This window comes from Haliotis rubra, unplaced genomic scaffold (genome assembly GCF_003918875.1).
Source record: "Haliotis rubra isolate DU_JTF1 unplaced genomic scaffold, ASM391887v1 Scf80, whole genome shotgun sequence".
Taxonomy (NCBI): Eukaryota; Metazoa; Mollusca; class Gastropoda; order Lepetellida; family Haliotidae; genus Haliotis; species Haliotis rubra.
Window position 1 is genome coordinate 2,035,642 of NW_025767524.1, and position 55,390 is coordinate 2,091,031.

The 55,390-nt window shown below is 41.4% G+C and overlaps 1 protein-coding gene across 1 annotated transcript; it reads right to left on the bottom strand.

The window, feature by feature from the left end:
- Positions 1-2,132: 2,132 nt before the first annotated feature.
- LOC124261596 (potassium channel subfamily K member 16-like) lies at positions 2,133-54,957 on the bottom strand. The gene is made up of 5 exons (XM_046695925.1): positions 53,651-54,957; positions 16,030-16,191; positions 14,019-14,351; positions 4,333-4,505; positions 2,133-3,275 (listed from the first exon to the last, which is right to left on the bottom strand). Exons 1-5 carry the CDS (start codon positions 53,796-53,798, stop codon positions 3,132-3,134), a joined length of 960 nt encoding a protein of 319 aa, XP_046551881.1. The 5' UTR covers positions 53,799-54,957; the 3' UTR covers positions 2,133-3,131.
- Positions 54,958-55,390: the final 433 nt, after the last annotated feature.

The window sequence follows — 55,390 nt, forward strand, 5'->3', positions numbered from 1 at the left end:
TGGTTCATGTCTTATTTCTAAATGACAATTCGTGTAGGAGGATCACGCCACTCCCCATGATCAAATCACTCCCCTAAGGGTCACTATGTGGCTGGAATAATGCCGATGTGACGTAAAGCCCAAAGCCTAAGGATCGTGACCCGTGAAGATCTGGGTAAGAATTGATCTTCAGTAACCCATGCTTGTAAGAGGCGACTAACGGGATCGGATGGTCAGGCTCGCTTTTTTCGTCGACATATATCACATGTCATCGTATCCCAATGCGTAGACCGATGCTCAGGAGTTGATCACTGGATTGTCTGGCCCAAGCTCGATTATTTGCAGACCGTCGCCAAATAGCTGGAATATTGCTGAGTGTGGCGTAAAACCAACTCACTCACTCGCCAATATCATCACATTCAGTATTTGCATTGCATTGCTTAAACGTTCTGCACAGTGTATAGTAACATACAGTTTTCTATATTTGGATATTTCCTCCTATACTTTGCACCATAACCGATGCCTACCTTCTGTGATGATTTATGTACACCATTGTGTCTTCTTACGGTATACTTGTGAAGGTCCGGGTTGGAATGAACCTTCAGTAACCCATGCTTGTCGTAAGAGGCGACTAATGTGATCGGGTGGTCAGGCCCGCTGACTTGGTTGACACATTTCATCGGCTCCCAATCGCGCAGATCGATGCTCATGCTGTTGATCACTGGATTGTCTGGTCCATAATCGATTTTTTACAGACCGCCGCCATATAGCTGGAATATTGCTGAGTGCGGCGTAATAAACTGGAATAAACGTGAGGGCAATACATGTAGCAATGTCTCTTTTTCAAAGGTTCAGATACAATTGTCCAAAATTAAACCGTCGTCGAAGTTTACTGAGTAAGCAATATGTAAAAGTTTTACGTGTTTCTCTAAAACCCCGGGCGGTGGGGTGGCCTAGTGGTTAAAGCGTCCGCTCGTCACACCGCCCATCTCTGGTGTCCCCCGCCGTCATATTGCTGGAATATTGCTAAACGCGGCGTAAAACCATACTCACTCACTCATATTTATTTGGTTATTCAGTTTCAACATATAGCATACAACGAATGAGAATGAACTTTTATACATGTCAATTTGTCCTTACAAATGGATTCTTAGGCTACAACAAACAGTAGGTGCCCGACTTTAATACAAATACAGGTGGAATCTTGGAGGTGGTCACAATTAATCATAGTGTATAAGATTTATATGACAAGATGATGATATCAGTAATTCAGGAAATATAATGTTTATAATGTCAAGAAAGTATATCAACTATTTGTCACCTAAATGCTGTCTTCACATTTGTCCACCATTGTGACATCACATAAAAAGAAACAACTCATTCGTGAACACTCGGGCAATTCCGGAGGTTCCGGAAAGAGACGAGCGTTGATAAACTATGCAGTAACGAACATCACAAGTCTTATTTTAAGTATGTAATATGCCACATTATGAAAGTTGATACTTGGTATATCAAGCTCACAACACCACGGCTTGTTATTCACTGAAGGCACTATACTCGGCATGGATTCATGTGTGTATGTCGATATAAGAACGCCCTGTCTGATAAAGACATCAGAAGTATTCATTCCAAACAAAACCAGCTCGGTCAGATCTGGTACACCACATGTCCAGCCATGGCACAGAGAATGGTTAAACTAGGATTAACGCCGCATTGAACAGATCCTCAGTTTTATCCTCACAGAGAAATCCTCACACGTCCAATGAAATCATTCCACTATATTACGAGCACCGAAGTGTCATACAACACGTTCGTCACATCCAGTGTACGTTATGAATGCCAGTCTTTAGTTAAAAAGCATACCGTGCGTTTTCCACTCCAATTAGATGTGTAATTTGGTTGATCTTCATAGCCGACAGTCCGATATATACACTTTCTCTACATTCGGGTCTGACTATATTATTAAAGGAAAAATATATTCCTAAAAGTATATATCAATAACACCGACAAAAGATGCTTGAATAGGGCACCGGATCGCCATCGAACGTTGTTAAAAAGGGCTCCTGCAAGATGATCGCAGTAATCGACAAAGGCAACTACTACAGAGTCGAACTCACATGTGGCGCTTCCGTCGAATGAGAGTCAATACTGGACGTCCCAATATTACCTCCCTTGGTTTTGATCACCCTAAACGTTGGTTGACATAACTGTTCGAAACATGTCTTTCAACACAAGGCCATTTACTGTTGTTGATATTGTTGTTCAAATCGGTAAAAAGTTGGTTTAGGTTATGTGTTTTCATTCGTATGACCTTGAACATTAGGTCATATACGTTTGTCATTTTAATATTTCAAATTGAATAATAGAATGCTAAATGTTACTGTTGTTGTTGATGTTGTTGTTGCTGTTGTTGTTGTTGTTCCGGTCAACGTATGGCATTGGCACCATCCTGTAAATACTAAATATATATGACAGAATGACGAGTGAAGTTGTTGCGATCAGCAAAACTCCTGGTTTGCAGTCTTCGATGCATCATCGGATCCCATTGGATTTTGACAATACCCGTGAGTAGGACAAAAACATATGGTGACAGGTCACTGGAGACGGCTGGCTCTTCCATCTCGGATATTGGCGCGCGCGTGCGTGCGTTCGTGTGTCTGTGTGACACAATAACGAGTGAAGTAGTTCCGATCATCAAAACACTCTGGTTTGCAGACTTTGATGCATCATAAGAATCCAAATGAAATCACTTTCAAGGAGTTCTTGTATTTTCCGATCACATCTAACGCTCGCGCGGTGTCATAAATGTTTCATACATTTGCCCTGTGACACAAGAACGTCTGAAGTTATTGTCCTCATCACTTCACACGCTTGAGCGATGTTAAAATGTATGATATAGATGTTACATGAAACAAGGGCGTCTCAAGTTGTTGTCCCGATCAATCAAACGCTGGTATGATTTTATAAATGTTTGATAAAGATGTCATGTAAGTCAAAGACGTCTCAAGTTGGTGTTCCGATCACTTCAAACGCTGACGTGATGTCCTAAACGTTTCACAGGGATGTAACAGGTCAAGGACGTCTACCCTCTAATGGCGAATGCGGCGGTAGTGGTGTTACAAACACTGAACGACCAGTGAAGTAGACGGACATTACAAATGGTTTATACTGACAAGCTGGACATTCTTGTCGTTCGCAGTACTCACGTTGTTCGAACTTTCTGACGTGGAGAGTTTGTTTTTTCTCAGATTTGGTACCACACCATTCTTAAGTTCGTCCAAGCGACCAATCTCAAGCTGAAACAAAATGGAAATATAACTATAGACAAGAGCTAGATGTATTTTATGTTCACCTCAGAATAACAGCGCTTGTTACCTATTATGGCCTCTAAACCTGACTATAAATAAGATCTTTACTATATGGGCAATTAGTATGAGGTTAGTGTTTCATAACAGCAGGCATTCATCAATGCAATTTTACCAGTCTAAGTAAACTTAGGCTCAGTAGTATTCGTTACACTGCTATACTGAGTCTAACAAAACCTTGTGGAAGGTCACTTCAAACGCTGGCGTGATGTCCTAAACGTTTCACAGGGATGTAACAGGTCAAGGATGTCTACCTTCTAATGGCGAATGCGGCGGTAGTGGTGTTACAAACACTGAACGACCAGTGAAGTAGACGGACATTACAAATGGTTTATACTGACAAGCTGGACATTCTTGTCGTTCGCAGTACTCACGTTGTTCGAACCTTTGAGCGACCTATGACCGTCCAATCAAAGGCGAGACTGCCGAACGGGTTTAACCAATCAGACAACGGCGACTATTTAGGGTTCGGCGGGACTTACAAAATGGATTTTCTCGTCTCCGGTCGCCAACACTGATCTCCCAACAAATGAAAATCCGCATAAAACACTGACATTTGACCTGCAGTATATAAGCTTTGGGGTTCCTGTTGACATGGTTATAATTAGCATATATCTCCGCAAGTTGACATGCTTTAATACTGACAAAACGCTATTTTCAGCGAATGTTTACTCACTGCTGTGGGCGTGCATCACTAGGAACCGATCGTACGGAAAATAGCATTCGGAATCGTTCGGGTACAAACTTTTCGAGGTAAAGGTTCAAAAGGTATGTGCGAATGTCCACTTTTGCAATTTGGTAAGCTGTGTTCTGATTGGTCAGTCCAAAAGGTTAGCTGATGCGACCTTCTGCTAGGTTTTGTTAGACTCAGTATAGCAGTGTAACGAATAATACTGAGCCTAAGTTTACTTAGACTGCAATTTTACTGGTCGAGATGAGTGGAAAATCAAGTAGACATATAAAAAACTAGCAAAATTCCCCAACTTACTTCAAATCTCTTTAGTGTCTTCCTTTCTACTTTGGAAGCGTTCTGGACGAGCACGTCTGTGATGTACTTGATGACGAGGGACAGATAGGACAATCCAAGGAGGATCCAAACATACGCCACAATTTCATACGCATCACGTGCCGGACCGGCCGATATCTTCTTCTCGTGAATACCTGGATAGGACAAACAGTCATTGTTTTTACGCTTGACCCGCTAATATATTTAACATAGTAACCTCAACCTCATCGTCTTCTTGGGTGTGTATACAATAGGTTATTCCATCATCCGTGAAGTGAGTGAGTATGGTTTGATGCGCTTGTAGCAATATCACGAGAAATGGGCTTTACACATTGTACCCATGTGGGGAATCGAACCTTGGTCTTTGGAGTGAGGGGCGAAGGAGGTTACTCCACCGCCCATCACCCGTGAAGATGATTGGCCACGTGGCAATGTAGTTTCTGTTTACACCAATGAATCGCGATACCGCCTGATACCAACAAGAGCTGTGTTTTGCTGTTAGATTTGATATTTGATTTTCCCATTCTGTGATTTTCGTGGGAGTTACTACGTTCCAAACGCAGCCAGTGATGGGGGAACATGATGTGTTCAAAACCGTCAAGTAATGACAATGACTGAAGCTCATCTTCGGAAAGAAGACGACACGAGTATCACAGTCATTATATAACTCCCAAAATTAATTCAGCGGTACTGGTATAAAAGCATTTTTCAATTGCCGTTAGCCATTTGTCATTGTTGCAGCATTCTGGAGATACCTTATAATCGACTTGAATCGAGATTCAGCATAAAACTGCCGAGCATAAACTCTCGACACTTTGGTTTTTACGTTTTACGACTTTAAAACCTGGAATGGACCATGTGATTTCTACGAACATTTCAACATTTTTAAAAGTTGTTGATTGAGGTTAGAATGTTCAAGGCCTCGTGAAAACTTCGAAAGGTTTTGTGGAAGACATACAAAACACCTTTCCAAGCTTAAAGCATATAAGCGACAAAAAATATTGAGGATTCAGGTGCAGAGTTGACTTGGCTTTGCATGTGTTCGTGACGAGTGCCTCACTGAAGCAGGATACGCTTTCAAATACACCCAGCATCATTATGCTCTATGATATAGACAGTGATGATTATGGATCAAATACTGAGAGAAACAAATAAAGGATCACAGGAACATTCAAGCGTTCCTTTATTATTTTCAAGTGTTCATCACCACAGCGATATACAAAGCTGGTGATGAAAACTGGAAAATATTAAAGGACAGCTTTAATTAATAATCACTAATATTTACACTATTTTCTTTCTTCATAAATGGTGCGCGGACCGAACGGTAATATGGTGGAGAGAGTGTCAGCCCTGCAAGCGATAGATGGGTGGTTCGATTCCCGGCCGCTTCACACTTCGGTGCTCGGCATTAAGGGATAAACCAAGGAGTGATCTCCACGGAGACAGCATTCAGAGTGCACTAGAGCTGTGAAGTCATTCACGATCGGACGCACGCACGTTCGCTCGCTCACGCTTTCGTGACACATTGGACAAGTTGAAAGCACGGCCTGTAACCCAGTGGTTGGCTGAAACCCCAACGTGACGGTGTAACGTGAAACCGTAGTCTATAATGTCAATGCTGGAATGTGACGCTTGAGTCGATATTGACCGTGGTATTTTGTGTAAGTCAGTCTTTAACTTTAATGGTATACACTGAAACCCTAGCCTATCCTATCCATGAAATCAAACACTTCTACTCCGTTAGCTCAAGGTCAGTGATGTTATGTGAGAATGAAAGAAGATAAATTACGCCGATTTGAACACCAGTATGGTAATGGCACCGAAGGATTCGCCTGAAATGGGCTTCACTCATTGTACCATGTGCGGAATCGAACCCAGGTGTGACGACCGTATGCTTTAACCACCAGACCAAGAGCTATAACCTATGTGGTATTTTTTAAATCCAACTGGAATTCATGGACTGTGCTCTCCATAAGAATGGAGTAATTCTGTAGCTCACCTATCTACAATAAGATTGTATCACTGTACTCTATGTTTCAAACAACCAGAATCAAATTATAGCAATACATCTTGAAACCTTCTACGAACTGCCATATTAAATCATATAATTTACACAAATTGGGACCAGTGGCCAATATTTACTTGTCAATTATATGCAATGAAAATCACCACTTGAACAATGTTTAGTGTCCAAGAGGGTACTTGAGGTCAACCACTGAAACAACTGTAGTTACAGGAACATTTGAAATCCAAAAGGCAATGAGTTACAGACAGGACAAAGGTGAATTTTATATAAAGGCAAACTAACTACACCATCCGATATCCCGTGTATTATTCCTGTTAATATAAATACCCTTGATTATGGTTTCCTTCCGAAAATGGAATCACCATCTCCATCTCTCCATTTTTACAGAGATTGTATTTCTCTCGCTCTTGAAAGCGATTTGATTGGTCGGCTATGTTTGCCTGCTTTTGATACGATTTGTACGACGGGCCCAAAACTGGTCTAAACCAGTCATGCTGACGTATGGGTACGCAAAGATTATTAGAATTGCGATACAGTACACTGGATAATGGATAAGAACGCACACATGATGAGGCATAGAAAAACAACAACCACTTATGGCACAAAATATCTGTACAAACTTGTCAGATTGGATGATGATGATTTAATATCACTTATGAAATTATGCATGGAGTACAGCCATGTTATTATGCAGCCTGAGTGACATCGTTAACAAATATAACCAAAAGTCGCACGAGAAATCAATAAAATACACCAAACAATATTTTTAAATGCTTTTATGATAATTTCATTTGTAAGGACGTGCATCAACAATTAGTTAATGTGCACGTATACGCGGGGCTGGCTTACTACATGAATAATACATGATACCTTGGGTATAGGTCATTATGTCAACTCAACTTATTGAAGGGGATTTACGGTACAAATACATCGTGCATAATGCGCCACGGGAAATGCAGCCATCGTCAAATTACCGGTGGTTATATGTCAATTTAGCCAATACCTAATATACACTGCTGTAAAAACACGGGGATCATGAAATATACATGCTATTGTCGGTGACAGAACAAAGGAATGTGCTTGACAACAAACATCCTGCGCATGAGCGTTGGTCTGTGAAACGTAGCACCTTAACGTATCTGTTAGTTTGCACATGCCGAACGCAGTAGTGCTTCACACTTAAATAGGGTGTGATTCCTGATTTTGACACTTTCAAAGACGGTCGATCAATCTTTGTCAGTCTTATTGATTCTGCTTATAAAGTGATTTAATCGATTTCGTTCATTTTTTGTCGAACTAGACATATGGCACCTGCAACGGGTTGTGATCCAGCAGAAGTCAGCGTTCAGTGACCACTAAGTTAAATGTTTCACTGTACAATAGAGACCAAAAAATACGCAAAATTCCGTATATACAGCAGGTACCAAAAAGCAAAATTGTTGACGATCGACCCTGTTTATACAACAGATACCCAATAAACAAAATTGTTGACGATCGACCCCGTATATACAACAGGTTAAAAAAAATGTTGATGATCGACCCTATCTTTACAAGTACCAAAAAACAATACTGTTAAAGATGGACCCCGTAGTTGCAACAGGTACCCCAAAACACCTCAAAATGTTCGATCCCGTTCTAGGGGTGCCAGGTCACAGACAAGAGCACAGGACAAATTGGTCCGAATCCGATTTAATCAAATTAAGCTCAAACGTCGAACTAAACATATACACAGTGTCACCAGGGCCTAGATTTTCGAAGCTCTCTTAGTCCTAAGATAGTCGTAAGTGCCATTCATTAACATTAACTTACGACTGTCTTAGCGCTAAGAGAGCTTCGAAAATCTAGGCCCAGGCTTCTGGTATTCGAGTTACGGATCAGACGTTTAAAAATTACCTACATGCACCTGATCTCCAGGCAGCTGAGATAAAAGTGATGCATATATTCATCAAGGTTTTCTGTCAGTTTTTTTCTAAAAAAAATATTAAGATAAACTACATACGGTAACCATTCTACAATAAGCAGAATCAGTTATACAATTCCGACTGCATCATGAGCACGTGTTTCCCAGTTACCATCACAACAGCAATATTCTTGTACCACTTCCGTTATGAACACATGCACACGGAAAGCAGGTGTCCGCTTCAAAACCCGTGGGGACATAATGGTCAAAATAGGGGATTGCATCGGACATAATACCTCACTCCTGAGTTAAATTTGGAATGTAAGCCACGTGTCTAGCATTAAACTTTTTTAAAATTTAACTAAAACCTTGGATGTTGTAACCTAATCAACTGCTTTAAGCAAGAGTCGTTCGACGCTCTTCGCAATCTAGGTAGAAAGCAGAATTGATTGTATTTCAAAAGGTGTGAAACGCAAAACAAATGAGTGGAGATGCAGGAATCTTGGTCGACATAATGGAAAGGTTGAAGTCACTCGTCTTGTTAGTCTGCCATACAAACTATGAAACAATTATCCAAGAAAGCCCATGCAAGTCTAGAATATGTGGCAAGTCTACATTTCCACAGTTTTCTGATAATGAAGAAAGTCTCTGGGTTCGTTTGCATTACATTTTAAATATATTTTACGAACAGTTTTATTCTTTAATTATGTTCATTTTAGATACTAGATACCAACCTATCTTCTTGTCTAATGTGGAGTATATTCAGTTATACTATCTTTATTTTCCTTGGATAAATTTGCTAGATATAAGGTCACACTCCATGCGTGACGTTATGATCAATATAGGTACTGACAGTCACGGACTTCTATAACTCACACCAGCTTAGCCTTGCATGACAATAAAGATCTTTGTAGATCTATGTCCAAAATAAGAGCTTGAACAACGCCGAGTCTTGCACTTGGTGACACGTCGGGTCTGGATGCAGCCATTGTTGACATCGTCAACAACGATGTACACACCATCGCCCGCTGGGACGTGATCAAAGACCAGGTTATTTTAGCATCAATAAGTGATGACTTCATTTGTCGACCAGGTGCTGGGGGCAGTTGTTTCATATAGAACCAAGCTGTTCACTGTTGTTATCACCTGTGTAGCACGGGACATAGGACGTATATGGAAACAATGGTGTATGGTTGTGGTGTTTAAGGGTCTGAATAATTTTCTTTGAACTCAACCGGTAAATAAAGCGTAAAGTGGGTGTATATCTCATGTAAACAGTTAACCAGGGTCAGGAACATCTGGCGACAAGAAGACTAGTGTTTTACAATGATGTCCAGGGTTCCGATCCACAAAGTGTTTGTAGCGTTACGAGCTATCTTAACTATATAGTTTACCATAGAATAAGGAATCACCAGGGCTGGGACGGGTAACCCGTACACCCGGGACGGGTGGGTAATAAGTTGGACCCGGGTCTCAGTGCCCGGACCCGTTATGATCACGTGATTAATAGATTAAACAATGTAATATATTATTCTTTCATGATTAAAATGTTGTATTGTCTTTGAAGATTTGACATAATTTACAGTCACTTCTTTTGAACATAATCATTGGAGGATCCCTCTGACCCCCACCCCCACCCCACCCCCTTTTTGAAAATGACTTAAGACCACAATGAAGTGGTTATTTTGCGTTTGTTTGCGAGCCAATGGGGGTTCAGGGGTTTCGATCCCCTGAACACACACACACACACAAAATTTCTGGATCCGCCCATGATAATACATAGTTAAGACATTGAAAATCTCGAAATATTAGCCTCCAACCTGAAGAATATATTGCCATTTCTTGCAAATCTGATGTCAGGAATTAACATAATGGATATCCGAGTTGGTTTAGGTAATAAGGGGTCGGGTACCGGGGTAGAATTTTTTTACCCGTCCCAGCCCTAGGAATCACGTAGTGCTATGTAAGATTTGTGGATTGGGCACCTGTTTTTGTTTTGAAAGACGTAATGATGACCAGAATCGAAAAACATATTTGTAACACAGTTGCAAATCACGCTTTATAAGCGATACTGATCATGAGTGATGTGATGAAACATGATATTTTCATTAACGAGTGAATAACGCCACCAACAGCTCTTGGACAGTTTAATAACTATCCCCGTTATAATATTGTTATTTCAAAATAATATCACTCGCCATGCCTAACCAAACGAGCAATTAGTTCATCAAATATATATATAGTTGAATAGAGACGGTAAACAGGTTGAAATGTTGAGGCTGATTTCCGAAGCCCTCAATATACGGTTTGAAATATTGTTTCGTTTGAATTTTTTCTTGAATGGAACAGTAACAGGTCGTATTTTCATATTCAGTCAAATATACGATACAATGCACAGAACCAGCATCAGAACTTAGCCAAGTGGGTACTGTAGCTCACCCGTAACGAGTATAGTGTTCAATGTGAACTAATATGTAGATATACTATTTTGTTATCCTTACGTCATTCTAAATATATAAGATGGTGTACTACACATGCCCTGTTAAATGGAAGTAAATAATATCATAGTATCGAAACAAGCACAAATCTATAAATAAGTGAATAACTGCTTATATTTTACGAAAGTGTGCTAGAGAGTGTTTCAACGCAACCATGCATGCAGTTCTTTTTCCATTCTCTCCAAATTCCATACCCGATGTTTCCCCTTCGAGACCGATCTAAACCGTCTTTTCCTCGGTCAGTTTACTTGTTCACACTAACAGTTATCCAACACAGTAATCTGAGGTTAAAGTCAATGGCTTGCAATGGCATTATTGGTTGGTTGGGTGTTTTTAAACACATTAGTATGTGTTTCTCAGTATTTGTGGCAACCTCCGTAGTCAAGATGAATCTGCCCGGAGAAAGAAAGGTCGTCGGAAAAGGTCTCATGTACTAAACGGAGGTAAAAGATTATGCTTTTGTTACCCAGCCTGGTGTTCGGCTGAAGGGATGAAACAAGGACTGGTTTGGAATCAGTATAACGAGTCTTGAATCAAGTTGATGGGGTTTCCACTCAGTGGGCTAGCATTATGAAAAGGGGCGTTAGTCTGAATTTGTAGCAGCAGTCACAGTCACAAACACAGTCAATAATGTCAGCAACTATCCAAGACATTAACAGTAACAAATTAACAGAAGAAACTACTACCTGAATTACTTTACTACTGAACATTACGACTGGACGGGGGCGGTAAGGTAGCCCAGCGGTTAAAGCGTTCGCTCGTCACGCCGAAGACCCGGTTCGATTCCCTACAATGGTACAATGTGTGCAGCCCATGTCTAATTTCCACCGCCGTGATGCTGCTGGAATATTGCTAAAAGTGGCGTCAAGTTAACGTAGGCTCAGTATTATTCGTTACACTGCTATCAGCTTTCAGCAGTGACACGAATAATACGGAGCCTAAGTTAACTTAGATTGAAGCGGCGTAAAACTAAACTCACTCACTCGCTACGACTTGACGACAACGTAGTCTCCAAATCCTACAGTCTAGACAACTGACCTCACTTCTACTCAGAGACACAACTTACCGATAATATAGTCTCCAAATCCTATAGTACTGAGCGTGGTGAAACAGAAGTAGAGAGCTTCCATGATGTCCCATCCCTCCACAATAGAAAACACAAAGGACGGTATCCCGAACATGAGCGCCAGTCCCAGCACAATGATGAGCACCATGTTGAGGACTTTGTATTGTCTTTGAAGATTTGACATAATTTACAGTCACTTCTTTTGAACATAATCATTGGAGGATCCCTCTGAACCCCCACCCCACCCCACCCTTTTTTGAAAATGACTTAAGACCACAATGAAGTGGTTATTTTGCGTTTGTTTGCGAGCCAATGGGGGGTTCAGGGGTTTCGATCCCCCTGAACACACACACACACACAAAATTTCTGGATCCGCCCATGATAATACATAGTTAAGACATTGAAAATCTCGAAATATTAGCCTCCAACCTGAAGAATATATTGCCATTTCTTGCAAATCTGATGTCAGGAATTAACATAATGGATATCCGAGTTGGTTTAGGTAATAAGGGGTCGGGTACCGGGGTAGAATTTTTTTACCCGTCCCAGCCCTAGGAATCACGTAGTGCTATGTAAGATTTGTGGATTGGGCACCTGTTTTTGTTTTTGAAAGACGTAATGATGACCAGAATCGAAAAAACATATTTGTAACACAGTTGCAAATCACGCTTTATAAGCGATACTGATCATGAGTGATGTGATGAAACATGATATTTTCATTAACGAGTGAATAACGCCACCAACAGCTCTTGGACAGTTTAATAACTATCCCCGTTATAATATTGTTATTTCAAAATAATATCACTCGCCATGCCTAACCAAACGAGCAATTAGTTCATCAAATATATATATAGTTGAATAGAGACGGTAAACAGGTTGAAATGTTGAGGCTGATTTCCGAAGCCCTCAATATACGGTTTGAAATATTGTTTCGTTTGAATTTTTTTCTTGAATGGAACAGTAACAGGTCGTATTTTCATATTCAGTCAAATATACGATACAATGCACAGAACCAGCATCAGAACTTAGCCAAGTGGGTACTGTAGCTCACCCGTAACGAGTATAGTGTTCAATGTGAACTAATATGTAGATATACTATTTTGTTATCCTTACGTCATTCTAAATATATAAGATGGTGTACTACACATGCCCTGTTAAATGGAAGTAAATAATATCATAGTATCGAAACAAGCACAAATCTATAAATAAGTGAATAACTGCTTATATTTTACGAAAGTGTGCTAGAGAGTGTTTCAACGCAACCATGCATGCAGTTCTTTTTCCATTCTCTCCAAATTCCATACCCGATGTTTCCCCTTCGAGACCGATCTAAACCGTCTTTTCCTCGGTCAGTTTACTTGTTCACACTAACAGTTATCCAACACAGTAATCTGAGGTTAAAGTCAATGGCTTGCAATGGCATTATTGGTTGGTTGGGTGTTTTTAAACACATTAGTATGTGTTTCTCAGTATTTGTGGCAACCTCCGTAGTCAAGATGAATCTGCCCGGAGAAAGAAAGGTCGTCGGAAAAGGTCTCATGTACTAAACGGAGGTAAAAGATTATGCTTTTTGTTACCCAGCCTGGTGTTCGGCTGAAGGGGATGAAACAAGGACTGGTTTGGAATCAGTATAACGAGTCTTGAATCAAGTTGATGGGGTTTCCACTCAGTGGGCTAGCATTATGAAAAGGGGCGTTAGTCTGAATTTGTAGCAGCAGTCACAGTCACAAACACAGTCAATAATGTCAGCAACTATCCAAGACATTAACAGTAACAAATTAACAGAAGAAACTACTACCTGAATTACTTTACTACTGAACATTACGACTGGACGGGGGCGGTAAGGTAGCCCAGCGGTTAAAGCGTTCGCTCGTCACGCCGAAGACCCGGTTCGATTCCCTACAATGGTACAATGTGTGCAGCCCATGTCTAATTTCCACCGCCGTGATGCTGCTGGAATATTGCTAAAAGTGGCGTCAAGTTAACGTAGGCTCAGTATTATTCGTTACACTGCTATCAGCTTTCAGCAGTGACACGAATAATACGGAGCCTAAGTTAACTTAGATTGAAGCGGCGTAAAACTAAACTCACTCACTCGCTACGACTTGACGACAACGTAGTCTCCAAATCCTACAGTCTAGACAACTGACCTCACTTCTACTCAGAGACACAACTTACCGATAATATAGTCTCCAAATCCTATAGTACTGAGCGTGGTGAAACAGAAGTAGAGAGCTTCCATGATGTCCCATCCCTCCACAATAGAAAACACAAAGGACGGTATCCCGAACATGAGCGCCAGTCCCAGCACAATGATGAGCACCATGTTGAGGACTTTGTTCACCAAAGGCTTCTTTGAGCAGAGCTTCAGCTGGTTCACCTTGTTGGACAGTGCTGCTAGTTGTTGACCAAGACCACTCAACATCAGCATCGTGACCGGGATCCCGACAATAGCGTAAACTACACACACTATCTTCCCGATGATGGTGCTGGGGGACATGTTGCCGAAACCTGTGAGTGAGGAACACTGTTATTATTAACTTGATCTGGGCCCAAGACCCACTTGCACTTCTAAGTGCAAAGATCGTAAATCCCATACTCTAACGTTGACATAGGACGGTCTTACCGCTAAGATCAATTTGTGCAGTGGGGTCCATTGAGATCTACCCTGGATCCTGCATGGTACCCATAGTGATAACAGCGTCCGATATTGACGTGGTGTGTTATTAGACGACTACAAATCAATATCATAGGTGGGAAATGTTGAATAGTATATAAGTAATGGTGAACATCCTTAAAATGTCAGCTTAGTTTTGGTCTAGATTGTCATCCATCAGCTAAATCCAGATATCTTTCATAGCCTGCCGTAACTCAAATTTCTCAGTCGCCACTTGTGAGAAGATGACAAGATATTTGTTTGTCTGATCAGCTATATTACAGCTGTCTGTGAATCATATAGTCTGAGGGGCGGTGGGGTAGCCTTGTGGTTAAAGCGTTCGCTCGTCACGCCGAAGACCCGGGTTCGATTCCCCACATGGGTACAATGTGTGAAGCCCATCTCTGGTGTCCCCCGCCATGATGTTGCTGGAATATTGATAAAAGCGGCGTTAAACCATACTCACTCACTCACTCATATAGTCTGAAGCCTGTCTTCCAGTGATTGACATCATGAGCATCAATCCACGCATGGAACCCGATGATAGGCAGTCAGCCATGTCAGAAGCCTCAATACCCGATCCATTTAGTTACCTCTTACGACAAGCATAGATTCCTCGGATCCTAGTGTGCCCCAGAGCCCTAAAGGGGCGTGTGTTGATTTGAGTGAGTTAGAGTTAAATTCGAATCAACATTATCCAAGATTAAAACAATGCAATCTACGCCTTCGAGATTCAGAATTTAATGGTTTGTCTAGAAGGTGCCTTCATGTTACTACCTATATGTGGCAGTATTATTCGTTGTGGAACAGTATCGCAAGTGTATTACAGTGTTTCTGTTGACATTCAGTAGGGGGAATTGGCGTGCTGTATTCAGACTCGTGCTATATTTAGACTGTTCTGGAAGGTACTACAAGCCAATGAGCCATTCTACCTTAGTCTAACCCTGAATATTATGGAAAGTTCCAGAATAGTTACGCTACATATATAGAATGTGCTTTTGCCTTGGACATCTCACATTCCAAGAAAACCATTAGTTGTGTGAAGGAAGGATAACAATATATGGATGAACAACTACTGTATTATAGTGGGAGCGACGTTTCTGTGTAGGTTCTAACACCATTATCAAGAAAGTTGTGTGAAGATCACCTATCACCCTGGATACTCGGCCTCGGCCTAATTTGGCAGCTTGACCACTGTTGCAGCCAGCTGAATATTACAAACGTCTTTATTGCTACAATCACTGATTTTATATTATACTGCCTTTGAATCTGTACTACAGCTCTATTGTGTACTGCCATAGTAATTACTTTGTAGTTAGATGGAAACTTAGTTACCTAAAGCTTTTTATTTTTTTATCATATCAAATTTTGTAGTTTTTTTCTCTCATTAAATTCTTTTACGGATTGATTTCCGCTAAGCATGGGAATCAACTCAAAACACTACTTACATTTTGGTCATTTGTCACTGCATGTATTAATCAGCGAAAACAGGTATAAGCAAACACGCCTTCACTTAAACAATGGTATACACACCTATTGTCGTTACTACAGACACAGCAAAGCCGAAAGCTCCCCCGAAGTCCCATCTGTCCAGGTTTGTTCGGTTCTCCACGGCGTAAGACACAAGCTCCTTGTCCTGACTTGCATGTTTCAGCAGCGCATGCAATACGTCACGTGACACGCACGAGTAATTCCCTGAAATATACACAAATATATTGTATTTCATTACAATATTAATGATGACAACAACGACAAATGTAACAAACCTCAGTCTGAGTTGTCCACCAGTCTCGATTTCGAACTCGGTCGATGTAGTCTGACGGCTGGCTGAGTGGTCCAAGCGTCTGACTTTGTGTGCTGGCGATTAGGTGCCTGACTCTGAGGGTGTGGACTCAACCCAACAAAAAGTACTAGAATCGGTACTTTACAAAGAAAGTGTAATCCCAAATATTTGACCACTTTCTAAATGGCATTGTGTATTTCATGGCTCGGGTATGGTCAACTGACACTGAGGGTATATCAACAATGTCCCACGAGGGACGGATGGACAACGATTTTAGTTTACCGCAGACCTGACCAAATTGCACATGTTTTCTGCGTGCATATATGATCAATCGGTGAGAATACCACAGTCAGGCATTTTGAGTCTTCATTCATTTTTCTTGATCTTCAGTAACCCATGCTTGTCGTAGGAGGCGACTAACGAGATCGGGTGGTCAAACTCGCTGACTTGGTTGACACATGTCATCGGTTCCAAATTGCGCAGATCGATGCTCGTGCTGTTGATAAATGGATTGTCTGGTCCAGACTCGATTATTTACAGACCGCCGCCATATAGCTGGAATATTGCGGCGGCGTAAAACTAAACTCACTCACTCACTCCCTCAATCATATTTCACATTGATGGAGGAAATATATAACGGACTCATAAAACGTACTCTGAGTTGGTTTGATTTCTACTGAAAAATATCAAAAAGCTTCAGGGTGACGGTCATCACGCAAAATGAGCCATTGTGAAGTCACACATGTTAAAACAGTAGTAAATGGAGGTGAAAAACACACCCACTCATTACATCTCCTTAGAACATGTATTTGTCCAAGATTTGCCCATGTTCAAATATTTGGAACAAGATTTCATAGCAATCTCTTAAATCAACCTTTTTGAGACGTTTCAGCTCTATTTTTCTTTGGGAGTTTTTATACGCCCAAAACGTCACCACACCCGATAACCTTAAAAACATTATTGCTGACCGTTTTGCTTCGTTCTATCTTATTCATATTCCGCGACTAAAGACGAACATTACCAAACCCCATTACCGGTGCCTGAAATCAATTCATTATTTTTCTGTGGTCGACAAGAAGGTAATTTATTCGTTAAAGAACGAGACGTCGTTTCAACCGTGTTCGTTTCTTCTGTACTGGAACGCGTCCTCATAAATTCACATCAATTTATAAGACCCCGTCGCAAGGTAACCAGGTACCTGGGTTATATCGACTCCAGTAATGCACATCAATCGGAACATACCCAAGGTGCACCAAGTGATCTGGGCCGATAATGAATATGTGTTGAATAATTACCGATCCTAAAAAGTCAATATATCATATAACTAGTCATATTCAAAATATGTATAACACGCTTACACTGCAAAGCTTGAAATCACTAAGCCGACTAGACTCCTACGATCATTGACTTGGGACGATATGGCATGTAAGGCGATTAGGCCCAGTGCCAAATGCTGAATGAAAAATGCTCTTGTTCGTTGGTAGAGCAGCGCAATTCATACACTACACACCAGTTCAGTTTGACATTCACAGTAGAGGCATATTTCAAGTTTGTCTTATTATTAAAAGACACCCACGTTGAATTAGTGCGTAAAATGAGACAATTGCCTTTTTTCACAAGACGAACTGGAAAACGATGCATTTTCAGATGTATGTGAGACTTAGACATTTACACGTTGGAAGAACGGGAAGATTATGGAGTGTTTTAGGGCTTCCTCATGCCCTACATGAAAACTGAGTAAAAGTAAATCAAATATATAACTCGTTACGAGATAACCAATGGTATAAATGTAAGTAAAGCAAATTCAATAAAGTAAAAGTAGAGCGGAGGGTGCTATATCAAGGTAAGACCCACCTAACAAAACGCGTAAAAGACTCCTACTCCTTACACCATAAACAGATATGATACCTTGCTGGTCGATTCATGTGTACATGATTAGAATCGTGTGAATTTCAACTTTAGATGACTCTAACCGAATATAGCTGGCGAGCATCATGTAACCTGTCTTTCTCGAGTTAGAATCGGTCTTCAGCAACGCATGCTTGCCATAAGAGGCGACTGACAGGATAGGATGATCAGGCCCGTGACTTGGTTGGCATCCCAAATGAGCAGGCGATGCTCATGATGTCAATCACTGGATTGTCTTTCTTTCCACATTTAGTTTGAATCCACTGGGCTACTCTGGCGCGTTTATTAGGTTCACATGGCCTTCGACCTACTTCTTCAGTTTCCATTCTGACAATGTTGCCATGTACACCACCAGAGGTCATCCTTCATTCGCCCAATACACTGAACCCATGTTCATGGATTTCAATAAATTGTTAAACATCTTCGGCCAACTCCTTTTGAAGATCCGGGTTAGAGCTGATCTTCAGTATCCGTGCTTGCCATAAGAGGTTCCAAACAGAAACATGAGGTCAAGCTTTCTGAATTATTGTTTTTTGCAAGTCATCGTATCCCAATTGCGTAACTGGATTCTCGTGCATCAAAGACAGGATTGTCCAGCGCAATATATCTCTTTACCGACCACTATGTTAGAATTATTACTGAGGCTTTAAAACACAAACAAACGCATCTAGAGCAAGTTTCGATTTGGTCTTCATCCAACATCTGTGAAGCTGCGTTGAAACTGAATCTTCCATTCAACACAAGGGACGCTGATAGTGACCTTTACCCTTAGTGCATGATCAGAACGAGATTGTAACAATGGAAACAATGACCGTACAGATTTAAATATGAACTCATTATCCTGCGTTTCACGATTTTGAACCCAGACAAGATTTGAGGTCATCATACAAGAAACTTAACTTCAAACCCCATTAATCTGCAACTATCACAAGGGTTTCACAAATATTACAACTTCGGGAAATCAATAGTACATGCAACATCCCATTGAGAAACCCTGGTAATATGTGGACAAAACCATCAACCTATTTAGTCATGTCATAACCGGTCTCCACTTTGCATACAAATCATATTCAATGGTGTGGGAGTACATGCATGTGTATCATAACCCACTTATTGGGAGAGGGCACCTTGTAAAGTATGTCAGTTGTGTCATATGTGAGCTAAAGTATGAAGTAGAAGCCAAAGACCTTATTATTTATTGGTTCTTTTGCGGATTTTTGTCTGTCAACGGGAAGTCGTAGGTTGAAAACAGAAATCATTTCCATTCTTGTGTGTAAAAATGTGGCAAAGATCCTACTGAATAACTATTTAAACAAGCTGTCATGGTGAGTTTAATATCTTGTTTTGAGAAGTGCACGAACACAATTTGTCATATACTAATAACAAACAGTGTGGGAATACCCAAAATTTGATAGTCGTATATAAACTTAAACGTGGTGAGGTCATTTATACTCTAAGGTCAACGCAGCGTTTTGTGTGCTTAAGAAGCACTTTAAACGACATGTTGGAACATGAAGTGAGGCAACTGAGTCAATATTCGTTGAGTTTGAGTGAAATGAAAAATTGTCAAAAACAGAAACCATCAACATCAGGAGATTAACCCCAGAGATTAATAGAGATCAAGGTGTATACCTCCCCAGTGCCTGGAACATCACAAAAGCCGCCTCTATTGTCATTTAATTAGCTGTATATCACTCTGTTGTGTACACATCTCCTTATCATCATGGTTTTTATAACTTCTAATTGATCTGTCGTCATTGATTGATTGTATATAGATGTACATCTCTGGCTTCCTGTAAATCTAATTATCACTTCATTAGCTGTATTCACATCTCCTTATCCTCATTGTTTGTGTCAACTGGCTTTACTTTATCCCTATTATCATTGTTTTTATAACTGCTTTTCATCGGTCCTCTCTGATTCATTGTATATACATGTACTTCTCTGGCTTCCTGTAAATTCTGGTATATATAGTATGTTTTGTATATACATGTAGTATGTCTTTATATCACCTGACGAAGGGGCAAGAAGTAGCCCAGAAACGTCGTGTTATACAATAAAGAAGAAGTTGTCATCCATATACTCGTTTTATATATTCATCAACTTCTAAATGCCTCTCAAGAATGTCACACAAAAAATTGCATTGACCTTAGAGTATAAATGACCTCACCACTTTTTAAGTTTATATATGACTATCAAATTTTAGGGTATTCCCATACTTTTTGTTTGTAATATATTTTTTGTACCCAAAAAAGGTTTTCCAGTCTAGGTGGTATATTTATAAACGTCTCCAAACAGTTCCGTAAACTCGTCTTTCATGTTTCGACCTAATTGTGGGAGTATAACTTTATTGCTAGATTCGAACAACTATGGTTTGTCAGCACCAGACAGGTTGCAGTGTATCTTGATCCTGGGCCCCGTTTCACAAAGCTACCGTAGTGCTACGACTGTCGTAAACCTATACTGTAACATAGGCTTACGACTGTCGTAAACCTATACTGTAACATAGATTATTAGTTGAATTGTGCGTCAAACCAAAGTTAGACACTGTCCCACTGTATTAGCTTCCACTGTTCAATAGATGAAGTATGACAACCGCCAGTTCTCCAGGGATATGGTTTTGCCGTAAGCAACCAGCATCTGACTACATGGTGCAATATTGATAGGAACTCGAGCGACATTTCCTCTCGTTTAGCTGACGTCCTGAAGCGTAAATCTCCCGGCAATCACTGCGCCACCTGTGGAGATCACAACGAGGCGGCCACGTGACATTGTGTGACGAAGTCTATTTATGTCGGGGTTTAATACGCGAGGAAACGTCTTTCATCAGGCTTGTCAGGATCTAATGCAACATTCATGACGTTAGTCGTGTGTACAGTTGACTGTCAAAAGGTGTTCAGTAGACAATAGACCTGTTGTAATTGACGGAAGCTGTTGGTTAGCGATATGACTGCCGTTTGTAAATAATATATGGACCGCCAAATCCGGTGACTGACATAATGAACATCGATCTACGCGCTTGGGATACAATGACATACATTTACCAAGTCAGCGAGTTTTAAGAAACTTGCCTCATCAGTCTTACAACAAGCAGGACCGCCTCCGTGGTGTAGTGGTTAGAGCGTCCGCCCGGAGAGCGGAAGGTCGCGGGTTCGATCCCCGACCGCGTCATACCAAAAGACGTTAAAATATGGTACTTGTTGGTCCCTGCCTGGCGCTCGGCATTCATGGGTACAACAAGGACTGGTCGGCTCGGAGTCAGTATAATGTGTCTGAGTGGGGTATTCATGCTTCACTGCGGCATGGTATCTCAGTGGGCTAGCATTATAAAACCAACTTCAGTCTGGGCTAGTACAAGCAGTTGCACGTACACATACACACGCATGCACGTCGTCATATGAGCAAAATATTCTCCAGCGCGACGTTAACCCCAATTTCACCTCACCTCACCTACAACAAGCAGGGTTGCAGAGGACCAAATTTAACTCGGATCTTCACGGGGGTAGAAATATACTCAATGACGCTGTACCTCACTTGATTAAAAGGGCAGCATTATATTTTCTGTGTTTCTAATTTTATTGCCGACCCTTCCCCAGTTTTTGTTTATAATTCCAACACCGCAGACTCTAACCTCAAACGTACCGCCTCGTCATATAAAATGTTCATCTTCTAATCAGTCGCTGTCACAAGTCCAAAGAACGCGAGAAATTGTTATAAGAATTACAATAAATGAGAATTCAGAACATTATTCAGATAATTTTGTCTTTATTAATTGTTTTCCCGACCGACTAACCAATGTTCAGAATTTGGTGGCTACGTGAAACACATAAAACAATGGTGCCCAAACTGTACTTGTATGTCATGAAACTTGGTGCGCCTAGTGGCAGCAAGAGTTGTATACTCCCCATGGAGTTGAGATTGAAAAGACGATCTGCCGTTGAGATTGACATCCAATGATCGAGGGTGGAAATACCAGCGCCTTGAGCATGCACTAGTTGCCTGGATATGTGCGCTATATAAATATCCTATAATAATAATAATAATAATAATAATAATAATGAAACAATGCTGTGATCGGATTTCTTGTTCTGAACTTCATGCAGTGATAAGCAATACTTCACGGCTTGGAACTTTTATTTGATGTTAATACATAAATTAGCTGCCAACAAACAAAATCATTTCAGGTTGGTATATATTATATTTATTGGGAATGCGGTTGAAAACATTGATTTGTTTCTATGCATTACTTGATTCAATCTTTATGCAGCAGATGCCAAATCAATTGTAACATGTCTCTTACAAAACGCAGTGGCGTTCGCGTTGTAACTTCCTTATCGAGAACAGTTATCAAAGATCAATCACCCAGAAGTACTTTTCACTTTCCGTTATCGAACTTCTACACTTTTGTGAGAACTGCAAGCTGTATTGCTCCCTGATTCCGGAGACAGGGTCATGGGAGTATTATTGCTAGCACCCCCTGACTAATCACCACAAGGAACATGAATTACTGCGTATAGTTGCTGGATTATATACACGAGCGCAATCATTCAGACTTCTGGTAACCATGGCGACGGTGGTGCCGTATCTGCATCCGTATTGTATAGTGTTGTCAGGTATGGTGATTAGACCGAATATTTTGTTATCTTTCATGACTTTTTCGGTTTACAGATGTTTTGGGAAGGTCAAATTTGAAGTAATGACTCTGTTATGCATACATTATAACGGTTTATACTTTTTATTGGCCAGTCAGTTAAGGGGAAACATATTGATTCATCATATGCTAAAACGTATGCTGTTTCCAAAGGATAATCATCAAAGATTTGAATTGTTCTGAGAAACATTTGTCGTTCTTAGATCTTTATGGCTGTCATTGATTACCCCAGGTTCCCACAATGCACCCGATGAATAGTTGCATTGTTGTTCATATAACAAGTCAACGTATCTTTTTAATATCAAAGAAAATCCAGTATGAATATATACTACATGTCCTTCCCTTGAGCAAGTAAAACTTTAAAATCAATACACGCCGAAAATATTATAGTCACTCCCCAATTACTACCAGCTACAATCACAAAATATGTTTTTAAGATTCAGTAATATTTCGTGAGGTGGTAAAAGCCATATTCGCCGTGACTATGATTTTTTGTGATTGACAACATACCCGTGATCCAGTACTGTACAAATTCTGTTCAGAAGGTCAACACATACACAGCCTGTTTTTAATCTAAATATGTTTAGGAATGTACTAAAAAACAAACCCAAATACTCGGTTAGTATATCATATATGAACACATGTATGTTTAGTGTCTAAACACTGATGGTCTCATAGCATAAACATTAAACACTACATCCTCGCACCCTAAACATGGCAGAATGTCTGCATGAATATTCAGAATTTAAACATTGTTTCGACGAAATGCATATCACATAGTATTGATTCAAATATGGGTAATTTGTGTGATATATACATAAATTAGTTGTATAAACTACATATACCATCAGGACTTACTCCGGTACAATACTACATAATGTACATGTAAACATATACAGGAAAATCAACAATCGTGACAGCAAATCCAGAGGTTGAAAGTACTTAGCCAGCAGAGGTTTTAAAAGTGTGTTTGTTGTTGTATGACTAACAGTGTTTCAATCACACAGGAAACGGAAGCTGACAATGGAAGAATACCTGATTCCAACCCCGGTCATTGTTAAATTACCCGCATACTTTTATATGCAAATTTAACTTAAGAAAGAAAGCGCTTGTGTTATAAATTACCAATAAAGATGAGGTGGGTTTGAGTGTTTCCCACGTTTAGACCCGAAACCCGTTTTCAACACAACACTAAACATGTTTAGACCCTAAAAAGCGTCAAACGTATTAAACAAAGAACGCATTATGATTTGCTTTGGTGGGGTTGGATGTAAGCAACTTTTTTTCGCAGTGTTAGTATCGATTTCAAACCCTTTCGGCCTTCCCCTAAGTTTACACCGACAGCTCAAGGATACCACAGACAAAAACGTCAATTGCCGTCATCCATGTATAGCAAAATAAGCTCCGACCTTTTAAGGTCAACTGTGTAATGACCTTGACCTTCAAGCACAACATCCTATACTGCTGGGCTGCACATGTTCATCTAGTTATCGAACACCTGATGTTATTATAGTAATTGTATACCGATTCGTGAGTGTTTTCTAATGAAGTTCCAAATTACACCGAATCCCACTGTTCCGACTCTGTGCCTTTCAAGCGAAACAAACACGAATGTGAAGATACCTAACGCATTGACATACTATATAAACATCAAAACATACCAGTGCCAAAATACATTCTGTCAAACGCCGATAGCACCATAACAGGAATTAAAATAGAAAAATTAAATGACAATAAAACATGCTGGAAGGGTCCCCTTTTCCATGCACATGTTTTAACACACAAATTATCGGAACTGCATCTAAATTGATCCAATTATAGAGCAATGTTGGCGGTAATGCCCTTCAGCGCGGTTCCACTTTTATCCTGCCTTCGATCTGTACAGGTGCACAACTTGCAGTCAAGTGTATTTGGCTTACGTTGTCACGATACAACTGATACTCTGTAACATTGATTCTGGATTGTGTTGAGCTGCAGAACATTGAAGACGTCGTAACACGAAAGGTTACTGACAACTTTATGCAGATTGGTAACGGATCTGACTTCAGCCATCATTATGGTTAATTGGGTCAGGGAGAGTACTTACACACTGAAATAGATGGCGTTTGGATCACAAAATAATGAAAGGCAATTTGTAATATAGTAATGGCTAACGTAGATCCGACTACGTAGATCCAACTTCAACTGGTGCGAAACTTAAATCAGAATACGTTAACGGTGAGTAGCGTTACATAATAGTGTATCAGATCCAACTGGCCTGAATAGGTACGTAACTTAAAATGGAACACATCCAGGTGAGCTTATGTTATATAATAGTGTGACAGAGCTATACTGTGGCAACCGTTGCACGAGATCTAAGTAAGACCTAAACTGTGCAGCAGGGCCCTGTTCCTCAAAGCGATCGTAGCCCTAAGATGATCGTAACTCCCATACTTTAACATACGCTTACGACTATCGTAGCGCTACGATCGCTTTGAGGAACGGGGCCCAGGGCCTAGATTTTCGAAGCTCTTCTAGCGCTAAGATAGTCGTGAGTGCCATACATTAACATCAACTTACGACTATCTTAGCGCTAAGAGAGCTTCGAAAATCTAGGCCCTGGTGTCGTTGTACAAAACAACCTTAGCGCTAAGGCTACCTTAAGCCTATGTTAAGGGATGGTAGTTACGGTCACCTTAGCGCTAAGATCGCTTTGTACAACGGCACCCAGGTCGTCCAAGCCCTGGGGCACCGCGTGTGAGGTTAAACGGAGATGACGTACAAATGAGGTTACATCATTTCCGCAGCATATTTGTGACTCCAACTTCCACGAACCGACAGTTGTAGATTGTTAGCACAGGCTAACAGCTATTGCCACGCACTGCAGATATCCGAACCAGCCGACCATACACAGGACCTAACCTGACGCAGTTTCATGCGTCTGTAAAATACGCCGAACAGGATTCGTGCGGTTGACCGATTTGGAGGGGGGAAGAGTAATGGTTTGGGTACCATTTTGTGCCAACGGTACATCTCAATTGATTCTCCTCCAGGGGAATTTTAATGCCATACAGTATTGGGAGCGAGTTTTGATCCCAGTCATGCAACTACATGGTCCAGGGTCGCGATCCACAAAGAGTTCGTAACGTTACGACCCAATCGTAACTCTATACTTTATCATACCCTTACGAATGGCATAGTGCTACGAACGATTTGTGGATCGGGCGCCTGGACAACCATTTCACCGCCACGCTCAATACTGCGGTACTGACGCGCATCGTATCAGGTGACGTGTTGATGTCCACACTTGAACACATTTGGGATGATCTGGGAAGATGAGTGTGACCGATGACCTTGCAAGAGTTAACCAATGGCGATTACTTTGTGTGAGTGCTCCGACGCGTTCTCCTGTCCACTAGCAGACGTTGTGTCGCCGTCATGACCGTCCCAGGAGATCACACTCGTTAGTGACTGCTTCGTCTCCAACAGTTTTACCAGTGTAAAGTCATGCAACATCAGTCGCCGTCATGGCCGTCCCAGGAGATCACACTCGTTAGTGACTGCTTCGTCTCCAACAGTTTTACCAGTGTAAAGTCATGCAACGTCAGTCTCCGTCATGGCCGTCCCAGGAGATCACACTCGTTAGTGACTGCTTCGTCTCCAACAGTTTTACCAGTGTAAAGTCATGCAACATCAGTCGCCGTCATGGCCGTCCGGGGAGATCACACTCGTTAGTGACTGCTTCGTCTCCAACAGTTTTACCAGTGTAAAGTCATGCATCATCAGTCGCCGTCATGGGCGTCCCAGGAGATCACACTCGTTAGTGACTGCTTCGTCTCCAACAGATTTACCAGTGTAAAGTCATGCAACGTCAGTCGCCGTCATGGCCGTCCCAGGAGATCACACTCGTTAGTGACTGCTTCGTCTCCAACAGATTTACCAGTGTAAAGTCATGCAACGTCAGTCGCCGTCATGGCCGTCCCAGGAGATCACACTCGTTAGTGACTGCTTCGTCTCCAACAGATTTACCAGTGTAAAGTCATGCAACATCAGTCGCCGTCATGGGCGTCCCAGGAGATCACACTCGTTAGTGACTGCTTCGTCTCCAACAGATTTACCAGTGTAAAGTCATGCAACGTCAGTCGCCGTCATGGGCGTCCCAGGAGATCACACTCGTTAGTGACTGCTTCGTCTCCAACAGATTTACCAGTGTAAAGTCATGCAACATCAGTCGCCGTCATGGCCGTCCCAGGAGATCACACTAGTTAGTGACTGCTTCGTCTCCAACAGATTTACCAGTGTAAAGGTCATGCAACGTCAGTCGCCGTCATGGGCGTCCCAGGAGATCACACTCGTTAGTGACTGCTTCGTCTCCAACAGATTAACCAGTGTAAAGTCATGCAACGTCAGTCGCCGTCATGGCCGTCCCAGGAGATCACACTAGTTAGTGACTGCTTCGTCTCCAACAGATTTACCAGTGTAAAGTCATGCAACGTCAGTCGCCGTCATGGGCGTCCCAGGAGATCACACTCGTTAGTGACTGCTTCGTCTCCAACAGATTTACCAGTGTAAAGTCATGCAACGTCAGTCGCCGTCATGGCCGTCCGGGGAGATCACACTCGTTAGTGACTGCTTCGTCTCCAACAGATTTACCAGTGTAAAGTCATGCAACGTCAGTCGCCGTCATGGCCGTCCCAGGAGATCACACTCGTTAGTGACTGCTTCGTCTCCAACAGATTTACCAGTGTAAAGTCATGCAACGTCAGTCGCCGTCATGGCCGTCCCAGGAGATCACACTCGTTAGTGACTGCTTCGTCTCCAACAGTTTTACCAGTGTAAAGTCATGCAACGTCAGTCGCCGTCATGGCCGTCCCAGGAGATCACACTCGTTAGTGACTGCTTCGTCTCCCAACAGTTTAACCAGTGTAAAGTCATGCAACATCAGTCGCCGTCATGGCCGTCCCGGGGAGATCACACTCGTTAGTGACTGCTTCGTCTCCAACAGATTTACCAGTGTAAAGTCATGCAACGTCAGTCGCCGTCATGGGCGTCCCAGGAGATCACACTCGTTAGTGACTGCTTCGTCTCCAACAGTTTTACCAGTGTAAAGTCATGCAACGTCAGTCGCCGTCATGGCCGTCCAGGAGATCACACTCGTTAGTGACTGCTTCGTCTCCAACAGATTTACCAGTGTAAAGTCATGCAACGTCAGTCGCCGTCATGGCCGTCCCAGGAGATCACACTAGTTAGTGACTGCTTCGTCTCCAACAGATTTACCAGTGTAAAGTCATGCAACGTCAGTCGCCGTCATGGCCGTCCCAGGAGATCACACTCGTTAGTGACTGCTTCGTCTCCAACAGATTTACCAGTGTAAAGTCATGCAACATCAGTCGCCGTCATGGCCGTCCCAGGAGATCACACTAGTTAGTGACTGCTTCGTCTCCAACAGATTTACCAGTGTAAAGTCATGCAACGTCAGTCGCCGTCATGGGCGTCCCAGGAGATCACACTCGTTAGTGACTGCTTCGTCTCCAACAGATTAACCAGTGTAAAGTCATGCAACGTCAGTCGCCGTCATGGCCGTCCCAGGAGATCACACTCGTTAGTGACTGCTTCGTCTCCAACAGATTTACCAGTGTAAAGTCATGCAACGTCAGTCGCCGTCATGGGCGTCCCAGGAGATCACACTCGTTAGTGACTGCTTCGTCTCCAACAGATTTACCAGTGTAAAGTCATGCAACGTCAGTCGCCGTCATGGCCGTCCCAGGAGATCACACTCGTTAGTGACTGCTTCGTCTCCAACAGTTTTACCAGTGTAAAGTCATGCATCATCAGTCGCCGTCATGGGCGTCCCAGGAGATCACACTCGTTAGTGACTGCTTCGTCTCCAACAGATTTACCAGTGTAAAGTCATGCAACGTCAGTCGCCGTCATGGCCGTCCCAGGAGATCACACTCGTTAGTGACTGCTTCGTCTCCAACAGTTTTACCAGTGTAAAGTCATGCAACGTCAGTCGCCGTCATGGCCGTCCCAGGAGATCACACTCGTTAGTGACTGCTTCGTCTCCAACAGATTTACCAGTGTAAAGTCATGCAACGTCAGTCGCCGTCATGGCCGTCCCAGGAGATCACACTCGTTAGTGACTGCTTCGTCTCCAACAGATTTACCAGTGTAAAGTCATGCAACGTCAGTCGCCGTCATGGGCGTCCCAGGAGATCACACTCGTTAGTGACTGCTTCGTCTCCAACAGTTTAACCAGTGTAAAGTCATGCAACGTCAGTCGCCGTCATGGCCGTCCCAGGAGATCACACTCGTTAGTGACTGCTTCGTCTCCAACAGTTTTTACCAGTGTAAAGTCATGCAACGTCAGTCGCCGTCATGGCCGTCCCAGGAGATCACACTCGTTAGTGACTGCTTCGTCTCCAACAGTTTTACCAGTGTAAAGTCATGCAACATCAGTCGCCGTCATGGCCGTCCCAGGAGATCACACTCGTTAGTGACTGCTTCGTCTCCAACAGATTTACCAGTGTAAAGTCATGCAACGTCAGTCGCCGTCATGGCCGTCCCAGGAGATCACACTCGTTAGTGACTGCTTCGTCTCCAACAGATTTACCAGTGTAAAGTCATGCAACGTCAGTCGCCGTCATGGGCGTCCCAGGAGATCACACTCGTTAGTGACTGCTTCGTCTCCAACAGATTTACCAGTGTAAAGTCATGCAACGTCAGTCGCCGTCATGGCCGTCCCAGGAGATCACACTAGTTAGTGACTGCTTCGTCTCCAACAGATTTACCAGTGTAAAGTCATGCAACGTCAGTCGCCGTCATGGGCGTCCCAGGAGATCACACTCGTTAGTGACTGCTTCGTCTCCAACAGATTTTACCAGTGTAAAGTCATGTCAGTCGCCGTCATGGGCGTCCGATCAGTCTCCAACAGTTTTACCGTCAGTCGCCGTCATGGCCGTCCGGGGAGATCACACTCGTTAGTGACTGCTTCGTCTCCAACAGTTTTACCAGTGTAAAGTCATGCATCATCAGTCGCCGTCATGGCCGTCCCAGGAGATCACACTCGTTAGTGACTGCTTCGTCTCCAACAGATTTACCAGTGTAAAGTCATGCAACGTCAGTCGCCGTCATGGCCGTCCCAGGAGATCACACTCGTTAGTGACTGCTTCGTCTCCAACAGATTTACCAGTGTAAAGTCATGCAACGTCAGTCGCCGTCATGGCCGTCCCAGGAGATCACACTCGTTAGTGACTGCTTCGTCTCCAACAGATTTACCAGTGTAAAGTCATGCAACGTCAGTCGCCGTCATGGCCGTCCCAGGAGATCACACTCGTTAGTGACTGCTTCGTCTCCGTTAGTGACTGCTTCGTCTCAACAGATTTACCAGTGTAAAGTCATGCAACGTCAGTCGCCGTCATGGCCGTCCCAGGAGATCACACTCGTTAGTGACTGCTTCGTCTCCAACAGTTTAACCAGTGTAAAGTCATGCAACATCAGTCGCCGTCATGGCCGTCCGGGGAGATCACACTCGTTAGTGACTGCTTCGTCTCCAACAGATTTACCAGTGTAAAGTCATGCAACGTCAGTCGCCGTCATGGCCGTCCCAGGAGATCACACTCGTTAGTGACTGCTTCGTCTCCAACAGATTTACCAGTGTAAAGTCATGCAACGTCAGTCAGTCGCCGTCATGGCCGTCCGGGGAGATCACACTCGTTAGTGACTGCTTCGTCTCCAACAGATTTACCAGTGTAAAGTCATGCAACGTCAGTCGCCGTCATGGCCGTCCCAGGAGATCACTCGTTAGTGACTGCTTCGTCTCCAACAGTTTAACCAGTGTAAAGTCATGCAACGTCAGTCGCCGTCATGGCCGTCCCAGGAGATCACACTCGTTAGTGACTGCTTCGTCTCCAACAGTTTTACCAGTGTAAAGTCATGCAACGTCAGTCGCCGTCATGGCCGTCCCAGGAGATCACACTCGTTAGTGACTGCTTCGTCTCCAACAGATTTACCAGTGTAAAGTCATGCAACGTCAGTCGCCGTCATGGCCGTCCCAGGAGATCACACTCGTTAGTGACTGCTTCGTCTCCAACAGATTTACCAGTGTAAAGTCATGCAGCGTCAGTCGCCGTCATGGGCGTCCCAGGAGATCACACTCGTTAGTGGCTGCTTCGTCTCCAACAGTTTAACCAGTGTAAAGTCATGCAACGTCAGTCGCCGTCATGGCCGTCCCAGGAGATCACACACTCGTTAGTGACTGCTTCGTCTCCAACAGATTTACCAGTGTAAAGTCATGCAACATCAGTCGCCGTCATGGCCGTCCCAGGAGATCACACTCGTTAGTGACTGCTTCGTCTCCAACAGATTTACCAGTGTAAAGTCATGCAACGTCAGTCGCCGTCATGGCCGTCCCAGGAGATCACACTCGTTAGTGACTGCTTCGTCTCCAACAGATTTACCAGTGTAAAGTCATGCAACGTCAGTCGCCGTCATGGCCGTCCCAGGAGATCACACTCGTTAGTGACTGCTTCGTCTCCAACAGTTTTACCAGTGTAAAGTCATGCAACGTCAGTCGCCGTCATGGCCGTCCCAGGAGATCACACTCGTTAGTGACTGCTTCGTCTCCAACAGATTTACCAGTGTAAAGTCATGCAACGTCAGTCGCCGTCATGGCCGTCCCAGGAGATCACACTCGTTAGTGACTGCTTCGTCTCCAACAGATTTACCAGTGTAAAGTCATGCAACGTCAGTCGCCGTCATGGCCGTCCCAGGAGATCACACTCGTTAGTGACTGCTTCGTCTCCAACAGATTTTACCAGTGTAAAGTCATGCAACGTCAGTCGCCGTCATGGCCGTCCCAGGAGATCACACTCGTTAGTGACTGCTTCGTCTCCAACAGTTTTACCAGTGTAAAGTCATGCAACGTCAGTCGCCGTCATGGCCGTCCCAGGAGATCACACTCGTTAGTGACTGCTTCGTCTCCAACAGATTTACCAGTGTAAAGTCATGCAACATCAGTCGCCGTCATGGCCGTCCCAGGAGATCACACTCGTTAGTGACTGCTTCGTCTCCAACAGTTTAACCAGTGTAAAGTCATGCAACATCAGTCGCCGTCATGGCCGTCCGGGGAGATCACACTCGTTAGTGACTGCTTCGTCTCCAACAGATTTACCAGTGTAAAGTCATGCAACATCAGTCGCCGTCATGGCCGTCCCAGGAGATCACACTCGTTAGTGACTGCTTCGTCTCCAACAGTTTTTACCAGTGTAAAGTCATGCAACGTCAGTCGCCGTCATGGCCGTCCCAGGAGATCACACTCGTTAGTGACTGCTTCGTCTCCAACAGATTTACCAGTGTAAAGTCATGCAACGTCAGTCGCCGTCATGGCCGTCCCAGGAGATCACACTCGTTAGTGACTGCTTCGTCTCCAACAGTTTTACCAGTGTAAAGTCATGCAACATCAGTCGCCGTCATGGCCGTCCCAGGAGATCACACTCGTTAGTGACTGCTTCGTCTCCAACAGTTTTACCAGTGTAAAGTCATGCAACATCAGTCGCCGTCATGGCCGTCCCAGGAGATCACACTCGTTAGTGACTGCTTCGTCTCCAACAGATTTACCAGTGTAAAGTCATGCAACATCAGTCGCCGTCATGGCCGTCCGGGGAGATCACACTCGTTAGTGACTGCTTCGTCTCCAACAGTTTTACCAGTGTAAAGTCATGCAACGTCAGTCGCCGTCATGGCCGTCCCAGGAGATCACACTCGTTAGTGACTGCTTCGTCTCCAACAGATTTTACCAGTGTAAAGTCATGCAACATCAGTCGCCGTCATGGCCGTCCCGGGAGATCACACTCGTTAGTGACTGCTTCGTCTCCAACAGATTTACCAGTGTAAAGTCATGCAACATCAGTCGCCGTCATGGCCGTCCCAGGAGATCACACTCGTTAGTGACTGCTTCGTCTCCAACAGTTTTACCAGTGTAAAGTCATGCAACGTCAGTCGCCGTCATGGCCGTCCCAGGAGATCACACTCGTTAGTGACTGCTTCGTCTCCAACAGATTTACCAGTGTAAAGTCATGCAACATCAGTCGCCGTCATGGCCGTCCCAGGAGATCACACTCGTTAGTGACTGCTTCGTCTCCAACAGTTTTACCAGTGTAAAGTCATGCAACGTCAGTCGCCGTCATGGCCGTCCCAGGAGATCACACTCGTTAGTGACTGCTTCGTCTCCAACAGTTTTACCAGTGTAAAGTCATGCAACGTCAGTCGCCGTCATGGCCGTCCCAGGAGATCACACTCGTTAGTGACTGCTTCGTCTCCAACAGTTTTACCAGTGTAAAGTCATGCAACGTCAGTCGCCGTCATGGCCGTCCCAGGAGATCACACTCGTTAGTGACTGCTTCGTCTCCAACAGTTTTACCAGTGTAAAGTCATGCAACATCAGTTGCCGTCATGGCCGTCCCAGGAGATCACACTCGTTAGTGACTGCTTCGTCTCCAACAGTTTTACCAGTGTAAAGTCATGCAACATCAGTCGCCGTCATGGCCGTCCCAGGAGATCACACTCGTTAGTGACTGCTTCGTCTCCAACAGTTTAACCAGTGTAAAGTCATGCAACATCAGTCGCCGTCATGGCCGTCCGGGGAGATCACACTCGTTAGTGACTGCTTCGTCTCCAACAGTTTTACCAGTGTAAAGTCATGCAACGTCAGTCGCCGTCATGGCCGTCCCAGGAGATCACACTCGTTAGTGACTGCTTCGTCTCCAACAGATTTTACCAGTGTAAAGTCATGCAACATCAGTCGCCGTCATGGCCGTCCGGGGAGATCACACTCGTTAGTGACTGCTTCGTCTCCAACAGATTTTACCAGTGTAAAAAGTCATGCAACATCAGTCGCCGTCATGGCCGTCCCAGGAGATCACACTCGTTAGTGACTGCTTCGTCTCCAACAGTTTTACCAGTGTAAAGTCATGCAACATCAGTCGCCGTCATGGCCGTCCCAGGAGATCACACTCGTTAGTGACTGCTTCGTCTCCAACAGATTTACCAGTGTAAAGTCATGCAACATCAGTCGCCGTCATGGGCGTCCCAGGAGATCACACTCGTTAGTGACTGCTTCGTCTCCAACAGTTTTACCAGTGTAAAGTCATGCAACATCAGTCGCCGTCATGGCCGTCCCGGGGAGATCACACTCGTTAGTGACTACTTCGTCTCCAACAGATTTACCAGTGTAAAGTCATGCAACATCAGTCGCCGTCATGGTTGTCCCAGGGTCATCACACTCGTTAGTGACTGCTTCGTCTCCAACAGTTTTACCAGTGTAAAGTCATGCAACATCAGTCGCCGTCATGGCCGTCCCAGGAGATCACACTAGTTAGTGACTGCTTCGTCTCCAACAGTTTTACGAGTGTAAAGTCATGCAACGTCAGTCGCCGTCATGGCCGTCCCAGGAGATCACACTCGTTAGTGAATGCTTCGTCTCCAACAGTTTTACCAGTGTAAAGTCATGCAACATCAGTCGCCGTCATGGCCGTCCCAGGAGATCACACTCGTTAGTGAATGCTTCGTCTCCAACAGGTTTACCAGTGTAAAGTGATGCAACGTCATGCTCTATTCTTCAAATAATATTTTGCCGCAATATGATTTTCATCTTCCGTTTTGTTACCTGGATAATAGCAGTATGATACTCATCTATTTTCATCACTGTTTCTGTAGTGGGATTCAATTTAACAAGTGTCAAGTTTGGGATGAGTTGGGATTCAATTTAACAAGTGTCAAGTTTGGGCTGAGTTGGGGTTCAGTTTAACCAGTGTCAAGTTTGGGATGAGTTGGGATTCAATTTAACAAGTGTATAGTTTGGGCTGAGTTGGCAAACCGAAACATCAGTCTCATTAACCTATTCAGACAATGACCTACTTTTCAGCCGATCCGAATTTTCTCGTGTGAAAGTTAAAAGAGACACCACAAACAACTATGGTTACACTGAATTCCAATTCCTTGTTTCATAAGAACATGGTATTTACAAATGTATTTTAATTTTAAACTTTAATAACATCGTATTTCAATATTTTATGGCGAGGTTTAGGCAGCATGACCTTAACGAAGACGTCACAGACTGCCCCTGTTCGATGAGGTCGTAAAATGATTCACAATTCATCTGGCTCACTGGTTACACCTGTTATGTAATCATTGCGCTTCTCCAGTGTAGGTTTGTAACGCACAATTGTGATTGATATAATATCACGTCCGTACCAGACCGCCAAACTTTTCTAGCGCCAGAGCCTCGTTTTGAGATTTCCACGATTACCAGGTTTCCGTTTGTCAGAGCTCGCTGTACGACGTGGACAGAGCACGCTGCACGACGTGTTTGCAAGGATTAGAAGGAGGGTAATGTTGCAATATACAAGTGCTTAAATGTATCAAAAATACTGATTAATATTTATGTATCCAGTTAAATGAATTGGTCTCAAAATTCTGGACTGGTTATAGTACTAAGGTGCGCAATAGGACGGAACCCAGTCAGCAGCAAACGAAACTGTTTTGTAATCAATGTTTTGACTTGATTAAGTTTAACAAGTGTCAAGTTTTGACAGAGTAGAGATTCAATTTTACAAGTGTCAAGATTTGGGTGGGTATTAGTTAGCGTACATGTACATGCACCTTGTACAAATCATACATCCAGCAGCTATACGGAGTATTTCGTTTATAAATAGTGGCTATTAACACGTGGTTATAAAAATGATAATTCCCCCCGTTGTTGTAAACAATCAATTCTCTTAATAAAAGAGACCAAAACAATTATCATAATCATAAAAAACTGCATCCTCCACTCTTCGTGATGGAGGTTACGTCAGTGGCGTGTGAAAAATTGGCAAACACGTTATTAATTAAGAAATAATACACAGACTGAAGCTCACGTGAAATGTCAACAGTGACGTTGTGTCTGCATGCTTTTCTGATTGATCAATTAAGTGAATATTTGCAGGAATCTACTTCATGCGTATTAGGCTTTTAGCTTCCCCTCGCTACTTGATGAGGCATTATGAGGAACAAAAGTACTATATTATATTATATATATATAATGATGTCTTACTTTGTTAATGAAACGTTTTGGTTTAATGTCTTAATCACCTTTCTATGGAATCGTTCCAGGGAAATTGTCGCCAAGCAAAGCGCGACAATGCGATAACTTACATGTGCACCATTTTTGCCTTGTTAAATTGCTGTGCTTTGAGTTATAGCTTATACGTTCACCTTAGGGTGACAATGCGACAATGTCCCGTCCAGGATTCCGTACTTTTCTTTCGGTCCTGGTTGTCCTTAACTAGGGCCAGAGTTCCCGATCTAGAAATATCGTAGTTGTCTTGTTATTGTACTTGGAGTAGTGTCTAGTCGGTTATTGACCGGTTAATAGGCATTGTAGAAATATTACTGAAGCACTGTCTAGAACTTAGCACTGATTACGTACAGGTAAGTTATGTTAAGTAGCCAAATCCACGATAATACTGAACTGGTGAAGAAAGTTTCGTATGTTTTGTTTTGTTGATTAACGCTTCACTGCCCTAATATTTGTCTGTCAATAATCGAGCTTCGATCACACAATGCAGTGACTGACGTCATGAGCGTCGATCAACGGACTTGGGATATTGTGACATGCATGCATCAACCAACTCAGCGCATCCGACAACCCGACCTTGATAGTTGTTTCTTACCAGAAGAAAATATATACTCACGTTTAATGGTGAATGAAAATGGAACAAACAGCAACTGATTATTCGATAGTGAGTGAGTGAGTGCGTTAAGTTCCTGCTATATGGCGGCGGTCTGTAAATAATAGTCTGGTCCAGACAATCCAGTGATCAACAGCATGGGCATCAATCTACGCAATTGGGATACGATGACATGTGTCAACCAAGTCAGCGAGCCTGACCACCCGATCCGGTTAATCGCCTCTTACGACAAGCATGGGTTACCGAAGATCAATTCTAACCCGGACCTTCACGGGTCACGATCCTAAGGCTTTGGGCTTTACGTCACATCGGCATTATTCCAGCCACATAGTGACCCTTATAGGGGAGTGATTTGATCATGGGGAGTGACGTGATCCTCTATTCGATAGTGAAGTATTCAATTCGGGTATCATAGTTCTATACCTTACGTTTGCAGTGATTTAAGCCAAATGTTTTTATACCTCAGTTTGATAAATATTTTATATAGGTTGTGGGTCAAATACAACTATAATTTGTCTATGTTCTCTTGCCCGATAGCAAACAGTACCTTTGCAGCAAAATTGTCGTTGTGACATACGCCCACTCAGTAACCAATCCATATCACTGAGATCGGGGAAAAAACTCGTTTGTGTATTTTGAATAATTTAAGTAGACAGATAACAAATGACTCGCACGTCAACTGTAGCCAGTAGCTAGTCTTTGTACGTATATTGTATTTTAGTGGGTATTGTAAGCTGCCGTATTCATCTGTTTTGAGGTCACGGTGGAGTGTTACTTTGAATCATACAGTGTTACGTATAAGTAGCTTTTACTGTTTACTTCAGTGTGAAAATGACAGCATATTACAAAGCTAAGGCCGCTACGAAATAATAATTCGACTTTCAAGTTTTGAAAATTTGAGGGTTGGGTCAAATTTATACATCGTTTTGTCAAGCAAATTGTTTCCAACGTGTGCTCATTAGCTACTGATAAAAGTGGGAGAGAGTTGGTTTTAAAGGCGTTTTGAGCAGTGTTCCAGTAATACGAGGGAGTGTCAGCTTAGTGCGGGAGAAAGATTGAACTGATGCAGGTCTCAGACATGTGCCACATTGAAGCTCACGAGTGTGAGTGAATTTAGTTTTAGGCCGCTTTTAGCAATATTCCAGCAATATCACGACGGTGGACACCAGACATGGGCTTCACACAGTGTAACCATGTGGGGAATCGAACCCAGGTCTTCGGCGTGACGAGCGAACCTAGGGGTTAACCACTAGGCTACCCCACCGCCCCTTGAAGCTCACGATCTCGAGTATTGTGCTGACAAACCTAGAAACACAATGGAGACAACAATAATTTACAATTGCTATGCGTTCCTCCGATATATAAGCAGGTGCAGAGTGACTTGACAGGTGCAGTTGTAAATTATTGTCACCATTATCCCTTTGTTATTTCATGGGTTGTTCCTGGTTGATACAATATTCTCATAAATTGCCTAACGTATATCGGCCTATGACCGGACGGTGGTAATAAAAACACAAAGGCTGCCGTTTCATTTAGCCAGAAGCATTTCAGATTGACTGCCGACTTGCTTGTGGGATTATCATTACGAGGTCAGCGTGTCAATCAGGAAGTGATATGCAGCCGGCAACTGCCGTGCAAACAGTTAACTATTGTGTACAGTATGTCCATGTCTGGCGGCATGTTTTTTATTAATTGGTTTACGGATTTTTTTCCAAAATACCTAGGGTCGGTGGTCGAAATAAAAATAAAAATAAAATTGAAAGTCTGTCTGGCGGCATGTATTTTACAACCTGAGTGAGTTACTCTCGTTTGTGTACGGAAAATCACAACATAGGTACTTTTGTGAATTCATATAAATTTCAAATATCATAGTTATTATATTTTTGTGTGAAATATTTGCACTATAACACACATAACGCATGTGTGTTTTGTAAACTTGAATTGCGTATTTTCAGCAAGCATGAAATAGACAGTGAACACGCGTAACGGTTGTTCTTCGTCTGTGGACTGTAGTGGACAATGCAATGATAAGTAAGGCAGACATGGATGACAATCAAACAATTAATTCAGTGTGGCCTAACGGTGAATGTGCAATGGTTTCGCAAGTCATACCCAGATAACGGGATACTTTCGCAAGGGCGAATGTGGAAGCTAGCATGAAGTTCCCACGGGTGCTTCATGGTTAACACGGCATGTTACGACGTAAATTGTAATAAAAACGCAAATTGTAATACTTGCAGCAAATTGTAATAAACTTGACGTAAATTGTAATAAAAACGTAAATTGTAATAAAAATTGACGTAAATTGTAATACGCAAATTGTAATAAACATTGACGTAAATTGTAATAATTTTCGTTGCGGTAAAATGTAATAAATATTTACGTAAATTGTAATAACAGTTTTAATCACTCGTAAATACGCGTGTGTTTGTTTTTGGTCTACTCCCATTTGTGAGAACTCCCAATTGTGAGACTCCCAGTTATGAGACAGTGGAGTAGGTAATTAACGAAGAAAACACACCATACTCCCCTGTCTGATAGAATGGATTAACCCTAGCTAATTACTGATTTGCGATGTAACTGAATCTTGTGGAAGTCTTAATGAAACTTTATAAGATAAATTGATTAACATACACTTTGTGAAGGTAACTTCGTGATCATTTGAAAGAGAAATTAATTTACCTACTCAGATTTACATCCTTCTCCGAAACTACAAGATATAGTTTAAGAAATAACTCTGAAATACAAGTTTACAGTCGAACTGCCGCTTATGCCAAATTCGTTTTACCCGGCACTACCCGTTATAACCTGGATACCATTTTGAACGGAAACAAAGAATTTACTCCTTGTGTAAACCAGAAAATAGTTGAATCTGTCCACGATTATATCATCAAGACACAACGCTTCAAATTTTCTCAGGGAAATACTTAAATTAATTCAACAACCTTCTCATGATTGATTTATATTCCTACAGTAGCTTGTTAGACACACACAACTGTAACTCTCTAATTATGACTACTTAGAGAATAGTTTTATTTGATGTATACTTAAAAATATATTTATGCAATAGTCAATATCGATGACGTCACATCCTCCATTTCATTTTGTATTTTATGTTGCATGGGAGCGGTGTTAACATAAGCAGTAATGCTTGCTCACCAATCCCAATTCATTTTCATAAATTATAATAAAATATGTTTAAACCAAAATGACTTTCAAACTTCATAATAGTCTATTTCTTCTGTGTAAATAGAATCTTTGATAATCTATTTCATTAATCTACACATCAGTGACTCCTGTGGGTACTCTTCAACAACTGGGCTGATCCCACTTTCATTGTAGGGATGTGGAAACACCACCTATGTGCACTGAACCATTAATTAATGTGTCTCACAACTGGGAGTTCTCACAAATGGGAGGACACCTTTGTTTTTCGTTGCATTTCATACATTAAATAAGCTTGTTAGGGCAATAACTCAAGAAAGAAATGATGGATTTTGTTCAAATTTGGTACCAAGGTATATTGGCGAGATTCACCGACACAAGTGAAATGGAGTGACCTTGAGATAATTTGCAAGGTCACAGCAAAGTTCTGAGGGTTTTGCCAATATAAAGATTGTTAGCGCGATAACCCAAGAAAGAATTGACAAATCTTAGCTAAATGACGAAAATGATATTCGTCCTGATATATAATCGATATAAAATCACTAACTGTCCGCTGTATCATGTCTTTTCGCAAATATCTGTTGAGGTTTTGATATGTATACATATACAGTGGGGGTGGGGTGGGGTGGGTTTCTAACGGGTAAATCTAACACACTTACATGCATGTAGAGTCGGAGGGGTGGGTGGGTGTTCTAACGGGTATATCTACGAGGGACGTTCAAAAACTAGTCAGCCTCACCTAGAATATGATACAAATGCAGCTGTTTTTATGTTTTATTTTTCTACATATATTATCATCAGCCTCAAGCAAATTGGTTTTGCTATGTTGCAGCCTCACGATCCCCATTTTGTGTGACTTTGTATCTTGGCTTGGTACTCCCAAAAAACGTAAAATCTGCAAGTTAAAATGCATCACAAACTTCAGGAAACAAAATGGTATATTGAGTTCAGTGTGAAATGCTAAATCGTTTCAAAATAACAATCTAAAATTGGCTATAGATCGCCACCAACTGAAGGTAGATCACCATCCTAGGGACCATGGGGGCTTACGTTACTTTTGCTACGTGCATGGTCCCTAGCTGGATTTATATCATGTCCTCAGCTGTTGGTGAATTTTGAGCAATTTAGCCATAAATTAAAACTACAAACATTCTACGATTAACATTCTGGCAATGATCAACAAACATTGAACGATGTGTTCTTAAGTACCCTCATCGGAAGACAGGGGCGGTGGGGTAGCCTAGTGGTTAAAGCGTTGGCTCGTCACGCCTAAGACCCGGGTTCGATTCCCCACATGGGCACAATGTGTGAAGCCCATTTCTGGTGTCCCCCGCCGTGATATTACTGGAATATTGCTAAAAGCGGCGTAAAACTAAACTCAGTCAGTCAGTCTTCGGAGGACAATATCGATCAGAGTTGAGAGAGAATGGTTGTTGCATGAAGTCACTCGCCATTGTCGCACTTTGCTGTTTCCCCTGAAGACTTAACCACACTTATTGTTATATCAGCTACATATTCAAAAAATGTTCATCAAAATGAAATACATATCTGCTCTCTTTGACCGTAATATAGTAATATTTCAGTTACACTATGTATATAAAAAATGTATAACTTTCCATGGTTCATGTTCAAGCTCGCGCTTTGAACCCTGCCCCTTTGTTTGTTTATGTACAGTAAATTTACAGTTTGCACCATTCTCATGCACTTTATACGGTTAATCTCAATCTGGATACTTGTCACCCACGTCCTCATCCCGGGGTAGAATATGTCTTCAGCAACCCATGCTTGCCGCAAAAGGCGACTATGCTTGTACTAAGATGCGACTAAAGGGATTGGGTGGTCAGGCTCGCTGACTTGGTTGACACATGTCATCGGTTCCCAATTGCGCAGATCGATGCTCATGCTGTTGATTACTGGATTGTCTGGTCCAGACTCGATTATTTACAAACCGCCGCCGCCATATAGCTGGAATATTGCTGAGTGCGGCGTAAAACTAAACTCACTCACACTCACTCACATTGTATGTTGTCAGTAACCTGACATTCTAAATTTGATTATGGAATTTAAATATATACAAGTAGTCATCAAATAGGGATATACACATGATGGGGTATTAAAATTTTCTGTTTCAAAAGAATTTCACTTTAAGAAAAATATTAATCAACGCAATAGGGTTAAATAATTAATATACTGTGAATACGTATTTAATAACTACTCTCTTGAAATATTATTTAATGCACGTATTTCCCTGCCAAGCATTCTTTACAACACTTCTGTAGCCATTGTTTTATTGTATTTTATTCTAGGTTATATTTAGGATTTTACCCTCCCCCCAACAGCTGCGTATTAAACAACGTCTCATTGACAACCATTGGCAAATCATACATTTAGGTGTTATATCATAAGGAAATACTGTTTATATTTGTTATTTTAAGTTCCATAATTAAGTCACTAAATCTAGATCCAAATTTATTCATGTATTTTTCGTATTTCAGTATTTTCATAAAACATGGGTAGGTATTTCTGTTGTTGCAATATCACATTCTCAGTTCATAAATCAAGACAGTTAGAATGTAGAAAAATATATGCTATCGTCCACGTAATCGGTTCCTTCTAAGATTTCTGGGACTTTTTTCATGAAAATTCTGCAAGGTGCGATTGAGGGAGGTATGTATTGTGTGCTGGGACCAGTATCACTCTCTATTTGCGCAGTATGCTATGCGCACTTGCAGACAACTGTAGACAGGAGTCGAGTTTAAGAAATTCGCACCTCCACCGTTGAAGAGTGCGATCTTAGCTTTGATCGCGATCTTAAATCCATGCGGTCTTACAATCGCGCTAAGATCGGCTTTGTGCAAGTGGATTAGGGCAATTGTATGGTGATTGTAAAGTTGATTGTAGGGGCCTAAGATTGATTGTAACTAAGATTGCTCTGTGCAAGTGGGCCCTGGACATTCTGTGGCTAGTTCCAATGAGACAAGATTTTCTGGAGGGTGGAAGGTGTCATACTGATTTTGTGGCTAACACTTTTACTGCTGCTGAGAGATTCTACACGATAGGCCCTGTTATTACTTTGGGCCAAGGACGAAGTTTGTTGCGTGTCCCACTGGTGAGGCGTGGTGACCTCAACTTCGTTAATTGCTGAACATTAGAGATAAAAAGACTGCATTTCTAAGCAGAACTATTTTGGCGATCCATTACGGTTCAGCCTCATGAGCCTCAAGAAAAGCGACACAAACATTGCACAAATTGTATGTCTGATGTTTTCGAGTTACATAACCTAGCTCACATGATAAATAACAAAGTGTTGAGAGGTAGGCCAAGGCCGTTTAATATAAGACGACATTTTTAATATAAGTGATTGTGTAGGTATGTTTACGATACGTGTCATGTTAACCTAGCCGTGTTAACCTAGCCGTCTCGGACGTCATAAATGACGAGGTAAAATAGACTGCATTTCTAACCGGAACTATTGTGGCGATCCATTACGGTTCAGCCTCATGTGCATCAAGAAGAGCGACACAAACATTACCCAAATTTTCGATATACATCCCCACCCGGGACCTCTTATTCATACTGACCTGAAAATAATTCATCTGAATGTTAGAAGTTTGAGAGAAAAAGTAGATATATTAGAAATTGAGTTGGGCACCTATGATGTAATATGTCTGACCGAAACATGGTTACATTCGGCGATAGATAGCAAAGAAATTAATATTCCGGGTTTTCATGCGCCATTTCGTAAAGATAGAGAAAGCCGAGGCGGCGGGGTTGCGGTGTATGTTAAAGATAATATGTGTGCAATGCAAATAGATGAATTGGATATAACTGGGCTCGAGGCAATATGGATAAAACTTAAATGTAAGAAACAAACATATCTAATAGGTACATTCTATAGAGCAGACAGAAGTGAAGTATATTGGGATCTTATTGACAACAGCATTGCAAATGCCGTGGATTTAAATATGTATACTATCATTGTAGGAGATTTTAAGTTAGATCTATTGAGCGAAAATAAACAAAAAACTTATTACTTAAAAGCTGCATATTGACTCAAGCAACTAATATCTGAACCCACGCGGATCACTTCTCATTCTCGTACATTGATTGATTTGATATTTGTCACATGTTTGGATAAAGTACGGAATTCGGGAGTGCTAGATCCGATATGTAGTGACCATTGTCCGGTGTATGTTAACATCGAATCAGATATACAGAAAGAAGTGTGCTACAAGCGGAAAATCTATGATTACTCTCGAGCGAATATGGAACGCACGAAACAAGACATAACTGCTACTGGTAATAAGCTAACGGAAACTGAAAAATCGATCTGATAGCATCCCAACTAACCGACGATTTACTCAACGTTTGCGACGCGAACATACCAAACAAAACCGTGCCGATTAGGCCAAGAGACCCGTTATGGATGAATAATGAAATATGCTCACTTATTAGAAAACGTAATAGGCAACACAAAATCGCTAGGAGAACTAACCGTCCGCTAGAATGGCAAAAATTCAGACCTGTTAGAAATAAGGTAATATCGTCTGTACGTAAAGCTAACAAGCAGCACACAAGCAAAATTGATATCGCAATAGGTGAATCAACTGGAACAAAAAGTTGGTGGAAACTAGTTAAGAATTATTGGCAAAATACATCGGCAAGAATTATTTGTCATGCAATAATTGATGATGATGTTTTATACGATGATTTAAACGATATTACAGAAATTATGAATATCTATTTCACCAATTAATCTGAAGTTATAGACCCCGATGACGACCCCCCTCCTCCTGATGAGCGTTGTGATAGTACTTTGACAGATATAATATTGGAGATTGGGGGAGTTAAGAATATATTGCTATCTGTAGATACTACTAAAGCAACAGGCCCTGATAAAATCGGAAACAAAGTATTAAAAACGAGTGCCAACCCACTAGCCCCGATCCTAACTAAATTGTTTAATTTGTCATTAGAACTGTCTAAGTTCCCCACCTTCTGGACAGAAGCGTACGTAATCCCTATCCATAAAACAGGTAATATATACGATTGTTCTTATTATAGAGCGGTAGCATTAACAAGTTGTATTGCTAAAGTATTTGAAAAGTGTATCTTTAGATATGTATATAATTTTCTGAGAGATAATAACCTTCTGTCAAATCTCCAATCTGGTTTTTACTCCCGGCGACTCGACAACTAATCAGCTAACCCATCTATATGATTCCAAAGCTAAAGCACTAGACGATGGAAAAGAAGTAAGAGCGGTATTTTGCGATGTTAGCAGAGCGTTTGATAAAGTTTGGCAAAAAGGAATCCTGCATAAATTGAAATCCTATGGAATTCAAGGTAACCTACTAAAGTGGTTTGAAGGTTATTTGAATGGTAGAACCCAGCGAGTTGTAATTAATGGACACACATCAAATCCTTGACCAGTATGAGGGGCGCGGTGGGCGAGCTGGCTAAGGCGCCAGGCTAGTGATCCAGCGAGCTTCGAGGTGCCGGGATAACATGTCCACGGGTGTAGAAACCTTGGTTTCAACTTTGTGTGCAGACTCTTTCAATGTTGTCACAACCCCTAGTGTACAGTACACAACCCTGTGCACTTAAAAGAACCCACGAATCCGTTGGTATATGACCAGATGGTGGCCACATGAATACGTGCAAACACCTAGTTGCGGGTACAGCAACGTGCAGTGAACTTGGACAAAGTACTGTGACTATGTGTCCCAGTCAACCCAGCTGTGAATGGGTACCTCGTTAGGATGAGAAAGCCACAATAACTCGGTGCGCCTAGTGGCAGCAAGAGTTGTATACTCCCCAGGGAGGAGTTGAGATTGATAATACGATGTGCCGTTGAGATTGACACCCAATGATCGAGGAAAAAATACCAGCGCCTTGAGCATGCACTAGTTGCGTGGATATGTGCGCTATATAAATATCCATATAATAATAATAATAAGCAGGCGTCCCTCAAGGATCAGTCTTAGGACCCCTAATGTTCATAATATATATTAATGATATTGTAGATGATATTGCTAGTAATATTAGACTTTTTGCAGAGACGACACGTCTCTATATGTTATAATTGATGATCCTGACATTGCTGCAGACTGTTTAAATAATGACTTATTAAGAATTTCAAATTGGGCCAAAGAATGGAAGGTTTCATTCAATCCTAACAAAACAAAATCAATACACTTCAGTAGAAAACTAATTTATCAGTGCGATCAGTTAAATGTAGAACGATGACATATGCCAGATCATTTCTACCTGATACAATAAAACTATGGAATTCCCTAAGTTCTGAAATTCAAAATATTGATACTTTATCACGATTCAAAAACTCGATATTAAGACCAAATAACAAAACTATTATCTTTGACCTAAACTATGGACCAAGAAGATGCCAAATTATCCATTCTCGTCTCAGGCTCCGTTGTAGTGATTTGAATGCTGTTTGGTTTGATAGACACATCATCGACAGCCCCTCGTGCTCATGTGGTCATCCAGTCGAAAATGCTGTGCATTATTTCTTCACATGCAATAAATACACGGAATTGAGACAAAAATCATATTTCTATTTAAAGGGGTTTAGTATCAACACTGTACTATGGGGATGTACATCCCTCACTAGCAATGATCTACACAAATTATCAAAATCTATTCATGATTACATAATAAGATCTGATCGATTTGATGTTTCATAAATACTTTGATTTTGACTGCTAAACAAACGAATCGATATTCATGCATTATCCTTATCTTGATTGCTGGTAAGACTTGTAACAATGTGTCATCTGTTTCTAAATCTGCATTTACTTATACATGTATTTGTTTATGGGAGCGGCCTTCAAATAAGCTCCTCGGAGCTTGTTGGCCAATCCATTCATAATTTCATGAATAAAAATGTTTAAACCAAGAATAAACGTACTTTTCAAAGCGTAAACAAGCAATATCCTGTTATTTTTGGATATGCCATGAAGAACTTCAAAATGTAATTAACATTAAAATATTGAAGGCTGTTGCTCGTAAACTATTTCCTTGCGTCAACAGTGAAAATAACTCCATAATGGAAAACAATTAACTTTAATATTCAAAACAAACACAAATAATCTCTGGTAGTTTTAAGACGTGTCACAAATAATTTCACAGCTGGTAGAATTAACATGAAATTATAGGAACCAATAGCTAACAAAATTTTGAAAATCCGTAATGTAAAGGTCTTTGTCACAAACACAGCTATTACTTCCGCCACATGTCAATATCTAAATATCGCAATAATCTTCTGCGTGACCCTGCAAATTATCTAAACGTTACCGAAACTGTAATCGGATGCCTTGATACAAAAAGCGAACAGATTCCATCCATTAGTTTGGGGGATATCGCAAGCATACTCGCTGTGACCTTGAACATTATCCGAAGATCACTGAATTCGACTGGCGTTAGACTATACTCCCAGCACATTTTCCTAACATACTTTTAAGCAGAGTATATTACTTCTTTCTTGTGTTTTCGCACTAAAAAGTTAGAAATGTGCAAAACAATACAATTTTCGCTGTAAACTCAAAATGAGCACAAGTTCCCCAATCAACTGGTGTAGGGGGAATCCCGCCAATACACCTTGATATAAAATTGGATCAAAATCTATCAATTCTTTCTTGAGTTATCGCGCTAACAATCTTTATATTGGAAAAACCCTCAGATTTTTGCTGTGACCTTGCAAATTATCTCAAGGTCACTAAATTCAACTGGTGTCTGTGAATCTTGCCACGACACCTTGGTACCAAATTTGAACAAAATCCATCATTTCTTTCTTGAGTTATCGCCCTCACAAGCTTATATGATGTTTGAAATGCAATGAAAAACGAACACACGCGTATTTACGAACGATTGAAACTGTCATTACAATTTACGTAAATATTTATTACATTTTACCGCAACGAAAATTATTACAATTTACGTCAATTTTTATTACAATTTGCGTATTACAATTTACGTCAATTTTTATTACAATTTACGTTTTTATTACAATTACGTCAAGGGTTATTACAATTTGCTGCAAGTATTACAATTTACGTTTTTACTACAATTTACGTCGTAACACGCGTATTTACGAGTGATTAAAACTGTTATTACAATTTACGTAAATATTTATTACATTTTACCGCAACGAAAATTATTACAATTTACGTCAATTTTATTGCAATTTGCGTATTACAATTTACGTCAATTTTATTACAATTTACGTTTTTATTACAATTTACGTCAAGTTTATTACAATTTGCTGCAAGTATTACAATTTGCGTTTTATTACAATTTACGTCGTAACACGGCTGTACTACTTCGTAGACCCGTGAAGATCCGGGTTAGAATCTGTCTTTAGTAACCCATGCTTGTCGTAAGAGGCGACTAACGGGATCGGGTGGTCAGGCTCGCTGACTTGGTTGACACATGTCACTGTATCCCACCTTCGTAGATCGATACTCATGCTGTTGATCACTGGATTGTCTGGTCTAGACTCGATCATTAACATACCGCTGCCATATAGTTGGAATATTACTGAGTGCGTCGGAAAATTAAACTCACTCACTACTTCGTAACATGATATCATTTTCAAACTTCGGTCAAAATCGTATGGTTACTCATGGTTGTCAGGTAATTTGCTCGAATTATTTAATAACTGGAATTATAAATTCCCCATTACAACTATTTCTACATTATTTGTTTACCGGAATAAAATGTTCTCCCTTATTTGATAGTAGGAATATGTAGTTACCAATTGTCAAATAAATGGTACATTCCGTGCTATGTAATTTGATAACGGGGATAATTTCCCCCACGGATTTGATAACTGGAATCAAATGTTCTCCTTTCTTTGTTAGCTGGAATAGTGTGCCTTCCATTATTCCGTAATTAGTTCCCCGTGACGAACAAAAGTACATACACACTCGTATTATTGGGATTATTTCCCCGAACAAAATAACAAAATATTTTGAAAACAGTTCTGAATGTGACTTACAAATCACAAACGTAGTGTGCGTATGGCCGAAACACTGCAGATATCCTTAATAGATTTGAGTGTGAGTGAGTGAGTTTAGTTTTACGCCGCTTTTAGCAATATTCCAGCAATATCACGGCGGGGGACACCAGAAATGGGCTTAACACATTGTGCCCATGTGGGGAATCGAACCCGGGCCTTCGGCGTGACGAGCCAACGCTTTAACCACTAGGCTACCCCATAGACTAGGCTACGTGCCCCACCGCCCCGGTGTAACAATATATAGAGCAGCCTAATTTCGGCAATGTTATTCAATATACTTAAAAAAAATAATACAATACGTGAAGTGAATGTTACTTTACGCCGCAGTATTCAATATTCCGCGTATATCACGAGCACCTGTTAATCTGGACCAGACAAACCAGTGGTTGATAGTCTGGGCATTGAACCTCACGGGGGAAAAGTTGAAACACTGTCGGCTACGTAATATTCTGTAACCACCACATGTTAATATGCTGGTTTTTACGATAAGCATGGAATACCGGGTATCAGTCTGTTCCACGGATTTATCGGTATAATATGGCATGGAGGATACTTGCTTTACTTTGTATTACGAGGAAACATGTCAACTATGCGGGTGAATTGATAGGATCAGTATGTTTTTGGACATTAAATGACAGCGAGACTGCATAATTGTTTTATTGGGACAAATATTATAGTTTCTCATCACTAATATTTAATATATAAAGGTATTTTATCCCGAAATTTAGGATATACTTGACTCCAGATATTAATAACCTCTGAAGTACTTACTTACATGTCGTGATATTGGATACTGTCGGTTAACATAACTCAGAGTTATGAAATAGGAAATATTCCAGCTAAATAGTCCTATAAAACAAATCAGGATGATATTTCACTTTCAGAAAAGGAAAATGCGATTCGGTGAAAGAAATATGTAAACGCGACACATCAATATGAACATTCCTCTAAAGCACAACCAACGCCAACTGGCAAGTTACGGTGGGGAGGTCAGCACGCAAAACGTCGCAAGGAAAAGGTTTTAGCTCACCTTATCTAAAGATCAGGTGAGCTAAGGTATCCTTGAGAAGTCACGTGTTGAAAATCAATCGTCCCCTTGAAGATTCTAATGTAACGGTTTCAAATGTTTAATTTATCGTATGTGGTGAGTCTGCAAGCAGTAGTCAACGGTCCGTATTACATAGGCACTATTGTTGAGTGAAATCGATTCTAACATCAGTCTATTAAGCTAAATGTTTGTTTTACAGGGAGACACAATTAAATCATTATGCTCGGAAAGACAAACTTGCGCTCAGTGATGTAAATGAAAAACGTTTTGATAATGCTGCATTCTTCATAATGCATCTTCTTTATGTAAGATATTCTTTACGGAATTCCCCGTTTGTACGTAACTACAACATATACCGCATGTTATCGCCTACATTTTCGTCTTTAGAAATTAATACGACTGTGGTATTGAACATTTAATAAAAGACAAAACAATGTAGGGAGAACTGGCTTCAGACGCTGCCGCCGTGAGTCAGCATATTGATTGTCATATTGACGGCGAATTTTCAGTGTACCCTTTGATGAAGACTATGAAATTGCACCTAAGTGAGTGAGTGGCTGAGTGATTGAGGGACGGAGAGTGGATAGGTGATTAAATGAGTTAGTGAGTGGGTTTTATGCTGTTATCAGGAATATAACGTCATAACATCATACCAAACCTTGATCAGATCATGAGCTTTGTTTGTGGTTTAACACCGCACTCAGCAATATTCCAGCTATATGGCGGCGGTCTCTAAATAATCGAGTCTGGACCAGACAATCCAGTGAACAACAGAATGAGCATCGATCTACCCAATTGGGATACGCTGACAACCAGGTCAGCAAGCCTGACCACCCGATCACGTCCGATCATCATAAGTAAACACAATGGTTTATTCCATGTTTACTGGCCCCTAACAAGTCACTCGACATACTACCAAGCGATTATAAATGTCCCTTGGCGGTTCAGTCAAACTGTTTCCCATTATGTCTACTGTAAGAAAGAAAGTTGTTACATGAACCTCCCTTAACAATACTGGGATAATTATGTTTAAATATACAGAAATGACGTCTAAAGATAGACGATAATAGTTTGCATTATTTGGGTTTTCTTTCACAGCAACCACAAACTAACCTGTTGAGGTATTCACAATAACAATAACTTTGTTGCTGGAAATTTAACAAAAGCTGTTTTCGAATGGTTAAACTTGTTACTTCCATCTGTTTATTGAATGCTATCAGCACATGACTGAAGTGATGTTAATAGACATTGAGAACTTCCTAAAACCGCACTAGTCACAAAGAGAACTGTATAGCAAAATTTGAAATGTATCTGAGATCAATATCTGCAAAATCTGAACGGTTCTGTAATAGAAAGTTCAAAGGGTTTCTGCTACAAAGAATTTAAAGAAACATTATCTTTTGAAAAGCATCTCTTCTCATAAAAAATGTGTGTCACTCTATTCGTTAATTTAAACCTATAAAACCATAAAAAAGCTTGCCCAACATGTCGTTCACTTGCTGAATGTTTTTGGGTGTTCATATACCACTCCAGCTCTGGATCCAGGTTCACCTAGAAACATGTATGGGTTTGATAGGTAGCAATTAGAAGTCACTGAACCAGAAAGTATGTGTATGGAATCGGTAGTAAAATATTTTTGTGAATATTGCTTCACAATTTCGCAGGTATTCGCGGCGTTTAGTCATGCATGGTCGACCACACGGGTACTATAAGTGAAACCCATTTCTGGTGTTCCATATTGATGTAGGAATATTGCTGAAGGCGGAGTTAAACCCAACTCACTCACTCACTCATAACAGGAAGAGACATCCTGTGACTACGTAAGTCTGCGTTATGATATAGTAGTCCTAGCTCTGCCCACCCAAATACAGTCATGGGGACTACGAGTTGGATTTTCCAGCATGACAACGACCCAAAACATACTGCGGGTTACACAAAAACAGTGGTTGTCGGATGAAAATGTTCAAGTTTTAGACTGGCCCAGCTACAACCCAGATCTTCACCATATTGAGAATGTGTGGGGACTAATAAAGAACAGAATAAACCAAAAAGGACTTAGAAATATTGAGGATATGAAGAAGGAAGTGGTCGAATATTGGGATACGCTGTCACACGATTTCCTACAAACTTTGATCGGTAGTGTACCTAAGCGCATTTAGTCGTGTATTGCAGGACAAGGACGTCTCACAAAGTACTGAAAAGACTGTAAGAGAATCATATCTCAACATATTCATTTAAGTAAAACGTCTATAGTTTAAATACATGTATTAGATATTTGCCGGAACAACCTTCTCAATAATTTCTGGGAATACTATGTAAGCACTCAAAAATACCCTAAAACACCTTAAAGGCAAGGGACACAGTTATCGCTTACACAGCATATACTCAACATGATAAAAAACGACACATAACCGTCAAAATCGAATCTGAAACAGATGTTTGTCATGTATCGCTGAAATTCAAGTAATTCTATAAAAATAGATATAAAACCTCTAGGTATGAGCTGTGCAGTATATGGTGTGACAGATCCTTCAGCCATCAGATCCCATGCTGGTTGCAACACATGGCAGCGGCAAGACTCACGAAACTGCTTTATGGGCTGCTATGGTCAATAACGTCGTTTATTTTATCGTTTGTAACGCTTGTTGCCTATCATAATAATATAGATTATATCATAACTCGGAGTTCCATTGAAATATATGACATGCACGTGTGTGGTATACCATGCCAATTGTCACTCTTTGTACCAGAATAACTCTCCAATGATCACTGTAAACATATAACCAATAAACGTGATTACAGCGTGAACAGAGTATTGTCAACTGTTCTTTAATAGCGTTTTAAAGGTGAGTTGGTGGTATATGGGAAGCCAGTTGTGATTAACGTCAGTGCACATTAATTTAATGTGGAAGAACGCCCAAGGTGACAAAGCTGGTCACGGGGATGATGCTACCAAACCATAGATCTTGTGTTGCCTTTGACCATCTGGTCATCTATATATGATAACTAAACTAAACAGTAACCTGTCGGATAAAAAAGGTAAACACAATGTGATGGTGGCTAAACTGAAACAAACCAGAAATTGTTATTCAGTGCCGATGAACTTGATAAAGATATCTCAGTTGGAGTATTTCAGCGACTGATGGTTTGATGACGTTTATAGTTTTAGCTCAACTCCAAGTGTATTATTCTTTTGCCAGCAGTGTAATATGTGTATATAGACGTACATGCATCAATCAGTTGACATTGATAGCCTTACTATTTCTCATATATCTTTGTCATGGAGTAGTATTCCTGCCGTTTGGTCTTCATAGGCTACTGCTTGTAAGAACTATGATTCTAAGCCATCCATTCCGGTACCTCAATACAAATGTGTATGCCCTAGTTGCTACAATAAGATAGGACTTTAACTGGTGAGGGCAGTTCCACGAGGATGTTTTGGGTTTTTTAAAAAGAGATTCGTATTGTGTGGAGTTAATGGTTAGTGGTGGTGTTACAACATTCTGTCAGTTGACTGTCTGTCCAAACTTACTCGCCCATACCGTTATCATTATCGTCTTCACGTTAAAGAGTGCGAGATTCACAATAACTAACCGACTAATCTAGTATGTAATCTATTGATATCTGCAAGCTGGAATAATATAAACATGTGACCGACATAGGTCACGGAAGAATTCTGTTTTTCCACTTTACATCATTCTCATAACTACCACAACTACATCACCATTTTTAATCATTTGCAAAACCATAACTTCTGTTTTGGATTAAGCATTAAGCAGCACTTGTGGTTAGCAGTCGATGGATACTTTTAAGACATTACACAATGGACAATCAAAGTGAACATACATACCCATGAATTCTTCAATATGACTTTGTAACTTGCCCATTCTGGCCCTCTCTGGTTCCGCCTCCAGGTGGGAGAAGATGACACCTCCCATACATAGGTAAAACACGTTTATTGTAACCAGGATGACAAGACGTCTCGTCCCAGGCTCCATCGTCACAACTACGTCGGATCCAACTCCAGAGTGATTGTTTCTCTTACTTTGTCACTTTTTAGCACTGTTTTAAATCTCGTCGTTTAACAGTACCAGAATAAAATCGAATGCGTTGATATTATGTGTTGACGGTAACTAAAACCTTAAGGTAAACGTCACTCACGCTTGTTCGGGATCAATGGCTAGGTATCCTGGACGAACTATTGGCAACAAATGTGGTTTTCACTCCTTAATACTTCTCACAGTGTCTTTCATAGATCAGATATATCTACAACAACACACAGTATCCTTCTTGCCCAGTACTCACATACCTGAGTTCCAGACCACAACACTGTAACGTGATAGTTGTGAGCGCTGTATCATCATGTCAAAGGAAGACGGTCTTATTTGAATACTCCCTGTGGAATAGAGCTCATTGACGTTCTAAGACCTATTGTGTCTCGTAGATATATATTCCACCGGACGCCAAGGAAAGGGTCATTTGCATGTATATAATAGACGTTGTCATTGTGGACACATGAAATATTCACATTCACAGCAAAAGCCGTTGGCTCCCATCTTTTGTTACAGAAGGTATTTCCAACACAATACCTTGATATAATGTAATGGTTTGGTGTGTTCTACAGTCAACTACAGTAGGGCATCGGTTCTCTGAGAACAATACCCGAAAGGTTCAATAACAAATGTTCATTTATCTCATTATGACGAATACCGACTTTTGTTCAAATATCCAGATGACACATCTCTATCAACAGACTAACATCCCCCAAGGTCGATGCAACCTTATTCATAAAACTTACATTGTCTTCAAACGATCTCAGGTATGGTAGAAACAGAATTTTCAACCGGGTTGAAATAGCTTCATGGTATAAACTTCCAGTCACTCGGCACGTATACTCTTCGTGTACTCTGTCGTGTGTTCCACATGCTCTGTCATATACACCTTTGATACAGTCTACTGGCGCTTAGACATCTCTATGGACTTTTCCGGAAGTCGTCTGCTAATGCTTCCCTCGAGAGCGTGTGCATTATCGTCTGCTTGGCTATTGACTGCAGACGACGCTTTAGTGGACAATCGCGAATAGAAGGCGAGCCGCATGATAGTCATTCCTATTCAATCAGCGGCTTGTAAACATAGCAAACTCGTTCTGTGTATTAAAAATACCTTGTAATATATTCTATGCGACCACACACTTATTACCCGAAAACTGTAGTGGGCAGCCCGCAATTGTGTATCAAGTGATAGGCACCTGTTCAGTAAAAATGAAGTGCAAAATTTAATGATTTTATGTCACATCTGCTGGTGACTATCCACCATAAATAAATCGTTCCCGTAAAATTAGAGCGATCCCCAACATGGCGGACCTTGTCAAATACTGAACCGTCATACCTACTGACAACATTAAGGTAAAAGTAGTGTGTGTATACAGAGGGGAATAAAGAAACTGGGCTTAGATCCAGGTAAAGTTGACAGTGATATGTACATCGTTATTGTGCGATGCAAGGTTACATGATAAATGAGAAGTGTGGGAGGCACCAGTCTCATCAATATGTGTCACTATAATAACAACGCGCAATAAAATTATGCATTT

What these genes read in the sequence shown, in the direction of transcription:
- LOC124261596 (XM_046695925.1), bottom strand. Translation starts at nt 53,798, where the DNA reads ATGGAGCCTGGGACGAGACGTCTTGTCATCCTGGTTACAATAAACGTG. An exon ending in GTCTGTAGTAACGACAATAG is followed by an intron (nt 14,352 to 16,029) that starts GTGTGTATACCA and finishes CCTCACTCACAG; the next exon opens with GTTTCGGCAACATGTCCCCC. An exon ending in AGACACTAAAGAGATTTGAA is followed by an intron (nt 3,276 to 4,332) that starts GTAAGTTGGGGA and finishes ATTTTGTTTCAG; the next exon opens with CTTGAGATTGGTCGCTTGGA.